The sequence below is a fragment of the Lathyrus oleraceus genome, chromosome 3 (assembly GCF_024323335.1).
Source record: "Lathyrus oleraceus cultivar Zhongwan6 chromosome 3, CAAS_Psat_ZW6_1.0, whole genome shotgun sequence".
Lineage (NCBI taxonomy): Eukaryota > Viridiplantae > Streptophyta > Magnoliopsida > Fabales > Fabaceae > Lathyrus > Lathyrus oleraceus.
The window spans coordinates 53,321,765-53,393,853 of record NC_066581.1 but is presented as its reverse complement, the minus strand read 5'-3'; the positions used below and the strand labels follow the sequence as shown (position 1 = coordinate 53,393,853).

At 35.9% G+C, this 72,089-nt stretch overlaps 3 protein-coding genes and 1 non-coding gene across 4 annotated transcripts; 3 read left to right on the top strand and 1 right to left on the bottom strand.

Annotated features, from left to right (window-relative positions):
• The first annotated feature begins 22,219 nt into the window (after nucleotides 1-22,219).
• LOC127132479 (inactive glucose-6-phosphate 1-dehydrogenase 4, chloroplastic) lies at nucleotides 22,220-28,247 on the top strand. Its single transcript, XM_051061427.1, has 12 exons — nucleotides 22,220-22,475; nucleotides 22,556-22,748; nucleotides 23,606-23,790; nucleotides 24,214-24,308; nucleotides 24,658-24,772; nucleotides 24,916-25,121; nucleotides 25,299-25,407; nucleotides 25,500-25,537; nucleotides 25,642-25,762; nucleotides 27,120-27,322; nucleotides 27,507-27,707; nucleotides 27,837-28,247. Exons 1-12 carry the CDS (start codon nucleotides 22,377-22,379, stop codon nucleotides 28,072-28,074), a joined length of 1,803 nt encoding a protein of 600 aa, XP_050917384.1. The 5' UTR covers nucleotides 22,220-22,376; the 3' UTR covers nucleotides 28,075-28,247.
• A 1,564-nt stretch (nucleotides 28,248-29,811) lies between these two features.
• On the top strand, nucleotides 29,812-30,418 carry LOC127128913 (uncharacterized). The gene has a single exon (XM_051058271.1). The coding sequence runs from the start codon at nucleotides 29,931-29,933 to the stop codon at nucleotides 30,333-30,335; it is 405 nt and encodes a 134-aa protein (XP_050914228.1). The 5' UTR covers nucleotides 29,812-29,930; the 3' UTR covers nucleotides 30,336-30,418.
• A 1,424-nt stretch (nucleotides 30,419-31,842) lies between these two features.
• LOC127132478 (GDSL esterase/lipase At1g09390) lies at nucleotides 31,843-38,220 on the bottom strand. The gene is made up of 5 exons (XM_051061426.1): nucleotides 37,659-38,220; nucleotides 36,793-36,981; nucleotides 32,919-33,082; nucleotides 32,450-32,714; nucleotides 31,843-32,276 (listed from the first exon to the last, which is right to left on the bottom strand). Exons 1-5 carry the CDS (start codon nucleotides 37,924-37,926, stop codon nucleotides 32,044-32,046), a joined length of 1,119 nt encoding a protein of 372 aa, XP_050917383.1. The 5' UTR covers nucleotides 37,927-38,220; the 3' UTR covers nucleotides 31,843-32,043.
• A 32,945-nt stretch (nucleotides 38,221-71,165) lies between these two features.
• LOC127133384 (small nucleolar RNA R71) lies at nucleotides 71,166-71,272 on the top strand. Its single transcript, XR_007807363.1, has one exon. It is a non-coding gene; the product is annotated as a small nucleolar RNA R71 (small nucleolar RNA).
• Nucleotides 71,273-72,089: the final 817 nt, after the last annotated feature.

The window sequence follows — 72,089 nt, the reverse complement described above, 5'->3', positions numbered from 1 at the left end:
TTTTTTTCCATCAAAACCATGTAAGAAAAAACATTTAAACTCTTGTACTATTTCAGTAATATTTATTTTCTGATTTTATTGTTTTTTTTATATTACGATCTGAAACGAGTTTTGACGAATCTGAAATCAAAATTATTTGAATTATCCGATCTGAAATCGAAATCATCAAATCTGAAATCAAAACCATCAGATTTGATATCAATACTACCGGATCTGAAATTAACACTTATCTTTTTCCTACTTACGAAGTTTTTATATTCAATTTTATCATTGTCTTTTTACATGTTTTGTTATGTTACAAGATTATGTTAGTTTTTTTAATATTTTCAACCATCCTCTATATTTTTAATGATAATTTTAAAAAAAAATTATATATAAATTTATTTTTTAGAATCTTTTGAAGATTCGACTATGGAGATTGTTGAAGAGAGAGAATAAACACCAAGAAAAAGATGGACACTCCATCAAAAAAACAAGTAATATCCCTCGCATGACACCGACCTCCGCTATGGAGGTGGGGTGAATGTCACATTCTTCTCTCTTATGCTTATGTTATATTCATTTAGAAATTTTGGTTTAAGATGATTTACATTGTGGAAATCCCTTCTTGATATACTTTTTCTATCAAATTTGTATTTTTTATGAGGTTTATTGATTTTAGAAAATATAACAATTGAGGTTATATTATAATTTTATTATTTTCACTGGTGTTGGGTGATATTAGATTGTCGTGAGTTATTGCTATGTGTATTTTTATATTTCTATCCCCAAATTTTTCTCTTCAATAACTCTTCTTCAATTTTAATTAATTAATTTTTGTGTTTATTTTTCAGGAATCAAATTAGTAATTGAGAAAATCTTTTAGGTGAAGTTTTGAATTTGTTGGTATTTTTATTGGTTTGATTTTCTTACATTTTCTATCAAAATGGTTTATTGGAATTTCCCTTTATAAGCTTTGTGTTACTCCAAGATGGAAACAGAGTAGAAAAAAAATTATGATAATTTATTTTGTTTGTAGGAAATTTGAAATTGTGTTAAAATTTTGATTAGCTGAATTTATGAGATACTTGAAGATATAAAGATGGATTCATGTATATGTATTCTTTATATTGTTTGTTTTTTTCTTTACAAATTAAAGTTATAGTTTTTATGCTCCATTGAGTATTTTTGTATTCACTTCTATTTTATATTTTTTTTGTTTACTAATAGAGTTATGAGAACTATTATTATTCAATTCTTATTTCTATCAAATAATATTTGATCTCATTCCAATATTTAAGAAGGAAACAGAAAACTATATTTACATAATTGTCTAAATCTTGGCAAAATTGTCTTTATTTTTCTTTCTGAATCTTTAGAGATTATGTAATAGAGAGAATATAAATATGAAATTGTGTTGTTAACTCTGTTACAAAAATTGTAGGTGGTAAAAGGAACAACATGTGTAGTTTCTGTAACAACATACTTTTAGATTTATGATCTTGATTCATTTTATTGTAAAATTGTTTCATTTTGTTTCAATGTAAAATGAGTACAATATGAAATATAATAGTAATAATATGAAAATATTTAGTGTAGCACTTTTGAATTTTATTTGTTACTATTAATTTTTTATTTATGTATAAATTATTATAAAAAAATATAACAATAATAACCTTTATTTTTTGTTAAATTACATCAATATGGCAACTATTTTCAATTATTCATTTTTATGTGCATTTAAAATATTAATTGAACTATAATGTTTTTTAAATAATTTTTTAATGTAAAATAGTTATTTTGCATATTGAAATTTAAAGATTGTTTTCATAATAATTCAATATATAAATTTTATAGGATAAAAAGTATAATTAATACATAATTTAAAGTATTTTTACTATTAACATATTATCCTATTTTGTGATATATCTAAACTTGATATTTATTATGTCCAAACAAGGATAAAATGTGTTTATTTATGTTACTAATATTTATTTATATAATTAAAATGATATTTAGAAAATTATATTATTAGTTAATATTTATAAAACTAAATGATTACATGAAATATTTTTATCAATAATGTTAAAATAAAATTAATATTTATCCAAATATTTGTATATATGGCAAAATTATATTTATGCTCCAAATATAAATAATTATTTTTTTAAATAATAAATTTTCTTGATTAAATAATTGTATCTTTCTGTTTTTTTATTCTTATTACATTTTAAAAACAAATATGCATAACAACGCACATGCAAACGCACGAGTATCTAGACCAGAATATGTATGAGTCTAAACAAGAAAAAAATGTGTTATTTTTTAACTATTTATGTTACTAATATTTTTATTTTAAAATTATTTTTAATTTAATATACAGTATTTTTGTAAGATAATATATGGAAAAGTCACCAAAATCTTATTGATGCAATATATCTTATTAATGACAAAAATTATTTTTAAATTAATATGTGAATCTTAATAAAAAAAATTGTAAACGGGAACAAGTTTCTTTTATCCAAATATTTTTATAAATAATGTGAAAACAAAAATAATATTGCATACAAGAAAATATACCTTTCATTCAAATATTTTTATTTATGGAAAATTATGTTTATAATTGGTATATAAATCAAAATATGTCTTTTTTTTATAAATAATAAACTCTTTTGGTAAAATAGTTTTGTTTTTCTTTTTTACATTTTCATTATATTTTAAAAATAAATGTGTGTAACACACCAGTACCCGTGTGTTGGTATCCCACTGGTTTACTATCATAATTGTATTTAGTGACTAAAGAATGTTTACTTCTTTGCTAAAAATAAAGAATTAACCCACCGACATGTTGGGGGAAAATTGTGTTTAGGAAAAGAGTGTGGGAATATTAAAGGCTTGAATAGAAACTTGATAGGTAGGAGAATTCTTTGTGGAAGAGAAAACTTTTTATTTTTGCTTGATTCAAAATGTAGGATTATATCTCTATTTATAGTACTTTAAGGAGAACTCTAGACACAGTAATTCTAGAGAGTTCTCAACTCTATAAATCCCAAGAAATATCTAGAGAGTTCTCAACTCTATAAATCCTAAGAAATATCTAGACACTATAAACACTACAGGAGTTTTCTAAAAACATTACCCAAAATTACATATGCCCAAAATAACTAAACCCAAAAGTCAAATAATAAGGTTAGACCCTAATCAAGTTTAATATTTTAACATCCCCCTTAAATTTGATTTGTGACTCCAAGCATACTTCTTAGCATCACGAAAGTTTCCAACTTTAGTGGCTTGGTGAAAATGTCGGCAGCTTGATCTTGAGACTTCACATACTTCAACTTCACCTCCTTCTTCTCGATGCATTCTCTTATGAAGTGGTAACGAATGTCGACGTGCTTATTTTTTCATGAAAGACGGGATTATTTGTCAAAACAAGTCTTGGTTTATTGTCAGCACATATTTCCATAGGATCTTCTTGTGGCATTTTTAACTCTTTCAACAAGTTCTTTGGCCAAATTGCATGACAAACGCATGGTGTGGCAACGACATACTCGGCTTCACAAGTTGACAGTGTGATGATAATATATTGCTTATTTGACATCCAAGTGAAAGTGTTATCTATCATAAAGAATACAAAACCAATAGTGTTTTTCTATCATCCGAGTTCCCACTCCAATCGCTATCACTATAGTCACATAACCCTAATGAAGAGCTTTAAACAACGAGAACCCTAAATACATAGCATCCTCTAAACTCCTAAAAAAAGCAAAGAATTACGAAGATGATATGTGTTTAGCGTTCTTATTCACTTCTTCTTCTTCTTCTTCTTCTTCTTTTCTGTATATCTGATATGTCTAACATCACTATTCATGTTATATTAATATTGTTGTTGTTGTTTGTTGTTTTTGTTGTTGTTGTTGTTGAGAGCTGAAATCTTAGAGGTTTAAACTGAGATTGATGTTATATGTTGTTATTTTTGTTAAGATAAATACTTTATAGATTTATTGAGATTGAATTTATAGGTTTATTGTTGATCTTGTTGTATTTTCGTTGAGAGATTATTTATTTATTTTTGTTTAATGTTAGTTATTGTTTAGATACAAATAATGTTGATGTTGTTGTTATTTATTTTTGTTATTGTTGTTATTGTTGTCGTCTACGTCTAGTTATTATACTTAACAAAGTCTTGAAATCTATATGTTTAAGGTTTATTTGTTGTTATTGAGTTTGAGACTAGAATTATGTTTTTTACTTTTTGTCATATGACAGGTCAAGCATGATGCAAAATAAAAATATAATCTCGCCACTTAGGCAACCATACCGTCTAAATAACAACGCATCATCATACACATGATTAAAATCATAATTTTTTTATAGTAAATTTCACCACTTAGGCAGACATCACTCGAGCAATATGTAACCACATACATACAAGATCTTTTACATTCACTGTATGTATATTCTACAAGTTTTTTGTTCTGTTCATGAGGCACTTGTTTCACCAGTTAGCCATCAAGTTCGATATCCTAGGGATTATCAAGATCTTTTAACAACTCAATTCAACAATGTAGAATGGATTAACCGACCAACTGGTTTAACACGTTTACTAACAAGCAGGCTGTAATAACTACTACGGTAACTCAGAAGAAATTAGGAATTACACTTCAATAGTGTAACAGTACAATTACAATATCAAAATAACAATGAAAATTGCTAAGCCAAATGAATTAGTGAATACATGGAATTAAAAGAAGGATCTAGAAAAGCCAAGGCTTCAGGGAAAGAAGGGAGTCAGGTTTCCACCAATTAATTCCACACCCAATCATTGGTGATTCCTCCTCTATTTAACAAAGTCACCCACGTACTTTCTGTTAGGGAATTTGGCTCTCATTCCACGTCCTTGCTCCTGAATGTTAGGATCATGTGTCAAGTGTCCATTCTCATCATAAGAATTGGTTACTGTAATGACTGTTTTGCCCTTATTCATAACATTACTCCCTCCATTAAAACTAACCTTGTCCTCAAGGTTAAAATTAGGATAGCACTTAGTAAACTCACCACTGTCTTCCCAGGTAGCTTCAGAACTAAGCAGATTGGACCATTTGATCAAGAGCTGAGATATCTCCTTGCCATTTTGCAATAGAACTCTAGAATCTAGCACAGATTCTGGTTGCAAAAATGGACCTGCAGTAGTGGTCATCAGCGGTAAAGGAACATATTGCACATTGTGATCACCCTTGCACAACTTTAAATTCACAATGTGAAAGACAGGATGAATCCTAGTAGAAGGAGGAAGCAGTAATTTATAAGCAACAACCCCGATCTTTTGAATGACAGGGAATGGTCCAAAATATCTCAAACCCAATTTCTGATTTTGATGTAAAGCGACGGAGTGCTGTCGATATGGTTGCAGCTTAACCAGAACCATATCTCCAATCTGCAACTCAGCAAACTTCCTTTTGCTATCAGCATATTTCTTCATAATTTGTTGAGCACGATGTAGATTAGTCTTGAGAATTTGGAGAGTAGTGTCCCTTTCAGTCAACAATGCTTGCAGAGAGGGTGGATCATTTGTAGCAGTATCATACTTGAGTAGTATAGGAGGGTCTCTCCCATAAACAACTTTGAATGGTGTCATGCCAATGCTGCATTTATAAGAAGAGTTATACCAAAATTCCGCCCAATCTAATAATTTAGACCATCTCTGAGGAACCTGTTCAGCAAAACACCTGAGATACATCTCCACACATTTATTTACCGCTTCAGTTTGACCGTCTGATTGTGGATGATAGGCAGAGCTCATTGCCAATGTAGTTCCACTAGCTTTGAAAAGATGCTTCCAAAAAGCACTGGTAAAAACCTTGTCCCTATCAGACACTAAGCTTTTGGGAAATCCATGCAGCTTGATCACAGTGTGTAAGAAAGCCTCAGCAACCTTAATACTAGTGAAATCAGATCTTAAGGAAGTGAAATGGGCATACTTTGAAAGTCTGTCTACCACGACCATTATCACAGTGAATCCATTGGATGGAGGAAGGCCGGTAATAAAATCCATAGAAACATCTTCCCATATTTGAGAAGGAATCGGTAAGGGCTGCAAGAGGCCACTAGGGGCAGCAGTAGAAACCTTAGCTTGCTGACAGACTAAGCATTTAGAGACAAACAGCCGTACATCACGGGATAAAGAGGGCCAGGTGAATTGCGAAGCAATACGTGCCTTGGTACGGGCAATACCAGAATGACCTCCTAACATGGTAGAGTGGAATTCCTGTAAAATGGATTGTACAAGGGCAGCATTGGGGGGCACCACAATCTTATTTTTCCAATATAAGATGTCTTGGCGCACTTGGTAGCAAGGATCTGTATTAGTACCATGCATACAATTCACTTTGATCCCAGACAAAGATGGATCAACATTGACAGCGGTGTTGATACGAGACACGAGAGGGTTGACTGGTCCCGAAATAGCCATAAAGAAAGACCGCGATAGAGCATCGACAGCTATATTATCCTTGCCCGGTTTGTACTCTATAGTGAAATCAAATCCAAGAAATTTATGCAGCCATTTTTGTTGCTCAGGGGTTTGTATGGTCTGATCAGTAAGAGCCTTTAAACTCTGTTGATCAGTGCGGATAATGAATTTATTGCCTAGTATATAATGCCTGAATTTTGCCATGGCTTCAGTGACAGCATAGAGCTCTCTAATATATGCTGATTTGGCCTGCATAGAGGAATTGAGTTTCTTAGAAAAATAAGATATAGGGTGCTTATCTTGACTAAGAACAACACCAATCCCTGTACCGGAAGCATCAGTTTCCAATATGAAGGGTTTGGAAAAATCGGGTAATGCTAACACCGGGGCAGCAGTGATGGCTTGCTGCAAGGCAAGGAAAGCATCTGTGGCAGATGGAGTCCACTCAAAGGCATCTTTCTTAAGTAAAGCAGTCAAAGGTGCAGCAATAGTGGCATAGTTTCTGATAAATCGTCTATAATAACCTGACAGCCCCAAAAACCCTCGTAATTGCTTCAGACTTATAGGAATAGGCCAGTCAAGTACAGCCTTTACCTTATCTTTTTCCATATGTACACCCTGATGAGAAATAGTGTGACCCAAGTAATCAATCTCTGTAAATCCAAAACAACATTTGGACCTCTTGGCAAATAATGAATGGTGGCGGATGAGCTGGAGTACTTCAGATAAGTGAGCTAAATGAGAGGACCAAGAATGGCTGTACACCAAAATATCATCAAAAAATACTAAGACGGTTTTACGCAATTGGGCGTGGAACACATGATTCATGAGGCACTGAAATGAGGCAGGCGCATTTGAGAGTCCAAAAGGCATGACTAACCATTCATACAAGCCTTGGTGTGTTCGAAAAGCTGTCTTTGGTCTATCTTCTGGTTTTACGAGTATTTGATGGTACCCGGAGCGAAGATCCAACTTTGAAAAATAATGAGCACCATGGAGTTCATCCAATAACTCGTCAACTGTAGGGATGGGAAAACTATCCTTGACAGTGATAGAGTTTAGAGCGCGATAAATCCGTACAAAATCGCCATGAGCCATCTTTCTTTTTAACTAGCAAAACAGGGGAAGAAAAAGGGTTGTTGCTAGGTTGAATAATACCTTGTGCAAGCATGTCCTTAACCATGGTCTCTATCTGTGCTTTCTGACTATGGGGGTACCGATAGGGTCTCACTTTAACTGGGTTACTACCTTCCACAAGGGTAATAGCATGATCATGGAACCTAGGTGGTGGTAAAGACTTAGGTTCAGCAAACACATCATCATAATTGTGTAAAAGTGAGGCGATGTCAGGGTGCCATTCTTTCACTAAAGTATTATCTGTTGGTACAACTGCATCAAATTGTAAGGTAAAGGCTAAATCAATAGCATCAGTGTGGTGTAGACGTTTGATATGATGGTACTGGGCTTGGCTTGGACCACTAGGTTTGTCTCCATATAGTGTAACGAAAGTGTCCTTGACATAAAACTTCAAGGATAGCGCATTGTAGTCAGCAATGTGTGGACCTAAGGTCTTTAACATGGTACACCTAAGACTAAGTCGGCACTCGAAATAGGTAACAAATAAGCGGGAACATGTAGTGTGTTACCCTGAATGGCTACTGGTAAATCAGCTATATACCCCATAGTCGTTAAAGAGTGGTCGTTACCTACCAATACCTGAAATTGCGTGTTGGATTGAATTGGTAAATGCAAGGATTAAGCAATTCTGGGCTGCAGAAAATTGTCCGAACTCCCACTGTCTAAGAGAACCGTCACAGCAATGCCTTGAATGTGCCCTTGAAAGCGCATGGTACCCATCCCGTGAGACCCGTTTAAGGCGTTTAGAGATAGGTGATGCTCAGAATCCCCTATGGAAGCGGAATCAAGTAAGGCTTGCTCACTGTTTTCAGGTGGTGGATCATTGGCATCATCTTCCATTTGAAGAAGAAAATAATGACGGTTGGGGCATTTGTGGTTAATGGAGAATTTCTCATCACAATAATAGCATAGCCCTTTTTCACGACGGAGTTGCATTTCAGCCCTTGTGATGTGTTTGACTGGGTGAGTTTTCTGTGGTGGTGAAGAAGGTTTGGGGTTTGGAAGTAATGGTGGTTGTTGGTTAGGTTTGGTAGCTGGGAAATGATAGGGTTTCGAGGATGAGGAATTGGGGATTTTTGTGGTGGGTGATGGTGAATATTTATCCTCAAAGAGTCGGGCCAGGACGTAAGCGCGAGATAAGGAAGCTGGTGTTTGAGCGATAACGTCGTGCTTGATATCTTTCTGGAGACCACTGATGAAGCAATCAAGGGTAGCTTCTGGGCTTAATCCCTGAGATCGGTTAGCCAAGGCGGTGAAGGAGGTGTAGTAATCAAGAACAGAGGAGGTTTGGGCAAGTTTAAACAAAGTGGGCCTGGGTGACTCATAAGGAGATAGGCCAAATTCCAATTCCAAGGCCCGTGTGAACAGTGACCAAGATTGAAAGGGCTGATTTCTGGAAACCATCTGAAACCAAGGTACTACATCCTTTTCCATATGAACGGCAGCGATGATGAGACGTTGAGTATCTGGTGTCCCATAATAATCGAAAAACTGCTCCGCCTTGAAAATCCAATTAAGCACGTCGGAACCGTCGAAACGAGGAAAATCCAGTTTGATATTGCGCAACTGGAAGGGTTGAGCAACTGAAGATGATGGGGGATCCTTGTTGTCGGCGGACTGCTTCAGATGAAGGGTGCTGATTTGGGCTTCAACACGCTCAAACCTCACTTGATCCAGATGACGATGGTGGGAATACTCATCGTAACGACGATCGGCATCCTCCAAAAATTTCTGGAGCATTTGTTTCATGTCTGTAATTGAGTTCTCCATGCTCTTCATACGTGTATTGTCAGCCATGGTTGAACTCAATGAGAGCACCAAATGTAATAACTACTACTGTAACTCAGAAGAAATTAGGAATTGCACTTCAATAGTGTAACAGTACAATTACAATATCAAAATAACAATGAAAATTGCTAAGCCAAATGAAGTAGTGAATACATGGAATTAAAAGAAGGATCTAGAAAAGCCAAGGCTTCGGGGAAAGAAGGGAGTCAGGTTTCCACCAATTAATTCCACACCCAATCATTGGTGATTCCTCCTCTATTTAACAAAGTCACCCACGTACTTTCTGTTAGGGAATTTGGCTCTCATTCCACGTCCTTGCTCCTGAATGTTTGGATCATGTGCCAAGTGTCCATTCTCATCATAAGAATTGGTTACTGTAATGACTGTTTTGCCCTTATTCATAACACAGGTATTGAAACTGAACTTACTGCGACAGAAAATCATGCCAAGCCATAAGCTCCAAATGCAAGTAAATGACGGCAGCATGTAGATCCGATCAACCAACCGCACACACCAAGCCACCTGCATATAAGACACCAAAATCAAATTTAGCGGTTTTGAGATTAACATGTAGTGGCAATTAATCATGATTCATAACTGCAAGTAAAAAAAAGTGAAATGATGAACTTAGCTTTAACAAATCTTTTAACATTGACATTCAACCCTATAAAATCCATTACAAACCAAGTTTTACATAAACCGATTAATCTTTAAAGCCAATCCCGAAACATAAAAGTTAAAACAAGTTCAAATCCTAATTGGTTCTTCAAGGTCATCAGTCAATATAATTAAATCCTGCTCACACAGCAGAGTTATTAACAGAAGCTAACAGAAAATCATGACAAAAATTAACAAACTAACAGAACATAATTACTTCAAATAATTAACCAAATTTTGCTCTTTCACTAATTCACAACCATTTTTAACAGTTAACAGAATGAGCATTTCACAACTAACTGATAATTGAAATCAAATTTCACCTAAATTTGCATTTTTCATTTTAACTTGAATTTCATTTCTAACTAACAGTAACTAACCAATCTCATAACTCTAATCAACTATAATGCATTTCTAACCAACCGAATTTACATTTGAATTTGAATGGAATTTCATGTAAATTTCAAAACAGAAATCGAGTTTTACACTTCATTCACCAAGTCATTTCTAGCTGAATCTTCTTAGTTTCAGAATCACTAACAAACTAACCCTCTAACTTAAGTTTCAATTGAGCTAACATAACCACTTTGCAACTTGAGTTCTTCATCTTCTGCAACCTGAATCAATATTCGTCCATTTGAGTCCACACTTATGCAGCTTGGAGCTTCGCTTTCTGCAACTGAATTCCACATTCTGTAACTTGAATCCCACCTTCTGCAGCTTGAAGTTTCACTTTCTGTAACGTGAATTCATCTTCGGCGACTTGGAGCTCAACCTTCCTGACGTCACCAATCCGCGACCGGTAACCTACAACATTTCAACTGTGACGCAACGGTAGCGGCAACTTAGAGCGCAGAAAAGAGAAGAAGAAAGGAAGCAATTGATGTTTGAGAAGAAATATGCACACGCCATCAAACGTGTCAATACACGGCTATGCAGACCAAAATATGTATGAGTTTAAACAAAAGAAAAATGTGTTGTTTTTTTAATTAGGTATGTTATTAATATTTTTATTTTTAAATTATTTTTAATTTAATATACAATATTTTTAAAGATAATATATGAAAAAGTCAGCAATATTTTATTGATGTAATCATTTCATTAATATATGTTATTAATGACAAATATTGTTTTAAAATTAATAAGTGAATCTTAATATTTTTTTTAAACGGAAACAAGTTTTTTTTATCCAAATATTTTTATAAACAATGTCAAAACAAAAATAATATTACAAACAGGAAAATATACCGTTCATTCAAATATTTTTATTTATGAAAAATTATATTTATAATCCGTATATAAATTAAAATATGTCTTTCTTTTAGAAAAAATAAACTCTTTTGGTAAAACAATTTTTTTTTACATTCTTATTATATTTTAAAAACAAATATGTGTAACACACCAGGTACCCGTGTGAACGCACGAGTATCCCACTAGTTACTATTAGGGGTGTGCATGGTTCAAAACCATAACCAAATTGAACCAAATATATGGATCAGTTTGGTTTTTAAAACCACTTTGATAAAACCGGTTTATATTTTTAAAATCGGTTTATGTTTGGATCGGTTTGGTTAATAACCGGTTTGTACTAAAAAAAATATTTTTTGTTTGGATCAATTTTAAAACCAAATTTTCCTCTAATTTAATTTTCATTCCAACAACTTCTTAACTTTATCAAATCGCTCTTTAAATCAATCACTATTTTTAAATTTCAATCTGAAAAATCAAAATTAAGTAATTATCTATAAGATAGAAAAAAAAACAATTTTAAAAAAAGAGTTTTAAATTGGTATTTTTCAAACCAGTTTTTTTACAGTTTTATAAAAAAAAACAATTTTATAAAAAAAACAATTTAAAAAAATTATAAAAATAAATCAGGTTTAAAAAATCATACGATGCAGTTTTATTGACGGTAGTTTTTTTTTGCAGCTTCTCAATTTTATTTAAGAGGATAAGTATCAACAATGTCACATTTAATTTTACAATAATAAAAAAGTAAAGTAACTGCCACGTCATAAAAATAACTGACTAGTTGTAAGGAGAAATTAAAATGATAAAATTTTTGTTGACTTTTTTCAAACTCACAAATAACTAAGGATGAAATTGCCAACTTGTTTTCAGTTTGTTTTCTTTGCAAATATCCAAATATACAGGAAAAAAAACATTGAAAAACAAATTGTATACTAATACTATATTTTCTATACAAATCTTTAAAAACAGAAATCAATAGAAACAATTCACAACCAATTAAAGCTAAGAAAATGGATAAAAATAACTCCATAATACAACACACAATTACAAAATTACAAATTTACTACTCACAGAATTTGACTTGAACATTGTTAAAGAATACCAATATGAAAGCAAACATCACAACTTTCAATACCATTTACAATAGGATGCCGGTTTTGATGAATTGGGAATTTGGATTTTTGAGAATTAGGGATTCTGAAATTTGTGTTTTGGATTGATTTGAAATGATTATTGAAAAATGGTAACCGTTTACTTGAACCGGTTTTTAATAATGGTTACCGGTTTTTTTTTAATTTGATAAATGGATAACCAATTTCAAAATATAAGTTTGGGTTTGGTTTTAAAGTTTGGATTAATTTGGATAGGAATTTGGTTCATGGTTATTGGTTATTTTGCACACCCCTAGTTACTATCATAAGTGTATTTAGTGACTAAAGAATGTTGACTTATTTGCTAAAGATTAAAGAATTAATCCATCAACATGTTGGGAAAAAATTATGTTTAGGGAAAGAGTGTGGGAATATTAAAGGCTTGAATAGAAGCTTGATAGGTAGGAGAATTCTTTGTGGAATGAAAAACTTTTTATTTTTGCTTGATTCAAAATGTAGGATTATATCTCTATTTATAGTACTCCAAGGAGAACTTTAGACACACTAATTCTAGAGAGTTCTCAACTCTAGAAATCCCAAGAGTATTATAGAAAATATTACGACCCTAAGAAAAATCTAGACACTCTAAACACTACAAGAGTTTTCTAGACACATTACCCAAAATTACATATGCCAAAAATAGCTAAACCCCAAAACTCAAATAATAAGGTTAGACCCTAATCAAGTTTAATACTTCAACATCCCCCCTTTAAACTTGATTTGTGACTCCAAACATACTCTTTAGCTTCACGAAAGTTTCCAACTTTAGTGGCTTGATGAAAATGTCGACAGCTTGATCTTGAGACTTCACATACTTCAACTTCACCTCCTTCTTCTCGATGCATTCTCTTATGAAGTGGTAACGGATGTCGATGTGCTTACTTTTTTCATGAAAGACGGGATTCTTTTCCAAAATAAATGTTGGTTTATTTTCAACACATATTTCCATGGGATCTTCTTGTGGCATTTTAACTCTTTCAACAAGTTTTTTAGCCAAATTGCATGATAAACGCATGATCTGGCAGCGACATACTCGCCTTCACAAGTTGATAGTGTGATGATATGTTGCTTATTTGACATCTAAGTGAAAGCATTATCTCCCATAAAGAACATAAAACCAATAATGCTCTTTTCTATCATCCAAGTTTCCACTCCAATCGCTATCGTTATAGCCAACAATCTCATAATTGTTAGAAAAGTAATATTGCAAGCAAAAGTTTGTTGTACCTTTAATGTATCAAAGTATTCTCTTTGTCGCCTTGAAGTGAGTTGTTGTTGGAGCTTCCATGTAATGACTTACGACTCATACGACATATAAAACATTTGGCCTTGTACTTGTCAAGTAATGTAGACTTCCAACCAAACTTTTGCAAAGAGTTAGATCCATAATCTCTCCATTTTTATGCTTGCTCAACTTACTACCGCATTCCATCGGGGTGCCAATCGGATTGGTATCATCCATCTTGAACTTCTTAAAGACTTATTTGGCATAACCTTGTTGGGTGATGAAAATTCATTTATCTTTTTTTCTTTACTTTGATGTTAAGATAACATGCCACGAGCCTCATATCGTCATCTCAAATTCATATGACATGTCTTTCTTGAACTCTTCGAACATGCTTGGATTGTTCCATGTGAAGATCAAGTCATCTACATACAAGCACACAATCAAAATATCTCCACTTTGCGCTTTAATATAAAGTGCATGCTCATATGGACACCTGATGAAGTTCTTGTCTTGAAAGTACTTGTTGATTCAAACATTCCAAGCTCTCAGTGCTTGCTTGAGTTCGTACAACGTATTCTTCAACTTCAAGAGTTTTTCTTCTTGTCGTTTCACTTTATAGCTTTGTGGTTGCTCGATATAAACTTCTTATTTGAGAAAACCATTCAAGAAGGCCAACTTCACATCCATTTGATATATGTCCCATTCATTTTGGGTTGCCAAATAAATTATCAGTCTAATAGTTCCAAGATGAGCACGGGAGCAAATACCTCATCATAGTCAAGTCATTATCTTTGATTATAGACTTTCGCCACCAATCTTTCTTTGTATCTCTCCACGTCTCATTTTGCATTCTTCTTCACCTTGTACACCCATATTACTATGATTATTTTACGTCCTCGTGGAAGTTTAGTAAGTTCCCATGTGTCATTTTTCATGATTGACTTGATTTCTTTGTCCATGGCGTTTTTCCACTTTATGTTTTCAACCGCTTCTTGATAGCTTAGAGACTCACAATCACCAAAAAGAAAAAAATAGGTTAATGTCGTTTTGGTTTTAGGTTGTCTCATAAAGCTCTTTAATGCTCTTTATTCATAGTGTTCTCTCACTTGAGTTTGTTTCATCTAACCTTTGTGTCAATGAGGTATGTGGTTTAATATGTTCATCTATTATTGCTTGTTTCATTTTATCTTCTTCTTTAAAGTAAGGAAGAAAATCATACTTGTCTTCTTGAACACTCAAATCCCAACAATCTTCTTTTTAAAACTCCACGTCACAACTTATGACGATCTTTCCACTATTTGGATTATAGAGCTTGTACCCTTTAGAGCTTGAGTTGTAACCCACGAACACATACTTCTCACTTTTATCATCGAGCTTTTTTCTCCTTTCATATGGAACGTGGATATAGACAATTCTTCTAAGCACTTTGAGACAAGAAATCATGAGCTTCCTTCCAATCCATGCTTCTTATAGTGTCTTCTCATGCATGCTTCTTGTTAGGGGATGGTTTGTTAGGTAAACCGCATATGCCACTACTTCGGCCCAAAACTCCTTTGGTATCTTCTTGCTCTTAAGCATGCTTCGCACCATGTTAAGTATGGTTTGGTTCTTTCTCTCTGCTATTTCATTTTGTCGTGGCGATCTTGGCACTATCAGTGGGCGGAAGATTCCATGGTCTTCATAATATTTGTGGAAATCATTTGAAGTGAACTCTCATCCTCGGTCAGATCTCATGGCCTTAATGGAAATACCATTTTTTTCTCCATAAGGGATTTGAACTTCTTAAAGTTTTCAAACACTTTTGACTTCTCATTCAATAAATAAACCCATATTTTTCTGGAATAATTATCAATAAAGAGGAGAAAGTGTTTACTCTTACCAAAAGAGTTTAGTTTGATTAGTCCACAGACATTGATGTGTATGAGCTCTAGCAGTTTTGTTGTTTTTGATGTTGATTCCTTTGGAAAACTTTTCCAGATTTGCTTCCCAATTAGACATCCTTCACAAAGTTGGTTGATTCTAGGCAAGCCTCTCACCATATCCTTCTTTTCTGAATCTTCTAGACTGTCGAAGTTGAGGTGTCTGAATCGTATATGCCATAGCCGTGAAGAGTTGGTATATCAAGCCTTGAGACATTTTTCCACATCACTTTGAATATTCAAGAAGAACATTTTATTCTTTGACATATGCACCTTAGCAATCATGTTATGGCTATAATCTCTTAAGAAAATACCATATTCTTTCAAGTGTATGTCATAGCCTTTCTCTAATAATTATGCCAAGCTCTAAATATTATTCTTCATGTTACGCACAAGGTAGACATTGGATATGAATTAATGACTCTCATTCTTCAATCTTATGAGAATTTTACCTTTGCCTTTGACTAGTATATTTGAGTCATCTCTAAATGAGACATTTATTTTGTCACTTCGTTGATCTCTATGAACATGTTTCGCTCGCTGCACATGTGGTTGCTTACGCTGATGACGAGAAATCGCTTGTTTCTTTTCTCTTCAACTTGGTTTTGACATGCGAGCAACAAAGTTTCTTCTTCTTCGCCTTTTTCTTATATAAAGTTAGCTTTCTCCATAACATTATTCAATAATCTACACTCAAATACGTAGTGACCGATCTTGTTGCAGTTGAAGCACTTGATTTGTGATTTGTCGCACCTCGACCATGAATTTCCTCTTCCACAACCTCTTATTGCTTGTGGATTCCAACTTCTTTCTTTGTTGTTAAAGTTATTGGAGTATTTTTTGTAACCGGCTCTTTCTTCTCCTTCATGTCCTCGTCCATGTCCACGATATTGGCCACGACCTTGTCTTCTTTGGCAGTTATCGCACCTTTAGTCATGCTCGTGAGTGTCTTTGAATAAGAAAGGCCAATAGAAACCTGGTTGCAGAACCTTTGTCGTCGTTCTTTCACCATTTTAATGACCGTCGTAGGGAGAATTATGACAATGATATATGATGCTTCTTGCTTCTTCGCTTGTCACACACCTTCTCAACAGATTATCTGCCCCAACTTTGAACAAGTATGGATCGTCCTATACTACTGATTAGCATCCCTGAGAAATTTCTTCTTCTGTTGCCAATTCAAATCTTTTGGAAGTAAACCAGTTGCCTTATAATTTGCTAAGTCAGCAAACCACTGTCTTTCTTGTACCATAAGAAACTTTTCACTGGAAACTCTTCTAAGACTTTCTCATTCTTGTTCGGTGATCTCCAGATTCACCAACCTATACAAATTATCTGCCGCCAAGTTTTCATTTCCTTTCTTATCTCATGTCTCTAAATTAAATTCTTGTACCAGAAGCATCCATTTGATAAGTCTAGGCTTGAAGTCATGTTTGGTGATCAAATATTTGATCGCTACATGGTCAGTATAACACACAATCTTCAAACTAATGAGGTTAGAGTGAAACTTTTCCAATGCATATACTATAGAAAGAAATTATTTTTTTGTAGTTGAATAATTAAAATTTATGCATCATTCAAGACCTTGTTTGCATAGTGCATGGCATGAAAAACTTTGCTCTTCCTTTGTCCTAGAACTACACCAACCGCATAATCACTCGCGTAACATAAAAGTTCAACATTGAGTTTCCAATTGGGCATTGTGATTATGGGTGCAGTCACTAGTTTTTATTTTAAGCCTTCAAAAGCAAGTAAACAATCATTATCAAAGTGAAAAGGCGTATATGTATTGAGCAGGTTGCTCAATGACTTTGCGATTTTGGAGAAATCTTTGATGAATCTCCTGTAGAACCCTACATGGCCAAGAAAATCCCAGATTCCTTTGACATTTAATGGTGGTGGGAGTTTCTCAATTACATCGATTTTTGCTTTGTAAACTTCAATGCATTTTGCAGAAATTTTGATGGTTGTGGTATTCAACATCAAAAGTAAGTATTTTTTATTCATATCCATAGGGACTAATACGATATTAAATTCCATTCAACAATTGATATGGTTTAAATGAGAAGTTGTCAAGTTGTTTATTTGCATAAAGTACGTAATGTAAAACGGTAAATGATAAATGAAGTTTCAAATATGAGAAAGGTTATTGGAATTGGGATTCATTCACCGATCATGCATGTATTCTTCCAGTTAGTCATACAAAGATTAATCGTTTGATTAATATTATCACATATCACTCGCCAATAGTGTTTATGTTTAAACTCCTGGTGAGAGTTCAACCGTGTTGTTTAATTAACGACCTCTCAACCTATTAAATAATACGGTAACATTAAGATTTAATATGCTTATGAATGTTAAACCTAAATCTATGTCTAGAGTTTATCATCTAACAGATGATTATCCTAGATAGGGATTCGAAGAGTATTTCTCAAAAAACGGTTCGAATTTAGAAGTAAAACAAGTAAACAAGGATAACATCAATATCACTAAACGATAAATTCATATATAAAGCCATGATCATAATAAATGCATATGGTACCGGTGGATTACATCAAATCCCAACAATAAAGAGATTTAGCTACCTATGGTAGCTTTGATTACAAATGAGAAGAATGAAGATGGATAAGTGTCGTACCCAAAAATCTACCCTCCCATTTTCATCTTTCACTCAACCCTTAACTTGAGATTCATCTGCATACACTCATTCCTATGCATCACGTATTCATATTAATACCTTCTCACAAATATCATAGACTCAAAGCTTGTGATTAATTCAAATTAGGGTTTTGTTTGAGGATGGGAGAACTGTTTATCATACAGAATATAAACCCTAATTGCATGTTCTCTTGGATCTTGATTCATGGAGTTTACATCATGGCACTCATTTATGCATTCAAACCCTAATTCTTGACCTTGGGTACCCTTGGATCATGGAGCTTGTGTTGGGGTATTGGAAACCATAGTTTTGGTTCATGTCATTGGTGGACCATTTGTTTTGGAAGCCTTACTCCTTGGTTTGAGGTCTTGGATTGTTTGATTTGCATATTGATCTTGCCAACTAAAATCCTAATTCATGGATTGGGACATTTGATCATTATGGTTTGCATCGTGCCATTCTTGCTTAGAATCAATTATTTTTCCTTTTGTTCAAGGATTTGTTTCACTCATGTCTTATGTTGGATAAATAAATCCAGCGTCACCCTTAGGGATTTGAATGGGCTTAACATCCCAACCCATGGCGCTTAGAGGGAGCTTACAAACTTCGCTTTAGGTGCAGCCCCTGAAAAAGCTCATACTATAAGGAAATAAAGTTGCACCCTCACTAACAACAATTGCTTTTAGCTCAGTGGTAAGCGCTTGATCCTACAAGTGGTATCAGAGCTTGGTCATGGGTTCGAATCCCCCCGGCTGACACTGGGGGGGAGATTGTTGGATAAATAAATCCAGCGTCACCCTTAGGGATTCGAATGGGCTTAACATCCCAACCCATGGCCCTTAGAGGGAGCTTACAAACTTCGCTTTAGGTGCAGCCCCTGAAAAAGCTCATACTATAAGGAAATAAAGTTGCACCCTCACTAACAACAATTGCTTTTAGCTCAGTGGTAAGCGCTTGATCCTACATCTTATCCATGTTCTCATCCAAAACGATAGTCTTATGATTCATTTAGAATTCATTGGTACATTACTAGTCCAAGGCTTCATGTTTTATAGTATTGCATAATGCTTTGATTCAAGTTTCATGGCTCTCCTTAAAGTCCATTAATTTAAGATGTTTTTATTGCCCATTGATCTCAAAAATCATACTGCATTCATGGGTTCACAAGTACATACAATAACATGGTTTCAAAGTGATTTCCATTAAGGACTTTAGAGGGAAAATGGCCATTGGAATGTAAGGTATGTTTCATGAATCATAATACCTTTTCTCATATATAAAACCTTCATTTTATTCATACAAAGATCATTTTTACAATGTCCATACAAAAATGCGTATAAAATTACAAAAAAAAACTGATTTTTGCCTACAGTTGACTTTAGTCAACTGTTGACTTTTTGGTCAATCAGTTGACCAAAGACAACCCACCTAATTCATCCCTAATCCAAGTTGCCATGGTTGATTATTCATGCTTGCATCTCTATTTGTAATTTCAGGAGCAAAGTTTTCTTCATTTGTAAGAAACCTTGTTTCTTCACATTTCATCCATGACACATGCATTTCCAAGCCTTGTTTTGTCACCAAATTGCAAATGCCTTAAAACCATGATCACTTTGCATCAATTCAACCCTGCATTCACAATGAATCAATGTTACTCAAGGCATATGAAAACATTTCCTAACAAACACCATCAATGCATAAACTTTGCTATTTGGTTTCTAACATGTTGATCAATGCACTAACAGTAGTTTGAATTAATTCTCATAATTAATAGAAAGTAACATAGGGCATCATGGTTTAGAAATCCCTTAATACCAGTCCATTAATTATGAGCATTCAATACATAATTCCATACACAAACTATGTTTCATAACAACATAATTAATTCATACTCCAAGTTGCTCAAGACAGTTCAACCTGCAGTTTGTTTTTTGTTTTTTAATAGAGCAGAGAATAAAACCTCACAACAATTATAAAAATTTAGTGAGGATTAGGTTCTAACTACACATAAGCTTTCGATTAAAATCTGCAAACTAAGTAACCTTAACTAACTAATTATTCACTCAATTAATCTTAATCCTAACTGAAGTGATATCGATGTTACTCTCCTTCTACAAATCGTTTTTACACGTTTGTAGATGTTACATTCTTTGAGGATGTACCATACTTTCCTAACTTAAGTGTCCCTGAAACTAATTTAGATCAAGTTTTGCCCATTCCTTTTTTTGAGTCGGTTGAGTCTACTCCTTTATCGTCTAGTCCACTTGTTGTGATAGAAGTGTCTCCACCTTTGTTGAAGTGATATGAAATTACCTATAAGAGAAGGTTGAGACCACATGATTCAACTCCTATTCCAAGCGCCTTCACCCCTGCTCCGGCCTTGTCTCCCGACTTTCCCATTGCCATCCGTAAAGGTAATCGTTCAACCCGTAACCCTAATCCTATTTATAATTGTCTTATCACCAATTATCTCCTATCTATTGTGCGTTTGTTACTATACTTGCATCTGTTTCTATTTATTTTTAAATAAATATCACATATTACCTCGGTTTCTGAATATAACCGAGGAGAAAAATAATCCAGGACATGTTTCGAATCCCATCAAATACAATTTATGTTTTTATTTCTTCAAAAATATTTTTTTAATTTGTAAATTAATGATCTATTCCTTCGGTTTTTGTAATAACTGAGATATTAGATAATGAAATTTTACTATAAAAACACTCGTTAATAAGATTTTACCATAAACCTAACTTATATGTAGCCGCTACAAACTTATATTTTACCCTCAAGTAAAACATGAGAATTGAGTCTCTTATATAGCAATGTCTTATTGGTTTTTATTTAAGTCGTCCAAAATAATAGCTGAATAAGTTGAATTTGATATACTCAATAATCTCTCTAATAAAAGATATGATTTGTTATATTTCAAATTCAAATTTAAATCTCCATTTAAATCTGATTTGATATTTAACGGTTGTCGTACAAATCACAAAAACATTGCCAAACAATCTGCAATAAATTTAATTGAATCTCAATTATAAATTTTGCACCAAGAAACATCCACCGTGTCCTGCTTACCAGGGCAAAATATTGCACTGCACACATGCTCGAACATCATGTTCCACGTGATGCACCAATACATCCAAATTAACTCTTCCCCATGAATTATAGATCTTCTTTGTATAATGAATTTTGAATAGAATAATTTTGAACCAAAACTGCAATACCATCTACTTGTTGTCAGAGACCAAATATTGCAACACACATGTTGAAACATTGTTTTCCACATTTGTTCTTTCTGCACCAGAAACAACTTGAACAAACTCTATGTTATTTTACATTATTCAGCCAATCCCAAAAAGACCAACACATAATTTGAACAAACAAATCTACTCTCTCTCGCGCTGCTCGCTCTCTCTCTCGTTCTCTCGCTCTCGCTCGCTCTCTCTCTCTCGCTCGCTCTCTCTCTCTCGCGCTCTCTCTCTCTCTCTCTTCTCTCTCTCTCTTCTCTCTCTCTCTCTCTCTCTCTCTCCTCTCTCTCTCTCTCTCTCTCTCTCGCTCTCTCTCTCTCGCTCTCTCTCTCTCTCTCTCTCTCTCTCTCTCTCTCTCTCTCTCTCTCTCTCTCTCTCTCTCTCTCTCTCTCTCTCTCTCTCTCTCTCTCTATATATATATATATATATATATATATATTATATATATATATATATTATATATATATATATATATATATAATTATATATATATATATATATATATATATATATATTATATATATATATATATATATATATATATATATAAAATATTCCTTCATTTTTTCTCACTTTACATCCATTTGATAAAAATTCGACCATTGTTCAATTAATTTCTCTTTCATACACTTAAAAGTAAAATAGACTAACGGAGCTTTCAATTTTTTATAAAAGTAAAACACATGACAAAAATTGAAAGTCATAAAAAAAAACTACTGTATTTCAAGAGAGACTATTTCCACTGCATCGAGAACTACTAACCCGAACTTACAACCGTCAACCATCTTCCTTGACACGTTGACAATCTCTGAAACCAAAAACTCATCTTACACTATCACAGTTCACTTCACAGAGCAATCACAACAAACTCATACCAATCAATGTCACTCTCTTTCTCTTCAACCTCCCTATCATTCTCCGAATCTTCATTCTCACTCCCAAAACCAACGCATCAATGCTCAAATTTCCACACAATCACGGTATTTATTGATTTCTATTTTTTCTTTCCTTTTCTCAAATATGAATCAGAACTTGAAATTTCTCTTGTTAATTATCACAGTATGCATCAAACAGTTTTCGTTCAGTAACAAGCGTTGGAGGTTCTACTTTCTGCAGAAGATTTCGTGGTTTCAAACTTTGGATACTTGATACACTCAATTTTCAACCGTTGAAGCAACCTAACTGTAGAAATCACTTCAATAATGATATGGAAACTGAAGGATCGGTTTCCGATTCGTCTCATCTACCTGATGGTGCTGTGTTCACTTTTAATTCATTAATTACTTAAATCTTCTTTTCTCTTAATGTTTTAAATTTCAAAGTGTTTCTTATTTTGAAATTTCGTTCTGATTATAGTTTTTATGTTTAAGAGATTGAGTCCATGAGTGGATAAAGAGATTAATTAAGCACCTTTAGCATAAGCATTTTCTTGCTAGTAACTTGGATTGCTTTCATATAACATGTAAGTTGTTTTCAACAACTATTTTGGAGAGCTTATGGACATAGGGCCTGTTTGGATAAACAACTTATTTGCAGCTTATAACACAAGTGCTTATCAAAAGAAGCGCTTATGAATAAGTTTGTATAAGTTAATTTTATAACAAAAACTAAAATAATTTAAATTATTTTTATATAGCTTATAAGCTGTTTTTATAAGCTATATTAGAGAACTTATAGAAATAAGCTAAAAAAAGTTGATGAAAAATGTCGTAAGCTGTTTTAGTAAAGTCTTCCAAATAGTGTCACAAAACTTATGACAGTAGATAAACTTAAATAAGTCAATCCAAACAGATCCATAAGCTTAAAACAACTCATGAATATGTTTGTTTCCACTCTCAACTACTTGTATTAGGAGATAAGCTCGAGAAAGGCAATCCAAACGGACCGTAGTTTCTATGGACGGGATGCACAATTTTTTTACACATGCATACAATCAAATATAACTGCTGGCACTTTGTTATATTTGTTTTTGTTCTTAAAATTCTTCATGAAATCTATACGGGTGAGATATGCATGTCTAAAGAAAATGCTATTAGATGGGAGAAAACGAGTTGTCTTGTTCTCTTGTTAAAATTTAACTTAGCTCACTTTTGATCCTAATTTTTCACAGATAGTAAGGTCGCTTCTTCCACGGAGTCTCCATCTTTGCTGCAAACAATTCCCTTAACCGCTCCCATGGATGTCGGTAAAGAACCTTCACTTTGTATTGCTGTCATAGGAGCCACTGGTGAGCTTGCAAGGGGGAAGATTTTTCCAGCTTTATTTGCCCTCTACTATAGTGGCTTTCTTCCTGAGGTACAATACACCAGATTTTCTTTATTTTTATTTCTTGTATGTTTGGTTTGGCGTTGATGTCAACTTAATCGTGTTTCAAAGCAATTTTAACATGGAAATGAAGAAGCTATTAATTGTAGCTTTTGGCCAGACGCACATATGTTAATATTACAAATCCAACGTGAAAACTACACTCGCTTCCTCCACTTAAGAGTTCTCTTGCGTGCATGCATGCATATCAAAAACTCACTTCATTTGTTGAGACTTAATACGCATATTCAAAATTCACTTTAGACTGAAGTGAGTCACATTAGGTTCTGGCGTATGTTATTCCATTTTTTTTTGTTTCGTTATTGGAACATAATAGTAATACATAATGATGTTCCTAGTGAATGTTTACCCTGTTTGATTTTAATATATTGACTTTGCATTGCATATCTGCAGAATGTAGCCATTTTTGGGTATTCAAGGAAGAATATAACTGACGAAGACCTACGATCCATTATAGCTTCAACATTAACATGCAGAGTTGATCATCAGTACGATTTTCTTTTCAGTTCCCAAATTGCTACCTTATACTGTTTTCATTCATAGAAAAAATTTGTAGTACTCTGCACTGAATCTTACTGCTGGTAAAATCTAAACCAAATTTACTCTTACATTTACACATTTATAACACTTATACATTTTTAAGTGTCTAAATACCCAATTCCAAATTTGTAATTAGTTTGTTTCATTTCATTTGAAACAAAAAGTTATACAGCATTCTTGCTTGAGAAAGAATTAATGAAATCCATCTTCATCATTTTCCCCCTTGTACTCGGACAATATTGTAGGATATTTCTGGCTTTTACATTAATCTGAAAATATAAAACCTTCCAATTTCAGACAGGATTGTGGGGACAAATTAGAAGCTTTCCTTGACAGAACACACTACATCAATGGAGGTTATGACAACAAACATGGGATGTCCTTACTAAAAGCCAGGATGGAGCAGATTGAGGTAACTTTGAACAAATATCACTAATTCACTAGTATGCATAAAAGTAGTGCTTTTCTTCTCAAATGAGTTCCTGTAGTGTAAACTCTTTATAAGCTGCGGGCCCTTTGATATTTGATTCTACTACAGCTTATTATCTACCTCAGGGAAGATCCAAAGCCAACAGGATTTTCTACCTTTCTGTGCCACAAGAAGCACTTTTGGATGTTTCTTCATGTCTTGCAAGCAATGCTCAGACCCAAAAGGGATGGAATCGCATAATTATTGAGAAGCCATTTGGGTTTGATGCCCTCTCTTCACAAAGGCTGACACAATATCTTCTCTCAAAGTTTGAGGAAAAGCAACTATATAGGTATTTATACCTTACTCTCCCATATTCAACCTTATGCTCATGCACGAAGACACAAATTGGCACGTACCTGGTCGATTTGGTTCGGTATTTAGGAGAAAAATATTCTGTTTGGATGAATCATTTGGGCACACAGAAATATTGTTCATAAACTGATGGTTCTTATCAATCTGTTGTCAGGATTGATCATCTTCTAGGAAGGAATCTTATTGAAAATCTCACAGTTCTAAGGTTTGCCAATTTAGTTTTTGAGCCTCTATGGAGTCGAACTTACATAGACAATGTGCAGGTTAGCCTCCCTAGTTTAATCTGATTGGCACCCCTTAATTTTTAAACTTCAATGAAAATCCAAATGTCTACTCTGAAATTTAATGTTTGTAGGTCATTTTATCAGAGGACTTGTCTGTGCATCCAGGAAGGTGATCATAGTGGTTGGATTGTCATTTGAGTAAATATAATGCAATGTGTCATTATGTATTTGCTTGTAATATGATTTCAGCTTGGTTCTTTGTTACTCATGCAGGTATTTCGGTGGCTATGGGATTATCCGTGATATTGTTCACAGCCATATCCTCCAAACAATTGCATTGCTTGCTATGGAACCACCAGTTAGCCTTGATGGAGAAGATATTCGAAATGAAAAGGTACACATACAGATTTTAAACTCTATAACATACATAGTGATGATATGGCTTAAACAGCATACCGAGTTTAATAAGTAATAACGTTTATACAAAGCATCATTGCCATGAAAATTGATTTTATGTATCGAAGCCGTTTGGATAAATGGGAATGGATTAACGGGGTTCTATTGGAATGAAAGTAAACAATTGGAAGTAATACTTGTTTTTTTGTATAAAGTAAAATCAACGACAAAACAAAAAAACAGTAGACAAAATACTAAACAACGAGATAGGTTTGGTTTCGTTTATTTATCCTTTGAAAAGTCAAATTTAATCCTTCAAGCTCTTAACTTTTAAAGGGTAGTTGAATTTCTAGTTTTAAGTCAATAACAGATTTCACTAGTATATTAATCTTTTTTTTATTAAGTTAGGATGATCTAATTCCTTTGATTAATCTTAATTGACAAAGGCTTGAACGAGTAAGATTGGATTTAGGAAAGACCAGGCATAGCAATCATGTATTCCTGGATCTATGCTAGTCATGGTAATTATGCCATCATGCCATGCATTATCATATAATTTACCAATTGTAAATATATCAACCAATTATTTCATGAATAATGGCTTCACAAAAAAACATTTAGCAGTGATCATTTGATTAGCGAAGAAGCTTGAATTTACTTCAAATATGAGTTGTGTTTATTCAGAACTTAGATCCATCTTGACTCTAGCTAGATAATTTTAGCTAAAACATGATTAAAGAAAAAAGAAGGAAAATAAGCTAATTCCATGATTAGATTGTATAGAAAATGTAGTTAGGATTCCTCCTTTCCAATTAAACTACATAGTACTTCCTTTGTAGTCTGCTCATGTTCTGATCCATACTGTCTTTTTAATCTTTCTCTTCATCCTTCCGTCCTTTTAACTGTCAGACAAAAATAACTGTCACAGTTTAGGTTGTGAAATTCCAGCACTCAAGTGTTGATGGCCCTGTGGTGGACGTTGAAGCATGCAGGCATTGCACGCATGTGTCAGTACTCAGGTGCTGACTAACCAACCAACTTCGCATCTAGGGGCTGGTTATCCCCTGAGTTATTTTCCTTTTTTCCAGTGTGCAATAGGTGCTGGCACTCAAGTGCTAAAACCATAGTGAAATTTTTAGTGAATTATGAGTTCTAGTAATTCATCTCCTTCATGTATTAACTACTACATTAAGGTAAGAACAACAAATGCATAAATAAATACTATATATAATTGTTGTTAAGGACAACTTCTTATGATATTAGGGTGGTTTGTTAAAAATGACGGCTTAAAGATGCATGATTTCCATTTTATATCACCAAGTAGGGCTTATAATTATTAATTAGCTTCTTTCCAGGTCAAGGTTTTAAGATCAATTCGCAAATTGGAGCCTAAGGATGTCATTCTTGGCCAATATAAAGCAAGTAGCAAAGACAAAGTTGATAAGTGCTTAGATGGTCCTACACCTACTTATTTCGCTGCTGCATTATACATTGACAATGCACGATGGGATGGTGTACCATTTTTGGTTAAAACAGGCCTGGGACTCATCAAACACCAGTAAAAAAACATTATTGTTTGTTGTCAATTTTATTTATATAATATTTATGTTCTAGATAAAATATTTAGATTTCATGGTACGACTATCCCTGTTCCGGTAATTTCTTCTTACTTCTGTGAGTTTAGGTCTTCTAGTCAGGGAGTGTACCAAGAGTGTAATTGATACAAATTTGTATTAATGCAGAATGGAGATACGAATTCAGTTTCGACCTGTTCCAGGAAATGTTTACCATGACTGCATCGGGCACAATACTGACCGTGCCACAAATGAACTCATTCTTCGTGATGTTCCTGATGAAGCTATTCTGGTGAGAGTTAACAACAAGGTTCCCGGGTTAGGCTTACAACTGGACTCTTCAGAATTGAATTTGCTTTACAAGGACAAGTAAGCACTACCATAAATTGAATTATATTTCTTTCTATCGTAGTTCGACCAAATGCTTCTAGCCGGCATATTTGGATTTGTCTAAGAGTATCATTTATTTACGTGCTGCTTGTTTATTAATGTACTAAGGTACAACGTCGAGGTGCCGGATTCATATGAGCATCTTCTGCTTGATGTCATTGATGGGGATAACCATCTGTTTATGAGAAGCGATGAACTGGCAGCTGCGTGGAACATTTTAACTCCAATTATGAATGAGATCGACAAGAATAATATATCAGTGGAGCTTTATGAGTTGGGCGGCCGCGGTCCAGTCGGGGCATACTACCTCTGGGCAAAACAAGGAGTCCGTTGGGTAGAAGACTAGCATTTCTCTCTATTTCTTCCTTAAACTTGTTACTGTCTTTTATTTATTTTACCTGTCCCAATAAGGACTATACCACCAAGGCTGCAAGTATTTTTTAATGCACTTGTAACATATAACTGGCCTCATATACATTCAGCAACCATTTGATCTTGAAAACTAAAGTTTTTGACTTATGGGAGGATATATGAAGAAAATTGACGATCAGAAGCAAAGAAATGAAGTCTAAACAAAGAAATGAAGTCTAAACAAATTTTCTGAATTTGGGTTGAGCCTAACTAATCCTTACAAAACTATTTTATAAGATGAAGATTGATCCAATTTATAAACACAACACCGACCATATCCCTAAATAATACCGATCACATCTCTAAATAATGTGGGAAGTCACCCCTTTAAAACTAACACAATGAAAGTATTAGGGGCTGCAATGAGGTAAATCAAACTGTCGCCATTAAGGCAACTAGGGATGGACTGCAATTGAAGCGGATTTAGATTTTGAGGAGTTTCAAAATATGGGATGTTAGAGGATCATCTTTTCAAACGTTTTGCTAAAAATCATACTCGTTGCTAAAAATCATACAACGTTGTCTTTCTAGAGATGTGTGATTGCAAGAACACTCGTGACATTATTTACAAAAATATCTGATTGTAAGTGGCTTAGTTGTAACTCAATGCAGTAGATGTAGTTCTATCTCTTATTCTACAATTTTGTGGAAAATATCATCATCACTGGTTCCATTCAATTGTATGATATAAGGGGCCACAGCTATCAGCATCATCACAGTCATGAGTTGTCGTTGCTTCTGTCCGTACCTATATCACGTGCTACCATGAATCTGACAATTCTATGAAGAATATATTGTGTCCATTCTTCCTCACCATGATTACCTTAATAACTGTAATTATTAGTATCATTCAAAGCCACCTTAAATTAACTAGTTAGTCAAGTCATCTAAAACCGACAAACCGACAAACCGACCAGTCATTGGTTTTGTTTTGTCGCACACACTTGAAGTTGAAGTTGGTGTCTACTAACGCTATAATGGATGAAAAACTATACCGATTTCAACTAATAATGATATTGTCTTGCACACTAATGATTGATTAGCGCTTAAATTTAATTGATACTGTCTCACGATGAGTGACTCATAGACTTATATTTAATACTGTCTACTAATTTAAAATAAAAAAATATCTTAAATTAATAATTTATTTTAACTTTCAATATATTTTTTTTAATTTTATCTTCTAATTAATATTATTTTTATTAATAAAAATATCATTTTTTTTAATATATATGTGAAATACAGTAGTAATTAAGTGCATTATAAAACAAAGGAAGTAGTAATTAGTTTTTGTGGGGTCCATATAAGGTATGGTGACCTACACCTATACCTAATGTATCCTCTTGAGTGGAACTATCTACCTGCAAGATGCTGCATATATTAGGCAATCTTATTAAAGTGGAAGAAAATATTGCGTAATGGGTATGACGAAAGATGCTTAATTAATCTTCCGAATTTACCGTTCTACCCTTTTTTTCATTACTATTTTTCATCCTCACCGAGACTTATTTATTTGTCAATCCAATAACTTCTGATCAAACGCGGTGTTGACCTATGTTGTTGCTAGTCAATAATGGAAATATATTTACATTTTTTTTTGTCATATGCAATTTTCTTTTTAATTGTTAATATAAATATAAATAAATCAAAAATGTAGTCATAGTGTGTTAGTAGTAAAAATAATATTAAATATAAACAAAGAGGGTCATTTATTCTATTTTTTTTCCAACACGGCAAATATAAATAAATCAAACATATAGTCATAGTGTGTTAATGCATTAATTGAAGAGCATGGAAGGAGAAAGAAGGAAGAGAAAAATATTGGAAGAGGAAGAAGAAGAAAATGAAGATGAAAAAATGGAGAAGTTCTTTGCTTTGATAAAGAGCACAAGAGATCTACTATCTAAACCAAATAAAAAAGTTGATGAAGAAAAAAAGGAAAAGGGTATTTGGAATCCAACGTTTCAAATAGAAGATTTCATTGGTTGTGAAGAGTTAAGAAAGAGTAGTAATGTTTCTGTTGATGCTAAAGCTGGTTCTTCATGGGAGAAAGAAAAAGAGGTTTTGATGATAGTAGAGAAAGAATGCGTAGAAGAAGCAGCTGCAACAACTTTTGCAGCAGATGCATCAGAAGACCAAAATGAAGAGAAAGAGAAAACAAGTGATAATGGTTTAGACTTGAATCTTTCTTTGTAATAGCACCATACTATATCATGGATTCATTTGTATTTAACATCACCATTTTAGATCCAATGTATGTGTGAAAATTATTACTTGAATTACCTTATATTCAATTACCTTAAAATTTCAAATTATAATAGGTGTTAGTTACTTGAATTACCTTAAACTCTAAAATTGAAGAAAAAACTTGGATGGTTGTTAAATAAAATTTAAAAGATAAGAGAAAATATAAAAAATCAAATACAAATTTAAAGTGTTTTTTTGATTGATTTAATAATAGAAAACTCAACTACTTTATATACTTTTAGACTTCTTTTTTTATAAAACTATTTTAGGTATTTTTATATTATTTTCATGGATAATTATAGTAATTCAAAATAACTTTCACATCAACCATAAAAAGTATAGTCGATTCAAAACTATCATTCTCTAAAAGAAGAGTGAAATCACTTAAAATTAAATAAGTTAAAAAATTATCACATTTCAAAAATCAAGTTGAAGCCTTAGATACCTTATGGTAACTTTTATGTTGGTAGGAAGTTCATTTTCAATTCTTTTTCTTTCTTATTGTGACATTGTCTTGTTAGTTGAGAAGATTCAAATCCTATTAATTAGTCATTTCTGATGTTGACAGCATAGATTTGCATTATTTTAATGAAATGTTGAAAACGTAAGAGAAATATTAGTATAAAATTAAACACCTATTTTAATCCTTATAAAACATTTTCATCGATCTACTATTGATTTTATAATAGCGTCTAAACTAACATTAACGTTCAAACGGACACTCTACTACTCGTTTATCCGTTTTTCCTAAAGAGCACATGCAATAAACTCTATGCGTAATTCTTACTTAATTTTGATTTTAGTTTAAATTATAAATTTAATAATAATTTAGTATTAAACTTTTTATTAAATTTATACGAGTCAAATGAAATGTTATTAATAATTATAAAATATAATAATTAATTTAATTAGAGTAAGTAAATAAGAGCAGATTTTTATCTATTTGATAACCACATCAAATTTAGGATGGAAAATGTTGCACAATTATTATCTTTTTATTTTATTAGTTTTTTAAATAAATAAATAAAAAAGAAGTTATCCGAGGGTATTTGAGGAAGAAATTAAGATCAACTCAAAATCCCCTGCCCCTTTTATATATATATATATATATATATATATATAGATATATATATATATATATATATCTATATATATATATAATATATATATATATATATATATATATATATATATATATATATTAATCCTCCACTTATTCATCATTTTTACATTTTTATGAACGCGTAAACAATGTAACCTATGTTATAGTCTAATATTCGGATTATATATCTTTATATATAATTATAGATTAATCCTCCACTTATTCATCATTTCTACATTTTTTACATCATTTCTACATTTTTTATGATCGTGTAAACAATGTAACCTATGTTATAGTCTAATATTCGGAAGGGAACAAGTGAAATGCCCCTTTTCGAAACATTGCAACCAATAATTATCAATTGAATTGATTTAACGATATATAATTATACTATTATTTGTTCATGGCTAAAAGTGAAAGGAGACATGGGATGCATGACAAAACAATGTTCTTGGAGAACTACACATATAGTAGTACTACAGCAGCAAATGAACTAAACGTATGTTCACTGTTTTGCACCCTTGTAATGTGCATACTATAATCAACCATCAGATTTCAGTGGCTGCAGAAGAAACCAAAAGGTAACCGTGGCGTGGAATACGCCGCCGACAGTATTTTCGAAGCTATCCATGAATTCGCAGCCTCGGTGTAATGGATTCCATCCCAACTCACATGCCGAGATCCTTCATCGCAAACCTGATAACCAGGTTGACCACATGTCACTCTTACGTCGAAATTATAAGGTGGTCCTCCATAGCCGCAGCATACCATCAATGGATTCAAGAAACCTATTTGATAATGTATCAACAAACTGCATCAGTCATGATAATAATAACATTCGACAATATTGAAAAGTATTTATACATGTCTGCATCAAGCGGAAACATGAACTAAAACAAACATGATATACTATTTTCCATGAGTCGAAACTTAATGAGAAGAAAGTGTTTGTTTGAATTACCATATTTGGTGCCATTTGCAATGAGATCATTCTTAATGGCATAAATATCAACATAGACTATGGCAGCATCCTTCAACTCAGTTCTTAGTTTTTGACTCGAATGATACAGCGCTTCGTTGAACAATCTTGCAGCAGAATTGAAATTAGAAATACATCCAAATGAATCGAGGTCTTTCTTGTCAGACAGTGCGATAAATTTAGGAAGACAGCCAAAGGGTCCGGTATTGTGAAGCCAAAATTTCCTGCCACCTTCATTATACAAACTCTGCATACAGATTGATGAACCAAACATCAAATTCCATAAAGAACAATTAAACCATGAAGAAACAATATCCATATTTTTGAACAAAGATGCATATGTTGATGATTTGAATTAAGTGAAGCAGTAACTAACGTAGGAGAATAGATATGAACATATAAAGGAGATGAGCAAGTTTGGTCAACAGTTTATGAAAAACACCAGACCAACCTTAACAGCATTCTCAATTTCAGCAATTACTGTTGGGATCTTCTTGATGACTTGCACATATGATAGATTTTTTTTGGTAAATGAATCAGCAAGGTCATTTTGCCCAATATCAATCAAATAAAGTGCATTGCGGAAGCCTTCTTCGTTGATCATACTTTTTGTACCTATAAGTTTGCAGTGCAATCAGTTTGTTCTTAGATTCAAATTCATAAATTAGATTTAAATAATTTCACACTTTTACTAGTATAGTTAGCTGTGTTGGAAATTCACCAAAATTTATGAAAAACTTCGGTGCATAATTGATAACTGAAACCGGAAGTGAAAAGATGAAAATTGGAGAAGAAGGAGAATTAGGGTTTTAACGAAAGAAAGAAGAAATTGTTTCTGCAGATTTTCTCTTTGTTCTCAAACTGAGATTTTCTATTTAACCGTGCAACTGCACTTCTGTGTATTATACCATTAATAATAGGAGTTACTCTCTATTTATAGGTTGAGTTTGCTTGCTCCCTAAGCAAAAACTCCAACTAACCCAATTCAGCTAAAATTACAAAATAAATCTAAGTCAAAATCTTTGTCAAGCAACATGTTTCGACATTAGTGTTTCGAAATTTTCGTGTCTTTGTCAAGCAACCTGCTTCGACACAAGAAATTACAATTCAACCCACCATCTAATTTATTGTGCCTAAGCTATCTACATTCATCATAAACCTTAATTTCTTGAATACTTCGACATGACTCCTTTCATCATGATGTCTGCAATGTAATTCTCAATTCGACAGTGTTCCAGGTTTAACTTATCATCTGCCACTTGCTCTCGAAGATAATCGAACCTCATTTCGATGTGCTTGCTTCGTCCATGCGCTATTGAATTTTTCGGAAGATTGATAGCAGACATGCTGTCGATCTTCATGGTAATCACTCTAGGATTCTTCCCTGTAATTTCTTCGACCAAATTCACCATCCACGTTGCTTGACATGCACAGAGAGAAGCAGTTATGTATTCTGCTTCACATAACGACAGTGTCACTACTTGTTCCTTTCTTGAACTCCAAGCAACTGGTGCACCACCTAGCATGAACACATAGTCAGCTGTGGATTTTCTATCCTTAACATCCCTAAATCAACTTGAACATGGTGCGAAGAATAAAGCCATCATGAACATGGTGAGAAGTATGTTGAAAGGCAAGCACCTACCCAAAGAATTATGGGGAGAAGCCGTGTCAACTGCAACATACATTACTGAACAGATGTCCGACGAAAAAGTTAGAAGGAATTACGCCAGAAGAATGTTGGTCTGGCGTCAAGCCTAGCTTGAGTCATCTGAAAGTATTTGGATATATAGCACATAGGCATGTGCCAAATCAGTTGAGAAAATAACTTGATGACAAATCGAGTCAGATGATCCTAATAGGATATCATTCGACTGGAGGTTACAAGTTGGTCGACCTAGTGAACAAGCAAGTAGTGATCAGCAGGGACGTGGTCATAGATGAGCTTAAGGAATGAGATTGGACTGAAAATGTAAAGATGAATTTAGTGAGAATCTTATGTGAAGAACCAGCAAGTGAAGTCGAAAGAGACGTTCGACGGGAAGAAGTCAGAGATCAAGCAATCATAAACAGACCTCAAAGAACAAGACACATGCCTGCAAGGTTGCAAGAATGTGTGATTACATCAGATGATGTGGTCGATGATGAAGGTGAGCTGGTACACTATGCTTTTTATGCAGATGTCAAACTACTCAATGCAGCTGAGGCATTGAAGGATTCGAAGTGGGTAAAAGCAATGAATGAGGAACTGAAATTCATCTAAGACAACGACGCCTGATCACTTGTCGAATTGCCTCAAGGCAAGAAGGCAATCGATGTGAAATGGGTATACAAGATGAAGTTGAATCCTAAAGGTGAAGTAACTCGACACAAGGCAAGACTTATGGCGAAAGGTTTTCTTCAGAAGGACGGAATCGACTTCGATGAAGTTTTTGCACCTGTTGCTAGGATCGAAACAATCAGGTCATGTTGTTGGTCTAGCAAACATGAACAACTGGCACACATGTCAGATGGATGTGAAATGTGCATTCCTGAATGACCCCTTAGATGAATAAGTGTATGTTGCACAACCAACTGGATTTGTGAAACAAGGGGAAGAAAGAAAGGTATACAGGCTGCGCAAAACCCTGTATGGACTTAAGCAAGCTCAAAGAGTTTGGAATAAGAAGATAGATTGTTTTCTAAGGGAAAAGGAATTTGTGAAGTACACAACTGAGCATGGAGTTTACGTAAGAAGAAGCAATAGTGAATTGCTTGTACTATGTCTCTATGTCGAAGACCTGTTAATAACAGGAAGTTGCAAGAAGGAGGTCGAAGATTTCAAACATGACCTAAGTGAGGAGTTTGAAATGTCAGACTTGGGAAATCTCTCATATTTCCTTGACATCGAATTCTACAAGAGTAGTAAAGGTTTGATGATGCACCAAAGAAGATATGCAGGTGAAATACTCAAAAGATTTGAGATGCAAGATTGCAACCCAACTTCGACTCCAGCTGAGCCTAGATTGCAACTGTCGAAAGACACAGATGAAGATGATGTCGATCCAACGCGGTGCAGAAGACTCATTGGATCACTTTGATACCTTTGTCACACAAGGCCTGATCTAACATACGGTGTAGGTATGGTGAGTAGATTCATGCAGAAGGCAAAGGTATCACACCTAGCAGCAACGAAGAGGATATTAAGGTATCTCAAAGGAACTCTTGACTATGGCATTTTGTTTCCTGCAGCTGATGAAGGAAAATAATGCAAACTAATGGGATACACCGACTCAAGTTGGTGTAGTGATGAGGATAGAAAATCCACAACTGGATATGTGTTTATGATAGATGGTGCACCAGTTACTTGGAGTTCAAGAAAGGAACCAGTAGTGACACTGTCATCGTGTGAAGCAGAGTATATAATTGTTTCTCTTTGTGCATGTCAAGCAACTTGGATGGTGAATTTGGTCGAAGAGATTACAGGGAAAAATCATGGAGCGATTACCATGAAGATCGACAACATGTTTGCTATCAATCTGACGAAGAATCTGATAGCGCATGGACAAAGCAAGCACATCGAAATGAGGTTCAATTATCTTCGAGAACAGGTAGCAAAAGCGAAATTGAACTTGAAACACTGCAAAATTAAGAATCAAATTGCAGACATCATGACGAAGGGAGTGCATGTCGAAGTGTTTAAGAAGTTAAATTCTATGATGAATGTAGATAGCTTAGACACACTGAATTAGGTGGTGTGTTGAATTGTAATTTCTTGTGTTGAAGCAAATTGTTCGACAGAAGGAAGGAAGTGTCGAATCACCTAGGTGTCAAAATGTCGAAGAGTATCTCGACACTAATGTTAGACTTAACTTTATTTGTTTGTTTAGCTGAGTTAGTTAAGTTAGTTTTGAGTCTTGCTTGAGAAGCAAGCAAACCCAAAATCTATAAATAAAGAATAACCCTTATTATTGTATACACTTGAATTTTGCAGTTGTAAAAGGAATAAAGAATTACAGTGTGTGAATAGAGAGAAACTCTGCAGAATCAATTCATCTTCTTCCCTCTCTCGATAAACCCTAACCTTTTTCTTTCCCCAATTTAATTTCCTTTTGTGCAACGATACTTGCAATTAAGTTTGGTTGATTCACTCAAGTAAAAAATGAAGAATAAGAGAGAATTCCATCGGTGGAATTGAATCTTGTTCATCAAAATTGACTCGGAACTACTCAAAATTTTTAGTCTAATTCCAACAATTTATAAGTCACATCACTACCTACCATTAAGAGGAAAAGGAATGTAGCAATCGGATATTTCAAATTAGGACAATAAGAAAATCTATCTACCTGAGGTAGCAAGTTGAAGGCTACGAGCTTTGAAATGCTGGAACTGCATGACCTGTATATTTAAAGCGAAAGGAACATATTTTGGGAGGGTAGAGGATCCCACCACGGCAAAGTTTGCTCCATTTGTGAATGTTGATCCGGACAAGGAGTCCAAGTATGGGGTCAAAAAATTTGTATTCAAACTCTGGCCTGCCAAAGGTTGGAAGAAAATTATTTAAGGTTAGTAGTAATATAATCCTAGATATAAAGTATGAAACTTGCACTCTAATTCCCCATCACAAATGTTCTACTAGCAGTAACTTTTAATTAAACCTTTGAAAAAATGTGTCTGAAATTTGTTAAATTTATTTACTAGCTGTAAGTAATAATCATCTATGTATAACATCACTTTTTTTTTTTTAGTATTCTAACCTATTCAAACTAGTTGTAACTGTAATGGGCTCTTATTCTGTAATCAAATTAGCATTATAATTTGGAGAAAAAAAAGAAGGTAATTTTTATTTGGACACTGTAATTTGGATATAAGAGAGCTGATGTGGCAATTAGAAATCAATAAATTATATAAAAAGACCTCTGTGAGAAATTAAAATAATTGAGAAAATAAAATACACTTCAAAAAAAAGCTGAACCCGCGGGATATGGGCGTATAATAATGAGTTCAAAAACACGGGGCCCACCTACTCGAGGTTACAAGTAAAAACAAAAAAAAAATATATATATATATATATTCTAGAAAAGGCTAATACGATGTCGTTTGAAATCCAAATGTGAAGATCCAAACGACAATGCTCCGATTTCTGATGTGAAAAAAGTGAATAATAAGATTGAAATTGAAATGCTAATAATTGAAAGAAGAAATAACTTACAGAGAAAATCGATGACTAATCGTCCATCGGCCAAACGACCGGTGGATCTGTGAAAGAAAGTGCGACCATTGGGAAGATTGACAGGGAAACCGAGTCCAGAAACGAGTCCACCCGTGTCCGAGTTGGAATCGCCGAACACGAATAGAATCGCAGGTTTATTGCATCCACCACTCACTGTAACAGCAGCTACTGAAGATGAAGAAGAAGAAGAAGAGAAGATACATATCCATAATAGCACTGAGATTGAGAATGGCAAAACCCAACTCATACTGTAATCTACTGTCGGTTCACACTTGCTACTTCTACGCTTTTGTATACTGTGTTATTCTTTTTTTATTATTTTCTCTCTGTCTTCAAATAACACCGCTTTTCTCATAATTCACGTTCTCACACTTTTATTTTCCTTCAAAATAAATATTAGTACCAATTTTTTAAATCCAATTTCTTTTTAAATTATTCTAACTTCCTCTCTTTAAAATTAAAAGAATCTTTACCTGACTTCGTTTTCGTTGGCATACATACTTGGGAGGTTTTATGTGCAACATATATTTGCATATTTTTAAGGGATTGTTACAAGTTTAAATTTTTTTCACTTTTATATTAGGGAAACAACTTCATTCAATTCAACGTGTATACGAGAGCAATACAGGGACATATAACATGTTGTGTTGGAGTGTTTCTCACCCATAATATTTTAAGAATAGAGTTTATATATAATAATAATAATAATAATAATAATAATAATAATAATAATAATAATAATAATAATAATAATAATAAAATAATAATAATAATAATATTATAATAATAATAATAATAATAATAATAATAATAATAATAATAATAATAATAATAATAATAAAGAGCAGAAGTATTGTTTATGAAACTAAAATTAGGAATTCAAATATTTCAAATTCTAAGACTTAAAACTTGAATGCCCAAAACAACACACAAAAGATTCTTTTTATAGCAAAAGGATGCCAACTTCATCTCTAACTTTTAAAATTTAATTTAATTTTTTTAATTTTTAATTTCTTTTTGTAAATAGTTTATGGACACAATTTTTTCAACTGTTTTTTTAAAAATAAATTCACAACATTCTTAAATTCAAATTTGTGTATATTATTTTTGTGAAATATTTTTTTTTGGTGATATCTTTAATTTATCCTGTGATTTTTTTTTTAAAAAACTTTAGCAAGAGGCTATACAAAGCACGAATGGAGTGCTACATACGCAGTATGTATCGATTCAAAGGTCATATGTAGGGCTATATAAAAGATCGAATTTTTGTTTTAAGAATCCTTTAGTATGTATCGACTTATAGTTGAGATGTATTGACTCATTCACTTATTTTTCATGAAAAATCATAATTTTGACTTGTAATAGCCTATCTAATCTAATTTTAAGTATCCTATTATGATTAGGGATGTGCAAAAAAATCGGTTATTCATAACCAAACTGATATTCAAATTTTTTCACTTTTAAAATACCAAACCAAATGCTAAAATAAAAATTTGGATATCTATTTTGTTATTCAAATATAAACGGTTACCCATTATAAAAATTTGGTTTTGTTATTCGGTATCCAAAATTTACCATGCCTTAAATTTTTATATTTGTCTGTTTTCATGTTTTATCACATTATAAATTAATTTTATATTTTAAATTTTATAAAAAAAATAGTTTAAAAATAAAATTCAATTTTTTTTTCACGAAAAATATTATATTCAAAAAAAAAATTTCAAAAAAATTATATTTGATATATTTTTTCAAATAAAATTATTATTTTCTTCTAAATAAAAAAAATATTTTTTATCAAAAATATTTTGTATTTTTTTCAGTAAAAGAATTTAGATTTTTTTAAAAATTTTCTTTTTTGATAATTTTTTTATTTTTCAAAAAGGTTATTTTTTCAAATTTCCAGAATAAAAAAACTTTTATTTTCAGATTTTTTTTATTTTCGATTTCCAGTTTTTTTTAAATAATTTTTTTTCAATTATTTTTAATTTTTGGAATAATTTATTTTTTTAGATTTTTTTTATTTTCAATTTTTTTCATTTTCAGAATATAATTTATTATTTTCAACTTTTTTTTGATATATTTTTTTTTCTTTTTTCTGAATATTTGTTTTTTTTTTAAATGTTTTTTTGTATGTTTTTTAAATTTTAAAAGAAAAAATATTTTAAAACCTCATAAATTTTGTTTACGTTTTTAAATTTAAAAATTAATATTAATTTAAAGAAAATAAAATTTAAATTAAATTAAATAATTTTGATTAAAATCAAAATCCATTTAAAATCGGTTTTAAACCGGTTCAGAATTTTAAATTGGTTTTTGTGAGAAGTGGTTTGGTTTATAAACCATAACCATAAAAATGGATTGGTTCATATTAAATGATATCCATGCACACCCCTAATTATGATAATGCACATCTAGAGATAGACAATAAGATCCAATATACACAAAATACTACGTGTCCTAGTTTTGACATCATTCAAAACATATCTAAGATGATAATGCACTCACATACTCCCCCTTTTTTATGATGACAAAACTTACGAAGCATTTGATGTTTTGATCATAGCTCCCTCTGAACATGTGTATCATAAAACCTTGTATCTCTCCCCTCTTTGACAACATCATGTCATTTATGCCGGTTTGACTGGAACCATGGTTGAAAACCATATTTTGACGAATTTCATTAAATTTCTCCATAACATACATGGAAAAATTATTGTCTTGGAAAGTCAGATGTTCACAAACCACTTTGAAGCGCTCCTCTTGAGCAGCTTCAAAAGCACCACATCTTCGAGACACATCTTCGTGGCGCTCTCGTTACTCAACACGCATGTTTTCCAGCAAGGTGAGAATAGATGATTCGTCACCACTTGAGCAAACACTAGAGTAGTGACCATAAGTCGTGCCATGTTGGGCCCACGAGTTCTATTGCCACTGACCCCACCCTTGTGGGTCTTCATGTTCCTCTGCATCACGCTGCCAATCATGATCATTGATCGGTCACCATTTCCATTGAATTCCCACCTTTGATCCGACATATTTTCATCACTTTGGTAAGATTTGTGGTTGTTTTTAGTTGTTTTATAATCATTTAACATGTTTTGTTAGTTTACTATCGCATTGCATATTGTTACATGTTTTTGTCAAAAAATCTCTTTTATGCTTCGATTTGGTAGTGCTATTGTTACAGGTTGTTGCACAGGTTCAAAGGGACTAATAGCTGACTGTTGGAGGCTCAAAAAGGCAAAAATATGAAGATAAAGCAGGTCAACACGAGCCCCCGTGTGCATCAACACGACCCGTGTTGTTTGTTAGGAAAAGAGAGCTCAGAGAGTTAAAACAAAGCATTTACACGGGCATCCGTGTGAATCCACACGGCCCGTGTTGATGCCTCTGTAGCTTGCTCTGAAAATACAAATGTTGAAGAGCACACACGGGCACCCGTGTGAATCCACACGACTCGTGTTGATGGGCGCGGCTGAGAAACTTTACTTTTTGTCGTGTGGGTCTATTCTGCTCATGAAGGGTATTTTGGACTTTTTGCTAGGAGAAAATCCATCTGAAGCTATTAAAATACTTGGGAGAGAAAGAGAAAGACACTTTTTGACGTATGAAAGAAAACATTTCACTGGAGAAGATAGCTACTACGGAGGATTTGAAGACGGCGAGATTCAAGGGCATCAACCATTGAAGATCAAAATCTCCTAATTCTTTGTAATGTTTAATTTCCATATTATGATTTCTTTGAATATTATGAGAGGCTAAACCCCCAATGCTAGGGGGTGGTTCTGATTTGATCTGATATTATGAATTCTAACTATGGATTTCCTTATTACTATGTTATGAATTTCAATTTAATTGTGTGATGTGCTTATGCTTTTGTATCGGACAAATACAATTAGATCTATGACTATCAATAACAGGATTGTGATTGTTAGGGTTTTCACACAATTGGGTTTATAATTGCATCATCTAGGACTAGGAACTTTTGTAAATCACCATAAAACCTTGATATTGTTTATGATTAAAACCAATGATTAATTGAATGGATATTTGAGTAAGAATTGGTAGTTTAATAGTTTCTTCTTTAAGGACTTAAGGAAGAACATTCTGAGGTTAGGTAATTGAATGTTTCATGTGTATTAAGGAAATCTTGACTGAATTCATAACTTGTTAAATCAGCCACTCACCCTAGCATGTTTCATCTTAATCAATTATTTTTACTATCTTTTTGCGTTTATTGTTAAAAATTTCCAAAACCAACCAAACTATGATCGTTTTGTTCAAATAGAATCAGAAGTGAAATAAGTATTTCCTACGCAATCCCTGAGATCGATACTTGGAAATAAAACTCCTTATTACTACATCGGTAAAAATAGTACACTTGCTATTTTTCCGATCAAGTTTTTGGCGCCGTTGCCGGGGATTTCCAAAATACCTATTTTAATTTTTATTCTATTGAAATTTTGTTGCCCATCAACCAAAATTTTATCCGTGACAATCTTGTTATTCAATTCTAATATTTGTCTAACTTGTTTATGCGAGGTAAGGCCTCAGCGGATTTTTCTTTTGACGCAGATCCAGAAAGAACTCTTCGCGCTAGATTGAGACAAGCTAAGCGAGAAAAACTGGAATTAGCAGAGAAAGCAGAGGAGGAAGTTGTTTCAGTGCACTCAGAGAATTCAGATTCAGACGCGAAAACAGTTCCTGAAGTCATGGCTGCAAACCCACCACCACCACCACCAGAGAGACTTCTCGGTGACTATGGCGGAACCAACACTCCGGGTGGTCAGATGACAATTGTAAACCAACCGGTTAATGTAGAACAATTTCAGCTGCATCCCAGCATAATTAATCAACTCGAAAGGCGGTCCTTTTCTGGAAGAGTGAATGAAGATGCCAACAAGCATCTGCAAAGGTTTTTAACTATGAGCACAACGCTGAAAATGCCTGGACATAACGAAGAAGTAATAAGGCTTCGTATGTTCCCATTCACTTTAGCAGATGAAGCCGAATAGTGGTTCTATTCCTTACCTGCTGGCAGTATCACTACATGGGAATAGATGGAAACAACATTCTTGCAGGAATATTTTCCCGCATCTGTGTCACTGAGAAAAAGATACGAGATCCTAAACTTCAAACAGAAGGAGGGTGAGTCACTAGGAGATGCCTATAAAAGATTCAAGAGAATCCTAGTGGCTTGTCCTACTCACAACATGGATGAAACTGAGCAGATGCAAATGTTTGTTAATGGTCTTCGAATTCAAACGAGACAAATCCTTGATTCAGCAGCTGGTGGCTCAGCTAACTTTGCAACAGCCACCGGTATGAAGAAGATAATTGAAGCAATTGCCTCGAATGAGCATCTGGAGTTATATGATAGGGTGTAAAGCAAATCTGCAGTTATTGATTTGAAGTTGGAAACAAACAAACAGGTGAAAATTGAAGAAGCAGTTGATGCGGAGGTAGAGAAAAGGTTGAAAGCACTAAACATAGGTGCTCAGAAAGTGGCTCAAGTGCAACAGGCACCAAACGATGTGTGTGGCATTTGTAATGGACCACACAATACGGTTCATTGCTTTGCAACACCACAGCAGATAGAAGACATCAAGTTTCTAAAGCAAAACAATCCCTACTCCAACACATACAATCCGGGGTGGAAGAATCATCCCAACTTTGCATGGAAGGATCAGAAAGGGAATGTGCAACAACAAGTACAGGGCCAATATCAAAACCAATATCAGCAACAGCAATAACAAGTCCCTAAGAAGGAAGATTGGGAGATTGCAATTAAAAAGATGGCAGCTCACAACATCCAGTTCCAAGAGGAGACTCGAAATAATCAGAAGAACACCACAGCATCCATGAAAAATCTTGAAATTCAGATGGGTCAAATAGCTCAACAGTTAGCTTCGAATTCCCAGGTACCTGGCACGCTTCCTAGTGGGACAGTTGTTAATCCACGTGATCAAAGTCACATTAAAGCAGTGGTCACAAGAAGAGGAAAAGCTAATGAACAACAAGTTGGCGAACAGGTCGAAGAAGATGGGTTGTTGGAAGTTGATTTAGAGATTAGAGAAGAGCTAAAACAAGCTGAAAAAGTGGTGGTGAAGCCGGCAAGCCAGCAAGAGAAACAAAAACCAAAGATCGTTCTTCCTTTCCCTACGAGAACAAAGAAGAAAGATCTCAATGAATTTTTTTTTTGAAAAGTTCTTAGAATTATTCAAGAAGCTCGAGATCAACATACCTTTCGCTGAAGCTTTAGAACAAATGCGGATCTATGCCAAATTCATGAAAGACATCATATCAAAGAAGAGGTCGATCGAGGGCGAGTTGGTTATGCTAACTGAAACTTGTAGTGCTATTTTGCAGGGTCTAAAAATTCCGGTGAAGAAAAAAGATAGAGGTGTTGTCACTATTCCTTGCACCATTGGAGATAGATCATTCAAAAAATCACTACTCGATTTGGGAGCAAGTGTTAGTCTAATGCCCCTTTCGATTTACAAAAAACTAGAGTTAGGAGAAGTGCAAGACACTCGCATGACACTGCAGTTTGCTGATCATTCTATGAAGAGACCCTATGGTATAACAACAGATGTTCTGGTGAAGATTGATAACTTTGTTTTCCCGGTGGATTTTGTGATACTCGAGATGCCGGAAGACGAGGAAATCCCTCTCATTTTGGGAAGACCTTTTCTTGAAACTGGAAGATGCATGATAGATATTGAGGAAGGAACTATGACCCTCAAAGTCTATGATGAAAAGCTTAAAATTGATGTGAGAGATACTATGAAATTCAAGGATGACGAAGGTGCGAGTAAAAGTATTGAAGTTCTGGATACAGTGTTTGCTCAATCTATGCAGATTACAACACCAAAGCTTCCCTTAGAAAGAGTTTTAAGCTTATCTATCATTGAGGATACTGATGGAATAGATGAGAAAGAATCTGAAGTTGTGTCTATGTTAAAGGCACAACCTCCTTGGATTCATTCTCGACCACAACGGTGGGAAGAGCTTCGACCTAAAGTATCTCCAGAAGAAAAGCAAGATATAAAAAAGGGGATGGAGTTGAAACAATTACCAGAACATCTCAAATATGTCTTTCTTGACAATGAAGAGAAATGTCCAGCAATCATCAATTCAGGTTTGAGAGAGATCCTAGAAGAAGAGCTAATCAAAGTACTCAAGAAATACAAGAGTGCTATTGGGTGGGCGATGGACGATTTGAAAGGAATCAGCCCAACACTGTGTATGCACAAGATTTTGATGGAGGAATATCAGAAACCTGTTGTTCAACCTCAACGGAGACTGAACCCAGCTATGAAAGAAGTCATTCGCAAGGAGGTTGTTAAACTTTTAGATGCGGGGTTGATTTACCTAATATCTGACAGTTCGTGGGTGAGCCCAGTTCATGTGGTACCGAAGAAGGGAGGAACAACTGTGATAAAAAATGAGAAAAATGAGTTGATCCCCACCCGTACTGTAACAGGTTGGAGAGTCTGCATTGACTACAGAAGACTGAACACTGCAACCAGGAAGGACCATTTCCCTTACCTTTTATTGATCAGATGTTGGAAAGATTGGCAGGTCATGATTTCTATTGTTTTCTGGATGGATATTCAGGGTACAACCAAATTGCGGTGGCACCTGAAGATCAAGAGAAAACGGCGTTCACATGTCCGTATGGAATCTTTGCTTATAGAAGAATGCCGTTTGGATTGTGTAACGCACCAACAACATTTCAGAGGTGCATGACATCCATATTTTCCGATATGCTTGAAAAGTATATGGAGGTATTTATGGATGATTTTTCTGTATTCGGAACTTCTTTTGAAAATTGTCTGTATAATCTGTCACTTGTGCTAGAAAAATGTCAACAAACCAATCTGATCCTGAATTGGGAGAAATGTCATTTCATGGTGAGAGAAGGGATAGTGCTAGGCCATAAAATCTCCCATAAAGGAATTGAAGTTGACAAGGCAAAAGTGGAGGTTATAGCCAATCTCCCTCATCCAGTTAATGAGAAAGGTATACGGAGTTTCTTGGGACATGCGGGATTCTACCGTAGGTTCATCAAAGATTTCTCCAAGATCGCAAAACTGTTGACTAGTCTGCTTGTGAAGGATACTCCACTTCTGTTTGACAAAAAGTGCAACGAGGCCTTCGATACTCTGAAGCATAAATTGGTGTCTGCTCCTATAGTGACCTCGCCTGACTGGTCTCTACCCTTTGAGATAATGTGCGATGTGAGTGATATAGCAGTAGGGGCAGTCTTGGGGCAAAGAAGAGACAAACTTCTCCACGTGATCTATTATGCCAGCCATGTGTTGAATCCAGCTCAGATGAATTATGCAACCACAGAGAAAGAGCGACTGGGTGTGGTGTATGCCTTTGACAAATTCCGGTCATACATATTGGGAACAAAGGTAATTGTTTATACTGACCATGTTGCTTTGAAATATCTCTTTTCTAAACAGGACTCGAAGCCAAGGCTGCTTAGGTGGATTTTGCTGTTGCAAGAGTTTGATCTAGAAATTCGAGACAAAAAGGGGTGTGAAAACACCGTTGCTGACCACCTATCTCGAATGTCCCCAATAGAAGATACTGAAGAAGAACACCCAATCAAGGACGAGTTTATTGATGAACGAATCCTCGCGGTGGTGGGTGTTCCATGGTTTGCCGATTACGCAAACTATCTGGTCGGTGGCATAATTCCTGAAGACTTTGATTATAACAAAAAGAAAAAGTTGAAGGTGAGAAAAACAAGAAAGGGGGGTTTGAATTGTTTTAGAAAATAAAAGCTTTTTCAAAAAAATAAGAACACACAGAATTTTATACTGGTTCGCTTATAACACAAAGCTACTCCAGTCCACCCGGCCAAGGTGATTTCGCCTTCAAAAAGGACTTAATCCACTAATCTTGAAAGATTAATACAACCAAACGTCAAAGAGAGTGATCTCTTAGTCCTCCCAAGTATACAGACTACGCAGAGTCACTTGAGGAACAAAAGCAATTTAGCAATAATAGATTTGTAATCGAGAGTGCTTCTAAAGGTAAGCAAATATTATAGCAGAATAAGCAAGCAAGTGTTTTCACGTATGAGCAGCAGCTCGTGAAAAACTAAGAGAGAATGTAAAGAATTTTTCTGTGCGTTGTTGCGTTTTTCTCACTGAAGTATGTTGTCCTTTATATAGTGGTGAAAGGACCGTTGGAGTGATGATAGAATATTGGCCTTTGATGAGCATTCAATGTCATTACTTCTGTGTTTCTTGTCATAACCAAATTGTCTCCCTGAATAACTTCTTTCTAAATATACTTTCTTTCCATTTGGAGAAGTTCTTTCCGTTACTCTTTATGGATTTGGAGAATCTTCATCAGAGTCTTTGTTATCTCGGAGTTTCTGTGTCAACCGGAGATTGCGTTGAGATTACGTCATAGCTTCTAAGAGTACTGGTCTTTTAGATCATCAGAACTGAGTCCAGTGGAAGTTTAGAGCTTCTGGTCTTTCTACGTCTTGTTATGCTCAGAGTCAGGACTTCTAGAGCACATTTCTTCTTCAGATGCTTCTGATCTTCTAGTACCTTGTATCTGATCAGAGTTTGTATCTGATAAAACGATCAGATTCCTTTGTTGCTGTTCAGAGTCCTGCACACTTAGAGAATTTTCGTTAGGGTGCCATTTTTGGTTTCATCCTTTGTTATCATCAAAATCCTGGAATTCTATTGTAGAACTAATTTTGTTCTTACAATCTCCCCCTTTTTGATGATGACAAAACAATCTTACTTAAGAGATGAAACATTTAGAGATAAGAATTTATTAGATCAGATAGAAGTGAGCTCCCCCTGAGATAAGCCTGGGAGTTCAGAAGTTCTTACCGGAGCTTCCATGAGATGATGTTTCTAGATACTCTTATGCAAATTTCTAAGTAAAAAAGGATTAGAACCAATTTATTAAACAATGTTTGCAGAGTAATAAAGGATTTAGATATGTTTTCATCAGAGCTGCTTTTAGTTCTCCCCCTTTTTGTCAGAATAAAAAAGACTTAAAAAATGAAGTCAAGACAAATATATATATATATATATATATTCAGATAGAAAACACAAACAACAGAAAGCGAGAACAAACACAATCAGAAAGCAATAAGCAAATCAGCAAAGGAAAATCCTAGGTGCCTAAGGGTTTGGAGGTGGAGGCATCCTCTGAAGCAGCTGGGTCAACAGATTATGAATGTTGACATTGACTGAATCCTATTGATCCAATCTAGCTCGGACTTCCTTCTTCTCCTTCTGAAATCTTCAAGTGTCTTGAGAACCAGAGGGACAAAGGTGGAAGACTCCCCCTGAGTCAGAGCATCCGATTCTACCCTATTGGCAGATTCTTCAGCACGACGAGCTTCAGCTTCAGCAGCAGCAGCGTCAGCTAGAGCTTTGTCTTCAGCTTCCTTAAGTCTTTGTATTTCCTCTTGCCTTGCTTTTTCTTCTGCTTCCTTCCTGGCTTGCTCCTCAGCTTCTCTGGCTAGGCGCTCCTGTAGTCTTACTTCAGCATCTCTGATGAAGTCGTTTCTGACTTGCTCAAAGAGGTTCTTTGTAACACCCCGATAATAATATAATAATTATTTAAATTAAGTTAATAATATGTTTATTAATTTAATTAGATAAATGAATTATTATTATTATTATTTTGGAATAATAATTATTGGGATAATTATTTATTTGGAATAAAATAAGTTGGAATAATAAAAAGTCCCATTTTTGGTAAAAAGGGTTGCACGTGAAAAGGAGAACACAGAGAAGCGGTTGAAAGTGGAAAAAGGGCAAAAAGGCAGAGCAAGAGAAGAGGAAAAGCTTGGAGATCAGAGATTGCTGGATTAACCCAGGTAAGGGGGGTTTATCATCGGTTAAAGGGCATTATGTGATAATATGTAGTGGGTAGTGATAACCATTGTTTTACCTCTGATTAGATTGATGCATGATGAATTTGTGAACTTTTTGGATAAACGAAATTGGGGTATAATTGAGAAAGAATTCGTAGGAATTAGATGTAAAAGTGTCAGATTTTGTGTAATCGAATAAGATATGAATTGTGTTGAAAATATGAACGATTTCTGTGTAGAAATTGGACTGTGGAAGGTTGGATTGGGTAGATCTCGTAGCAGAGAAAGCCATTGCAGATCAGAGAGTTCTGGTTTCTGGTCATACGCGTATGGCACTAGGCAATACGCGTATGAGATGGCTGGTACGCGTATGGTACTAGGCAATACGCGTATGGATGAGGAAGATGAAATTTTGAACGTGAAATGGTCTCTGGTGGTACGCGTATGGGGAAGTGATACGCGTAGCATACGCGTATGGGAATGGCCAATACGCGTATGGATTTGGTTAGGCGTGGGCAATACGCGTATGGGCATAGGCAATACGCGTATGGGCAGAATTGTGAATTTTCTGTGCTGTTGTTGTGCAGTTTTTGGTTGTTTAGGCTGAGTGTTGCAATTCAGCTGATGTATTACATATTAGGGATCATTTCCCGTGGCTTTGAGTAGTATAGGTATTAGTAGAGTGTACTAATACTGTGGTTGTTGTTTGGCATGATCTGATATGCTTATGTGATAAAATATTGATGATGTATAATGATATGCATGTTGTTGTGAATGTATATATTATGCATGTAATTGTGAATGGACTGTTGTATGGCTTAGAGTGTGAGCACAGGTCCATTGTGGATTGTTGTTGATGCTGCATTTGCTAGATGATTAGCATGCATGGCATAGCCTGTGGGGCTGTAGCTAATTCCCATGGTGAGGAATTAGTGAGTGAATTGTTATGGAATTGTTGTTGATGTTTGCATACTAGATAATTAGTGTGCATAGTCTAGCCTTTGGGGCTGTAGCTAATTCCCATGGTGAGGAATTAGTGAGTGAGTCATTAGATCTCAAATGAGTGGGACTAGTAGAGCTTAGTAGCCGTATCTGGAGTTGATCGGTGAGCTTGAACTGTATGTTCAAGAATAGTCGGTACCGCATATGTTGAGTCTCATTGCATAATGAATGTATGGCATATAATATGAATGGATGTATTCCAGTATTATATGGTTATTATGTGTTGTGTTGTTGATGATTGAGTATGGTTTGAGATTATACATATGATATATGTTATTGTTGGGTATGATGTTGAGTTGGTACTGCCGTTGCTGAGTGTGTAGTCTGGTTAGGGTGAACAAATGCGTATTTACTTAACATTACATAATGTTGTATAATGCTTATTATATTGATTGAGAAACTCACCCTTACATCTATTTTTCAGGTAACGAGCAGTGAGTTGAGTAGAAGCTAGTGCTATGGAGTCTAGTGTCGTCCTTAGTGGGTCATGCTCTGGTAGATGTAACATCGGGATGGAACGTTTGACTATGTTTTAATTTAGTTGTTGATTCAACTTTACATGTAATGTAGTACATGATTTGAATGTCGATGTTTTGTACCCGCTGCGAATTATGCAAAAGAGTCTTATTTTGATTTAATAAATGAGCATGACAGGATAATTTGATAATTGTTGTGAAATGATTGTGTGACACCCTTCGGGGCATAATTACTCTGATTGATATGTTATTATTTTAATTAAATATTTTGGGGTATTTAGAAGGGTGTTACATTAGTGGTATCAGAGCATAGTCGGTCGAGTCGAGTCGTAGTTATTCTGTTTCCTCTGTACGGTATAGGTGTTGTGTAACCCTATCAGTACTCATTGTTTCAGTTTGTTTGGGTTTTCAGAATAGAGATGGCTGGAAGAGGTAGAGATGATGCTGCAATTGCTGAGGCTCTGGGTATGCTAGCTGGAGTACTTGGAGGAAATCCGAATGTTGTGGGAATGGGAGCTGCTCGTCAACTGAGTGAGTTCCAGAAGAACAATCCTCCAATGTTTAAGGGAGCATACGATCCAGATGGCGCTCAGAAGTGGTTGAAGGAGATCGAGAGAATCTTCCGAGTAACTGAGTGTGCCGATAACCAGAAGGTCAGGTTCGGTACGCATATGCTGTCAGAGGAAGCTGATGATTGGTGGGTTGCTACCCGCACTGAGTTGGAAACTGCTGGGAATGCTGAGATTACTTGGGCAGTGTTCAGAGAGAGATTTCTGAGGAAGTACTTTCCAGAGGATGTGAGAGGGAAGAAAGAAATAGAATTCTTGGAATTGAAGCAGGGTAACCGGTCTGTTACTGAGTATGCTGCTAAGTTCACAGAACTGTCAAAATATTATACTCCCTATAGTGAGGCTACTGGGGAATTTTCCAAATGCGTGAAGTTTGAGAACGGGTTGCGTCCCGAGATCAAGCAGGCGATTGGGTATCAGCGGATCAGGGTGTTTCTGATTTGGTTGATTGTTGCAGGATTTTCGAACAGGATTCCAAGGCTAGAGCAGAGAGCTATCAGCAAAGGGTTGATAGGAAAGGTAAGAATCAGATTGATCGTGGGAAACCGTATGCAGCTGGCAAAGGTTTCCAGAGGCAGAGTGGGATGAAGAGGCCTAGTGGGGGAGACTCTAGTGCTCCTGTTAAGTGTTACAGATGTGGTCGAGCTGGACATCGTGTTCATGAGTGTACCAGTGCTGAGATGAAGTGTTTCAAGTGTGGAAAAGGTGGTCATTCGGCTGCAGAGTGTCGGTTGAAGACTGTGACTTGTTTCAACTGTGGAGAGTTGGGTCATATCAGTCCACAGTGTCCTAAGCCGAAGAAAGAGAATCAGTCAGGAGGCAAGGTCTTTGCTTTATCGGGTTCTGAGACTTCTGCAGATGATCGTTTGATCCGAGGTACGTGTTATATTAATGGCTTTCCCCTTGTAGCTATTATTGACACCGGTGCTACTCATTCTTTTATATCTTTGGATTGTGCTGTGAAACTTAAGTTAGAGATATCTGAGATGCGTGGTAGTATGGTGATTGATACTCCTGCGAAGGGTTCAGTGACTACTACGTCAGTTTGTTTAAATTGTCCTTTGAGTATTTTTGGTAGAGATTTTGGGATAGACCTTATGTGTCTTCCACTAGTGCAGATTGATGTTATCTTGGGAATGAACTGGTTGGTGTTTAACCGAGTCTATATCAATTGTTTTGATAAGACTGTGATTTTTCCTGAGATTGAAGAAGGAAAGAGTTTGTTTCTATCAGCAAGGCAGGTGAGTGAGGAAGTAGCTGATGGGGCAGAGTTGTTTATGCTGTTAGCGACTATGGAAGCTAAAGATAAACTGGTAATTGGTGATCTAGCTGTGGTGTGTGATTTTCCTGATGTGTTTCCGGAAGAGGTGAATGAATTGCCGCCAGAGCGTGAAGTTGAGTTCTCGATTGATTTGGTACCTGGTACTAGACCGATATCGATGGCTCCATATCGTATGTCTGCTGTTGAGTTAGCTGAATTGAAGAGTCAGTTGGAAGATTTGTTGGATAAGAAATTTATTCGTCCGAGTGTGTCACCGTGGGGTGCACCAGTGTTATTGGTTAAGAAGAAAGAAGGTACTATGAGGTTGTGTGTGGACTACAGGCAACTGAATAAAGTGACGATCAAGAATCGGTATCCTTTGCCGAGGATTGATGATTTGATGGATCAATTGGTTGGTGCGAGTGTGTTCAGCAAGATAGATTTGAGGTCTGGGTATCATCAGATACGTGTAAAAACTGAGGATATTCAGAAGACTGCTTTCAGAACAAGGTATGGACATTATGAGTATTCTGTGATGCCTTTTGGTGTGACTAATGCGCCTGGAGTATTTATGGAGTATATGAATAGGATTTTCCATCCGTACCTAGACAAGTTTGTGGTAGTGTTTATTGATGACATTTTGGTGTATTCGAAATCTGAAGAAGAGCATGCTGAGCAATTGAGAGTGGTTTTAGAAGTTCTCCGAGAAAAGAAGTTATTTGCTAAACTGTCTAAGTGTGAATTTTGGTTGGAAGAAGTTAGTTTTCTTGGTCATGTAATTTCAAGAGGTGGTGTTGCTGTTGATCCTTCTAAGATAGAAGCGGTGTCTAAGTGGGAAGCTCCGAAGTCAGTTTCTGAGATAAGGAGTTTTCTTGGACTTGCAGGTTATTATAGAAATTCATTGAGGGATTTTCCAAGTTGGCGTTACCGTTGACGATGTTGACTAGAAAGGGGCAAGCGTTTGTTTGGGACTCGAAATGTGAAGAAGGTTTCCAAGAGTTAAAGAAAAGGTTGACTACTGCTCCTATCCTGATATTACCGAGTTCGTCGGAACTATTCGAGGTTTATTGTGATGCTTCATTGTTGGGTTTAGGTGGTGCGTTGATGCAGAATAAGCAGGTTATAGCTTATGCTTCGAGACAACTGAGAGTTCATGAGAAGAACTATCCGACGCACGATTTAGAGTTGGCAGCCGTGGTATTTGTTCTGAAGTTGTGGAGGCATTATTTGTATGGATCAAGATTTGAGGTTTTCAGTGACCATAAGAGTTTAAAGTATTTGTTTGATCAGAAAGAGCTGAATATGAGACAGAGGAGATGGTTAGAATTCTTGAAGGATTATGATTTTGGTTTGAATTACCATCCGGGTAAAGCAAACGTAGTAGCTGATGCATTGAGTCGGAAATCATTGCATATGTCTATGTTAATGGTTAAGGAATTGGATTTGATTGAGCAGTTTAGAGACTTGAGTTTGGTGTGTGAGAGTACTCACAATAGTGTTAAATTGGGTATGCTGAAGTTAACAAGTGGTATTTTGGATGAGATTAGAGAGGGTCAGAAATCCGATATGCTTTTGGTTGACAAGTTGACTCTAGTGAATCAAGGTCAAGGTGGTGAATTCAGAGTTGACGAGAATGGTGTTTTGAAATTTGGTAATCGGGTGTGTATTCCGGATGTTACTGAACTTAAGAAGAGTATTCTTGAGGAAGGACATCGTAGTGGCTTGAGTATTCATCCTGGAGCTACGAAGATGTATCGTGATTTGAAGAAGTTATTTTGGTGGCCGGGAATGAAAAGAGAAATTGCGAGTTTTGTTTATTCCTGTTTGACTTGTCAGAAGTCAAAGATTGAGCATCAGAAGCCGTCTGGGCTAATGCAACCGTTGGCTATTCCAGAGTGGAAGTGGGATAGTATCAGTATGGATTTTGTTTCTGGGTTGCCGAGGACAAGTAAGAATTTTGAAGCTATTTGGGTGATTGTTGATAGATTGACGAAGTCGGCTCATTTCATTCCGATCAGAATGGATTATCCGTTAGAGAGATTAGCCGAGTTGTATATTGAGAAGATCGTAAGTTTGCATGGTATTCCGTCGAGTATTGTGTCGGACAGAGATCCTAGATTTACATCGAAATTTTGGGAAGGTTTGCAGAGAGCTTTGGGAACTAAGCTGAGATTGAGTTCTGCATATCATCCGCAGACTGATGGTCAGACTGAGAGGACGATTCAGTCATTAGAGGATCTTTTGAGAGCTTGTGTTTTGGAAAAGGGAGGTGCTTGGGATTGTTATTTACCTTTGATTGAATTTACCTACAACAATAGTTTTCATTCGAGTATTGGTATGGCACCGTTTGAGGCTTTGTATGGTAGGAGATGTCGGACACCGTTATGTTGGTATGAGTCCGGTGAGAGTGCTGTGGTTGGACCGGAGATTGTTCAACAGACTACAGAAAAGATTAAGATGATTCAGGAGAAGATGAGAATTGCTCAGAGTCGTCAGAAGAGTTATCATGATAAGAGGAGGAAGTCACTTGAGTTCCAAGGGGGAGATCATGTGTTTCTTCGTGTTACTCCGATAACTGGTGTTGGTCGAGCTTTGAAGTCGAAGAAGTTGACACCTCGTTTTATTGGTCCTTATCAGATTTTGGAGAGGATAGGAGAGGTAGCCTATCGTATCGCTTTACCGCCGTCGCTTGCGAATTTGCATGAGGTTTTTCATGTGTCTCAGTTGAGGAGGTACATTCATGATCCGTCACATGTAGTCCAAGTAGATGATGTACAGGTGAGAGATAACCTGACTGTTGAAACATCACCTATGAGAATCGAGGATCGAGAGTTGAAGCAATTGCGGGGTAAAGAGATCGCCTTGGTGAAGGTAGCTTGGGGAGGACCAGCAGGTGGCAATGTGACTTGGGAACTTGAGAGTCAGATGAAGGAGTCTTATCCGGAGTTGTTCGCTTGAGGTATGTTTTCGAGGACGAAAACTCTTTTAGTGGGGGAGAGTTGTAACACCCCGATAATAATATAATAATTATTTAAATAAGTTAATAATATGTTTATTAATTTAATTAGATAAATGAATTATTATTATTATTATTTGGAATAATAATTATTGGGATAATTATTTATTTGGAATAAAATAAGTTGGAATAATAAAAAGTCCCATTTTTGGTAAAAAGGGTTGCACGTGAAAAGGAGAACACAGAGAAGCGGTTTGAAGTGGAAAAAGGGCAAAAAGGCAGAGCAAGAGAAGAGGAAAAGCTTGGAGATCAGAGATTGCTGGATTAACCCAGGTAAGGGGGGTTTATCATCGGTTAAAGGGCATTATGTGATAATATGTAGTGGGTAGTGATAACCATTGTTTTACCTCTGATTAGATTGATGCATGATGAATTTGTGAACTTTTTGGATAAACGAAATTGGGGTATAATTGAGAAAGAATTCGTAGGAATTAGATGTAAAAGTGTCAGATTTTGTGTAATCGAATAAGATATGAATTGTGTTGAAAATATGAACGATTTCTGTGTAGAAATTGGACTGTGGAAGGTTGGATTGGGTAGATCTCGTAGCAGAGAAAGCCATTGCAGATCAGAGAGTTCTGGTTTCTGGTCATACGCGTATGGCACTAGGCAATACGCGTATGAGATGGCTGGTACGCGTATGGTACTAGGCAATACGCGTATGGATGAGGAAGATGAAATTTTGAACGTGAAATGGTCTCTGGTGGTACGCGTATGGGGAAGTGATACGCGTAGCATACGCGTATGGGAATGACCAATACGCGTATGGATTTGGTTAGGCGTGGGCAATACGCGTATGGGCATAGGCAATACGCGTATGGGCAGAATTGTGAATTTTCTGTGCTGTTGTTGTGCAGTTTTTGGTTGTTTAGGCTGAGTGTTGCAATTCAGCTGATGTATTACATATTAGGGATCATTTCCCGTGGCTTTGAGTAGTATAGGTATTAGTAGAGTGTACTAATACTGTGGTTGTTGTTTGGCATGATCTGATATGCTTATGTGATAAATATTGATGATGTATAATGATATGCATGTTGTTGTGAATGTATATATTATGCATGTAATTGTGAATGGACTGTTGTATGGCTTAGAGTGTGAGCACAGGTCCATTGTGGATTGTTGTTGATGCTGCATTTGCTAGATGATTAGCATGCATGGCATAGCCTGTGGGGCTGTAGCTAATTCCCATGGTGAGGAATTAGTGAGTGAATTGTTATGGAATTGTTGTTGATGTTTGCATACTAGATAATTAGTGTGCATAGTCTAGCCTTTGGGGCTGTAGCTAATTCCCATGGTGAGGAATTAGTGAGTGAGTCATTAGATCTCAAATGAGTGGGACTAGTGAGCTTAGTAGCCGTATCTGGAGTTGATCGGTGAGCTTGAACTGTATGTTCAAGAATAGTCGGTACCGCATATGTTGAGTCTCATTGCATAATGAATGTATGGCATATAATATGAATGGATGTATTCCAGTATTATATGGTTATTATGTGTTGTGTTGTTGATGATTGAGTATGGTTTGAGATTATACATATGATATATGTTATTGTTGGGTATGATGTTGAGTTGGTACTGCCGTTGCTGAGTGTGTAGTCTGGTTAGGGTGAACAAATGCGTATTTACTTAACATTACATAATGTTGTATAATGCTTATTATATTGATTGAGAAACTCACCCTTACATCTATTTTTCAGGTAACGAGCAGTGAGTTGAGTAGAAGCTAGTGCTATGGAGTCTAGTGTCGTCCTTAGTGGGTCATGCTCTGGTAGATGTAACATCGGGATGGAACGTTTGACTATGTTTTAATTTAGTTGTTGATTCAACTTTACATGTAATGTAGTACATGATTTGAATGTCGATGTTTTGTACCCGCTGCGAATTATGCAAAAGAGTCTTATTTTGATTTAATAAATGAGCATGACAGGATAATTTGATAATTGTTGTGAAATGATTGTGTGACACCCTTCGGGGCATAATTACTCTGATTGATATGTTATTATTTTAATTAAATATTTTGGGGTATTTAGAAGGGTGTTACATTCTTCAGTTTGAAGGCTTCAGAGGTCATCGAGCCAATAACTCTGTTCCAGTGTATCCTAACAGCTGAAGGATCATCACTGATGCCAAAGTTGATGGTCAGAGACTTGACCTTGTCAACTGAGGCTCCTACAAACAACACTATTGCTTCCTCTAGGGTTGGCAGGGTGTTTTCTGATTCAGAGGGTGGAGGTGGAGAGGTGGGAGGGCTTAGGTTGAGAGTGGGAGTTTGTGGTTCAGCAGATGTATTTGGTGTGTGTGTGTCAGAGGTATTTGGTTCAGAAGGTTGAAGGTCAGATGCTGTTGGGTTTGGTTGTTCTGCGGGTGGTGAAGTGACTTCAGGTTCAGGTGGGGTTTGTGTTGGTTGGTGTGAGGCTAGAGTCTGAGCGTGAAGGTGGGCCAGAGTGGGAGATGAGGGGTCAGAATGTTCTGTGTCTGATGAAACGTTGTAGTAGGGAGGTGATTCTGGGGAAGAAGATGAAGAGGTGGTTTCATTCAGCATTTCTGCGTCAGATAGAGGTAATGTGGTGGTGGCAAGGTTAAATTTCTGGGATGGTTGATGAGATGTTTTGGTGGTTGAAGGAGGGGTTTCTGAGTTAGTGTAGATAGGTGTTGGTTGAGGAATAGAAGAAGCAATTGGGTGTGTTTGTGTAGAGGGAGCAAGAGAAACAGACTTACCAGAAGGCCCATGTAGAGGTGCTGGAGGTCTTGATCCGGAGGATTCTCCTAGTTTTGCCTTCTTCGTTTGCCCCGCCTTTTCAGAGGGTCCTCGTGGATGCTTCATGAAGTTTGGAGGCTTATCTGGTAGATCGCTTAAGTTGAAGTCTGAGATATCCACTCCTTCTTTCATCAGGTTATCTAGATAATAAAGGATTACATCTCGGGGGTCTTCCTTTGAGAACATATAGTCCATGGGGGATCTCCCTCTGATCTTTTAGAGCTTCCTAGGAGGTGTCCAGAGTAGGTTTGAATTTGACTTGATCCAGAATCCCCATGCTCTTCAAATTTCTGGCGTTGAGAGGTTTTCCAGTGTCAATCATCACGTCTTCCATGAGTCTGAGCTTTAACAGGTGATCCACAAGGTGACTTTCAATCAGAACGTCAGAGATTAGCCTTCCCAGAGGAATGTAGTTTCTGGGCTTCATGTGGTTTCTTGTATCTCGTACAGAGTCTCTGAGATACTTAAAAAGAAGTGCTGGAAGGCAGAGCTTCAGACCCTTGTGGATGCAGTACATAATGCACTTCTGGTCTGTGTTGATGTAGTCTAAGGAGTTTGAAGCTGGGCGATGATGGATGGTACCCATAATGATCTTCAGCCAGACACAGAGGTTCTGATGTAGCTCCTTGATCTTGGAGGGGTTGCCTTCTGCGTTCTGCTTGAAGATTGTTGGGTTAATCTCCTGGGACATGTATTTTGCCCTAGGATTAATGTTGTAGATTCTTCTGCCTCCATCTTTTTCCATGCCCAGAAGAGCAGCAATGGACTTCTCAGTTATCACTATTTTGACTCCCAGAACATAGGAGACAATGAAGTGATCATCAGCATCAGCGAATCTCCAGAATTCCTTCACTAGATTTGTGTAAACTGGACCATATAGACGTTTGAAGTAGTTTCCCCAACCTTGATTTCTGAGTTCATCTGTGAGGTCAATGCCATTTCTACGCATGTTGTCAAAATCCACCAAGGATTCACATAACACTTCCAGCTTCTCAAATGGAGTTGCAAGGTTGATGTGAGGCTCACGATCAAGAATGTGAGGCTCTTTGTAGATGGGAGTTGTGACCACACCGGTAACCGGTGGGTTTGGGTTGCTTGAACTTGGAGCTTGTTTGCTTGAATCCATTTGTTGAGAGAAGTTGTAGACAGATTGTTGTTGAGCATCCATGAGTGTTGTAGAAAGCTGGGATGAAGATGAAGAATGCTGCATGAATGCCTTGAGAGAGCTTGAGTTTGTAGAGGTTTAAGAGTGCGTGAGAGTGAAAGTGTGCAATGTGTGAAATGAATGTGTTTAAATACCCAAATTAGGGCGCATGCAAAACGACACACAAAATAGAGTTTAGCACAAAAACCAAGTAAGCACGTTTAGAGGGAAAATGATTACAGCTCATTAATGATGTCTAATCCCAACAGTCAGTACACTGCTCGAGGAGATCTCAAGAGACTGTTCCTTGATTACTGCTAGACAGCTGTCTAGAAGTTCCAAGGTCAGACGCAAGGTACTCCACGTGTTTGCTTTATCTGATCTTCAGGAATACCAAAGGATTGGTTCCTGGAGATTTCTAACTCAGATAACTTCTAACTTGGTAGGAGTATCAGAGTCAGAGGCAAAATCCATTGTGTTTACATCAGAATCTCATTTTACAACTTCAGAGGCACATATTATTCATGGCAATTTTGAATGTTCAGATTCTTTAGGATGAAGAGGAATCTATCTTCAGCTAAGGGTTTAGTAAAGATGTCAGCCCATTGATGATCAGTATCAATGAATTTCAATGTTACTACCCCTTTTTGAACATAGTCTCTGATAAAATGATGTTTTATTTCTATGTGCTTAGCTCTGGAGTGTAAAATAGGATTCTTTCTTAAACAAATGGCAGCAGTATTATCACAGAAGATAGGAATGTTACTCTCAAAGATTTGCAGATCCTCTAATTGATTCTTCATCCAGAGCATCTGAGTAGTGCACAGTGATGCTGAGATGTATTCCGCTTCTGCAGTGGACAACGCTATGGTTGATTGTCTTTTGCTTGCCCAGGATATCAGATTCTTTACCAAGAGCTGACAATTTCCAGATGTACTTTTTCGTTCCATTCTGTCTCCTGCGTAATCTGCATCACAAAAACCAGATAGTCTATACTCTGATGTTTTCTCATACATCAGGCCCAGGTTAGGAGTTCCTTTCAGATATTTGAGAATTCTCTTAACTGCTATTAAATGAGATTCTCTAGGATCTGATTGGAATCTGGCACAGAGACAAACACTAAATAGAATATCAGGACGAGTAGCAGTCAGTGATCGCTCGACTTTATGAGTCGAATTGGGGTACAAACTGCAAGTGCACAGTTCTATCGCGTAGTTTTAAAAGATATCGATCCCACAGGGACTTATGAATCGGTATACCGTTTTCTAAGGTTACTTCGTAAAGCTAAGGCAGGTAATACTTTGATTGTTTGGGGGAAAAGCTAAAACTAAAATAAGATCTAAAATAAATATCTAATAAGCGGATATCGGTAAGTAGTTCGTCGTAATTAGGGAATCAATTCTTTGTTGGTTTCTTGGTTTTAAAATAAATCCTTTCAGTTGACACTATTGATTAAAAGTCTTATCTCAAACTCTCGCTCTATTGAATAAACTATGATTTTATATTAACGTAGCTGTCACTTATTAGTTAAGTCAAAAACCACTTTTTGAAAACAATAGAATCCGTAGAAACTCTTTTTAAGAAAACACTAATCGTTTAAACACCCTTATCTCAAACTCTCGCTCTGTTGACTTAGGTTATATAATTAAATTCAAATGTTTAACTCTCGTCCTCACATTCAATCTTTAAAAATACTTTTTGAAAAAGATTAGAATCTAATTAACTCTAAAAATTGCTCTCGCCCTGATCTAGAATTAATGTCCAATTTACACTGTTCAGTCAAAAACTCAAACTCTCGTTCTATTGCTTTTAACTTCTTTATGTCTTTTACTTTCGTACAAAAACCTTGTTATTAAACCTGTAAATTGAGACCGTAAAAAGAGTGATTTTAATTTTAAACTTAATTAAACCAATTTGGTTTTGATTCCTTCATTCCGCTTACTCTACATACCGATACCTAAATAAATTAGCCAGACATGCTAAACAGATCTAAATAATTATCATGCATAAACAAATTCATCTCAGGCAAATAATATAAATCAACAATAAAGCAGGGCATATATAAATTCAAACAATAATTAAAGAACCTGAGAAATTAAATAGCAGTCTTGAACACTCCACCACAGGCCGGTTGGATTTGTTCTTGAATTCGTCAATCAAACAGAAAAATAAAAACGAAGGAATAAAAAACTAGATTCTAACGTAAGGTTAGATCCGGTGAAAGGTACACAATAGTTTCCGGTGTAGAAACTATTATGCGAAAAATAATTAACTAAGTGCTGAAAAAGAAAATAGAAACTGCGAAGGAAACAATATAAAAGTTGTAAAAGTAATGCTGTAAAAATGTGCTTGTACTGCTGGAAGAGAAAAATTGCGAAAAAGAGAAAACGGCGAAGAAGTCTGGAACCGAGAGCTTTCCCAAAAAGCTACTATTTATACTGCTACTTTTTGTAACTGCTTCCAAGGGTTTTCCGTGTACATGGTCTTCACGTTCCAAGGATCAAGCGTGAAAGTAGCTTCAACGTGGTCTGTTGCGTTCCTGGTGCCAAAAATATAGGGGAATGGTGTGACGTCCGTCACACCATGTGTGACGCTCGTCACAGCCTTTGTGACGCTCGTCACAGGCACAGTGCCTGTGCTTTTTGGGCTGGGCTTTGGCTTTTGATATTTGCTTATTTTCATTCCTTTTTGCACCTCCTTTTCTTCCTTTTTTTACTTGTGCTTCAAATAAACCACCTGAGATAAATAGAAAGAAAATACCGCGTAATATCTAATAAAATGAGATAAATTGAAGTAAATAATAATATAATTTAATTAAATTGAGTCCTAGAATGTGATACCATTTCATGTTATCAAACTCCCCCATACTTAGATCTTTGCTTGTCCTCAAGCAAAATACAGTATAGAACTTATTTTAAAATTTTTTAGCCAGATGAAATTTCAAAACACACATCAATTCGTACTAGGTTGCATGTAAACCTAGTTTAGAAGTAACTTGAGTTAAATCTTGACATCAACAACCACCGTCACAATCTCAGATAACCCCACCTTATGCAAACCAGTTCGAGTAATGCCATTATAGCTATCCTAGTTCCTTTACTCTTATTTCACCCGTTTTCATTCTAGCAAAATCACATTAAGCCCTTTATCTTTTCGCGCACATAGTGGAGTAACCGGTTAGTGATTCTGATCCCCTTTTAGCTAGAAGTTCTGGTACATAAGTCGGATAACTTCGTTATTCAGTCCATTGCAAATTGCGGGGGATCGGACCGTAGTCCGCCCTACCAAGTTCAGCACCAGATACCTGCTGAACCAACTCATAATGGATCTTTCATATTATGCTTTTGTATGATCTGCAACCTTTAGATTAAATGATCTGGTAAGGATCACCTAACTTAATTAGTGCATTTCCTGATATATATATTTTTTATGTTACTTTGGGAATCATTCACTTATATTCATCGGCTCTCCACGTAGTTTGCTATTAAGATGGTGCTGACTTCTCGTATAAACTACTCGGGGTTATTATAAAACTAAAAGTTCAAGGGATTGGTATAATAGGTACTTATCCTGATCTAACATGTTGAGATTCTTAGAGCGTTGTTATGGTAATAATTTTTGTCTTGATTTCACTCAAGTTTTATAAAATGAGCAACCTTTATACTTATTGGGTGTTTTAAATTTTTGTTATGGCTCATGAAAATTGAGGGGAATAGATAATAGAAAGTTTTCACACTTGGGACTTAACTTAAATAAATATATTATAAGAAAAATATATATATCTATAATATATATATATATTTATATATATATATATATATATTATATATATATATATATATATTAATATATCTATATATAATATATATATATATATATATATATAATATATATATATATATATATTATATTATATATATTATATATATATAAGGGAAATAACAATGAAAAGAAAGATACATACTTGAAAAAGAAAAAATGAGGATAGAAAGAACACGGTTAAGGCAATGAGGATAGAAAGAACACGGTTAAAGAAAAAATGAGGATAGAAAGAACACGGTTAAGATACATACTTGAATGAAACATTGTCCCCAATGTTTTAAGGAAAAGAAATGAATTACAAAAAGAAAGGAAAAGGAAAGTAAAGTTAATGCGGCCTGCCGCCTCTTGTTCTTGGACCTGGTGATCGTTGATGTACTTCTAAGTTGTCGAACCTGCTAAGCAAATCAGTGAACCGCTGGTCGGTTATGGCATTCCTTGCTTCCTGTTGTTGTTGCATTTGGTGCATCATTTGCATCATTTCGAGATTCTGTGTTTGCATACCATCAATAGCATCCATGATGTCGTCGTTGGTTGCAGGCCTTCTTCGTCGACGACGTCGTGAGGATGGGCCAGCTACATTATCGAAAGGGTTGAGCGGGACTGATTGTTGTGCAGGAATCTGATCACCTTGCTCCATTTCTTCGAACTCGTCGGTAGACGGGTTTGTATGTGAAGGCTCGGTAGCTTCGGGAGCATTCAGATCATAGAGGTGGCGGATGGAATTGGTGACATCGGTTAAGGCAATGTTGGGTAGAACAACGCTTGGGACTGCCTGGTTATTCACCATAAGATAATACTTTCCGCCTACTCTGTTCTTTATTAGGCGGCTGGACCGACAGTAGCCTATGTCCTTAAATAGGGGAGGTAAAGATTCTAAAGTTTGGAGTCGGTCCCCTAGGTTTAAGCCAAGTGCTATGGTGGTGATTAATCCACCAATTACAAAAGGTTGACGGCCTCTAGCACATAAGGTGCGGATATGATGAAATAGGAAGGAGGCGGCGTTTACCTTAGCATTCGGTTCGAAGACGCATTCGAGGAAGAATAGTTCCTTTGCGTTGACCTTGCTGTTGTTCGGTCTTCCAAAAATTGTGTTTTGTAGGATGCGGATGAAGTACCGGATAGTTGGGTTATGTATATGGGAAACAAGGAGCTCTTCCCAGTTGTTGGCATCTACACCGGATATTTTCCTAAAGAGGTCGAAAGCGGCAACTGTGCTCCAGTTTAGGTTTGGAGGGATTCTGGGGTAGACTTGACCTTCTATGGGGAATTGTAGCATGGTACTCAATTGGTTTTGGGATAGGGAGTACTCGGTGTTGAACATACGGAAGGTTGCGGTACCGGTTAAGAATTCGTCTTCACCGGTGGGAGTGTTGTACGCATATGAACTTAAAAATTCTAAGGTTAGGGATGGGTAGGTGGGTTGATTATGCGTGCATAGAAAGGTTAAATCAGCAAGGCGGAGCATCCACTTGATACCTTGAAGTAATCCTAATTGTTGTAAACAAGTTGAATCAGGATACCTGGTAGAGGTGACACCTCGTTGTTGGAAACGCTCGAATTGCTCTCTTTGAAAGTTATCATCTTCAGATCGGAAGATGATGTTTCCAAAATTTTGATTTCCCGCCATACTGATGAATGAGTTGGAAGAAGTAATTAGGAAAGAAAAGAAAATATATTTGATTGTATAGAATAGTTGTGATGTAGGAAGAAAGGTATGGTGGGTATTTATAGGAAAAATTTTGAAGTTGGAAAGGGAGTGGTTGAAAAGTAAATAAATGTGGGTAAATGTGAATAAATGGGGAAGGTAAAAAGGTGAAGGGTTGTAACGTTCGTCTCCAACGTCTTTGTAACGTTCACCTAGCCAGCAAGGTGTTACGGTCGTTACAGGGGCATGACGGGCGTCACAAGCACTTAGCGTGACGTCCGTGATAGATTGTGTGACGCTCGTCACACAGTCATTTTGGCAAGGTTTCTGCTAGCGTTCTTCATAATGATTTTGGTAATTTATTTTTATTATTTATTTTGATTTGTTTCAGATTATTTTATTTTGCTATTTAAATTTCCCTGCATGCTATTCTACTTTGTATAATAGTGCATAATTATATTATATTTTTAATAATTTATGTAGGCAGCAACAGTAGAGAGCATTATTGATAGATATTGCATAATTCATAATAAAATAGGATAAATCAATAGCTTCATAAAATAATCATAATGTAACATTGGAAGGAAAAAACAAAAATGCGAAAAAGAAACAAATACGAACATAATTTGAAATAACATTAATGAATAATCTAACTTAAAACTAAATAACTAAGAAAAACAACTTCTATCCATCTGCATGATCTCTGGCCGGAGGAGCAAAGGAGTTAACACGATATAGTAACTCGTGAAACTGATTTGTCATACCGTTCATGTATCCCAGAAATTCTTGTCTCATGTTAGCGAACTCTTCTCTGAGGGCGTCTTGTTCTGACATCAAATGTTCAATGGCGGTGTTATAATCAGTTCCGGGCATATGATGTCTAAGGTCGGGTATTGCCGATTCTTCGGTCTGAACAGGTTGAGGAGGAGGATCAATATCATAGTAACCAGATGGTGTCTGGGGGTCAGATTCAGCATAAGGGATATGGTCATCACAAATCTCATAGTCCTGGATGGATTCAGTGGATCTAGCAGGAGAGGGGGTTTCGTTCAGATTGTAGAGCCAGTTATTGCGGTTATGAACACTAGTCCTAGGATCGGGCATGGTGAATAGGTAAAGAACTTGGTTATTAATTATAAGCTCAAACTCATCAGACCCTAGGTTTGCTATAAACATAGTGTTTAAGAGGAAGGGTATACTCATAATAGTAATGCCACAAAAAGGGCTTAAGTCAAGCATAGGCTGACGTAATCCGATAGCATTACCAATCATGGTTATCAAACCGCCTATTCGAATTGGTGCTCGTTCATCTTGGATAAGGTGGTCTAAATTTGCTAGCATAAAAGTGGCACCGTTTACTGGACGATTCTGGGAAGCACAAAATATGATGAAGAGTTCATCACGTGAAACTGTGGTACTGTTTGGCTTCTTCCCAAATAAGGTGTGGGTCAGGATCTTATGGAAATAACGAAAGGCTGGGTTATGTATGTTTCCAGAGAGAAACTCATGTTCCTCGGGATCGTCATTTCCAGTCAAGTTACCCCAAAAGTGTTCAAGTTCTCTATATTCAAAAAGTTCTTCTTGGCTCACTGTGAATGTGTCAAAGGAGGTAGGGAAACCTAAAAGGTTGGTAAAGTCTTGATTATTAAATTGGTACTCCATGTTAAACATTCTGAACTGGATAAAACCTCTGCTTATTCCTTTTCCATGGCTAGGTAGATAGATCAGGGAGCTAAGGGATTCTAATGCTAGTCTCCGGTAAGTGACGAAATGTCTACGGATAGGAGAGGTTTCCCACCCAATCTGATTCAGCAAATACATGACACTCTCTCTTAGTCCCAGGGCATTCATTGCCCAATCATCAGCATACAAACTAGGTAGCATCTCTCTCGTGGCTAGTTCCCCAAACTTTTGTTTCTGAGCTGTTCCTCTGAATTTGATACCCATACGGTCAATTTGTCCCATCAGGTTAGTGTTAGCTAGAGAAAAGAAAAACAAGAGTTTTAGTCAGGATTTGGCCAAATGCCGAAAGAAGAAGAAAAAAGTTTTTAATAAATTAAGAAAGAATACTAAATAAAAGAATAATTAAGGAAGAAATAAAAAAAAATATTTGTGGGTTGTCTCCCACTAAGCGCTTTGTTTAATGTCGCAAGCTCGACATAAAAACTATCAATTATAATCTATAAGTTCTGGAGGCATTTCGTCTAAGTGCAAGACTTGCGAATCTTCATTGTTTTCTGCATAGTGATAATGTTTTAGACGTTGCCCGTTTACGGTAAATGGTTCCATAGATTTGCCTTTAATTTCTACTGCTCCACTGGGAAAAACTTTGGTGATTTGGAAAGGACCTGACCATCTAGATCGTAGTTTTCCCGGGAATAACTTTAGCCTAGAGTTAAATAAAAGGACTGTATTGCCTTGTTTGAAGATTTTCCTTGATATGCGCTTGTCATGCCATTGTTTTGTTCTTTCTTTGTAGATTCTGGCATTTTCGTAAGCGTCTCTTCTGAGTTCCTCTAATTCGCTTATATCAAGGATTCTCTTTTCGCCGGCGGCTTTATAGTTTAAATTTAGATTTTTAATAGCCCAATAGGCTTTATGTTCTAATTCTACCGGGAGGTGACAGGATTTTCCATAAATTAGCTTAAATGGGGTTGTCCCTATGGGAGTTTTGTAAGCAGTTCGGTAAGCCCATAAAGCTTCTGGTAATTTCAATGACCAGTCTTTCCTTGAAGTGGCGACTGTTTTTTCTAATATTTGTTTAATCTCTCTGTTAGACACTTCCACTTGCCCACTGGTTTGAGGGTGGTAAGGTGTCGCTACTCTATGTCTTACGCCATACTTAAGCAGTAGTTTTTCGAGTACCTTGGATATGAAATGCGATCTACCATCACTGACTACTATTCTTGGAACACCAAACCTTGGAAATATTACATTCTTAAAGAGTCTAGTTACTACTCGTGTGTCGTTTGTTGGAGAAGCTATAGCTTCAATCCATTTTGATACGTAGTCAACTGCCACGAGTATGTATTTGTTACCGAAAGAGGATGGAAAAGGTCCCATGAAGTCTATTCCCCACACGTCAAAAATCTCTACTTCCAAAACGCCCTTTTGTGGCATCTCGTCACGTCTAGATATGTTTCCTGTGCGTTGACATCTGTCACATTTCTAAATAGCTGCATGTACATCCTTCCATATATTTGGCCAATAAAAACCGGCTTGTAGGATTTTAGAGCAGGTCTTGGATGTACTTGCATGTCCACCATAAGGAGCGGAGTGACAGTGTTGGATTATATTTTCTACCTCTTCTTCGGGTATACACCGACGGAAAATACCATCGGAGCCTCTTTTAAAAAGTAAAGGGTCATCCCAGTAATAGTGTTTTATGTCATAGAAGAATCGTTTCTTCTGCTGGTAGGATAAAGTAGGTGGAACTATTCCGGCAGCTAAATAATTGACGAGGTCAGCGTACCACGGTGTAACACATATAGCTAAGGCGGTTTCTACCTGTTTATCACCGTTATTTTCTTCCAAAGTAGCTATACGCTTATCGTACGAGAAATCATCGTTGATTGATGTTCTTTCCGGTTCAAGGTTCTCAAGTCTAGAGAGGTGATCTGCTACTACGCTTTCAGTTCCTTTCTTGTCTTTGATTTCCAAATCGAACTCTTGTAGCAACAGGATCCACCTTAGGAGTTTAGGTTTAGCATCCTTTTTTGTTAAGAGGTATTTGATAGCGGCGTGGTCAGTGTAGATGATTATTTTGGCTCCGACCAGGTAAGAACGAAATTTATCTAGCGCAAACACTACTGCTAGAAGTTCTTTCTCGGTTGTGGCGTAATTCATTTGTGCTTCATCTAGAGTTCTACTTGCGTAATATATAACGTGAAGCTTTTTATCCTTTCGTTGTCCTAAAACAGCACCTACAGCGTAATCATTGGCATCACACATTATTTCGAATGGTTCATTCCAATCTGGTGTCTGCATTATGGGTGCGGAGATCAGTGCTTGTTTAAGCGTTTGAAATGCTTCTAAACATCTATTGTCGAATATGAATTCAGCATCCTTCATCAATAGCCCGGTTAAAGGTTTAGTTATTTTAGAGAAGTCTTTAATGAATCGTCGGTAAAAACCGGCATGTCCTAAGAAGCTTCGTACTTCTCTCACAATTTTCGGGGGTTGAAGATTTTCGATTACCTCTATTTTGGCTTTGTCTACTTCAATTCCTCTGTTCGAGATGATGTGTCCTAAAACAATTCCTTCTTGTACCATAAAGTGACATTTTTCCCAATTAAGTACTAGGTTTACTTTTACACATCGCTCTAGAACTCTTTCTAGGTTTTCAAGGCATTCTTCAAAGCTTTGTCCGCATACGGAAAAGTCATCCATAAATACTTCCATGATGTTTTCTAGAAAATCGGCGAATATTGCCATCATGCACCTTTGGAAGGTTGCAGGAGCATTGCACAAGCCAAATGGCATTCGTCGATAAGCGAAGGTACCAAAAGGACATGTGAACATTGTCTTTTCTTGGTCATCAGGGTGAATTGGTATTTGAAAGAAGCCTGAGTAACCGTCTAGATAGCAGAAATGAGAATGTTTTGCTAATCGTTCTAACATCTGGTCAATGAATGGTAAAGGGAAATGATCTTTTCGGGTTGCTTTGTTTAGTTTCCTATAGTCAATGCACATTCTCCATCCCGATTCGATTCGTTTGGTTATAGTTTCTCCTTTTTCATTTTCAATGACTGTTACACCTCCTTTCTTTGGTACTACGTGTACAGGACTAACCCATTTGCTATCAGATATAGGATATATGATACCTGCCTCTAATAACTTGGTTATTTCCTTCTTCACTACCTCACTCAGGATTGGGTTTAGTCTCCTCTGGTGTTCCCTATAAGTTTTACAGTCTTCTTCTAGCATGATGCGATGCATACAGATAGAAGGACTTATTCCTTTAAGATCGGTGATGTTGTATCCTAGTGCGGTTGGATATTTTCTTAAGATATGCAGGAGTTTTTCTGTTTCGAGTCTTCCTAGGTCAGCATTAACTATCACTGGTCGTTCAAGTTCTAAGTCTAGGAATTCATATCTCAGATTTTTGGGAAGTGTTTTCAGGTCTAGGGTTGGTTTCTTAAGGCATTGCGTAGGGTCCGGTGTTATTGCTAAACATTGGTTAAGTTTGTCTTCTACAAGATAATCAGATGATTTGTCTTTTTCTAACTCCGTTTCTTTTATGCATTCATCGATGATATCCATGAAGTAACATGTATCTTCTATTGCAGGTGCTTTCAAAAATTGGGAAAGAATGAACTCAATTTTCTCTTCTCCTACTTCAAAAGTGAGTCGTCCTCGTTTTACGTCTATGATTGCACCGGCAGTTGCTAAGAACGGTCTTCCCAGTATAATGGGTGTAACTTCATCTTCTAATATCCATAATTATAAAATCAGTTGGAATGTAGAATTGACCTATGCGCACTGGAACGTTTTCAAGAATTCCTACAGGATATTTAACGGAACGATCTGCTAGTTGCACAGACATTTTAGTTGGTCTTAATTCTCCCATTTCAAGTCTCTTGCATATGGATAAAGGCATAACACTAATACCGGCTCCTAAATCGCATAAGGCTTTGTCGATGACAAATTTTCCTATGTGACAGGGTATAGAGAAACTACCCGGATCTTTGAGTTTAGGAGGCATATTCTGGATTATAGCGCTACATTCAGCGGTGAGTGTAATGGTTTCGCTATCTTCAAGTTTCCTTTTATTAGAAAGAATTTCTTTTAAGAACTTGGCGTATGAGGGCATCTGCGTAATAGCTTCTGTAAACAGAATTGTAACGTTTAATTGTTTTAGTAGGTCAACAAATTTTTTAAATTGGCCCGCATCTTTGGTTTTAATAAGCCTTTGAGGGTAAGGGATAGGTGGTTTATAAGGTGGTGGAGGTACATAAGGTTCCTTCTTTTCTACGGTTTCCTTATTACTCTCTTCCTTTTCCTTAGGTTCACTTTCCTCCTCAGTTGACTTTTTAGAGTTTTGGTTTTCTATCCTTGGGTCAGACGGTCCTTCCACTTCCGTTCCACTTCTCAGTATAATTGCATGAGCGTGGCTTCTCGGGTTAGGTTGGGGTTGGCCAGGAAATGTACCAGTTGGGGCAGCAGTAGGCGCTTGTTGTTGAGCTACTTGTGATATTTGTGTTTCCAACATTTTGTTATGGGTAGCCAGGGCATCTACTTTGCTTGCTAGTTGTTTAATTTGTTCGCCAGTGTGTACATTCTGGTTTAAGAAATCTTTATTGGTTTGCTGTTGAGAAGCTATAAAATTTTCCATCATGATTTCCAAGTTGGATTTCCTAGGGGCGTTATTGTTAGGTGTAGATGGGATCGGCTTTTGATATCCCGGAGGTATAGCTGGGGCTTGATTTGGAGATTGTCCAGGTGCGTATAAAGCATTATTACTCTTATATGAAAAATTGGGATGATTCTTCCAATTTGAGTTATAGGTATGCGAGTAGGGGCTTCCTTGAGCATAGTTTACTTGCTCCGCTTGGATTCCTGTTAGGAGTTGACAATCTGCAGGAGTGTGACCTTGGATTCCACAGACTTCGCAATTCTGAGTTATGGCAACCACGGTAGCTGGAGGTGATACGTTTAAACTTTCAATTTTCTGGGCCAAAGCTTCCACTTTTGCATTAACATGATCAAGGTTACTTATCTCGTACATGCCAGTTTTCGTTTGAGGTTTTTCCACCATTGTTCGTTCGGTTCCCCACTGATAGTGGTTTTGAGCCATGCTTTCGATAAGTTGGTAAGCGTCAGCATATGGTTTGTTCATTAGTGCACCACCTGCGGCGACATCTATTGTTAACCTCGTGTTGTACAAGAGACCATTATAGAAGGCATGAATTACTAACCAGTCTTCTAAACCATGGTGTGGACAAAGTCTCATCATGTCTTTATATCTTTCCCATGCTTCGAAGAGAGACTCGTTATCTTTCTGTTTAAATCCATTTATCTGGGCTCTTAACATAGCTGTTTTGCTCGGCGGAAAATATCGGGCAAGAAAAACTTTCTTCAACTCGTTCCATGTGGTGACTGAGTTGGAAGGAAGAGATTGAAGCCATCTTCTAGCGCTATCTCTTAACGAGAAAGGAAAAAGACGAAGTCGAATTGCCTCTGAAGTGACACCATTAGCTTTAACAGTATCAACGTATTGGACAAATACGGATAAATGAAGGTTTGGATCCTCGGTAGGATTTCCAGAGAATTGGTTCTGTTGCACTGCCTGCAACATTGAAGGTTTAAGTTCAAAGTTGTTTGCTTCGATTGCGGGTGGAGCAATACTCGAATGCGGTTCATCTTGCGATGGAGCGGCGTAATCTCGAAGAGCACGAGCTGGTTCTGCCATCTCGGGTATCGAAGGGAAAATATTTTTGAAATCAGGAAGTTCAACAGGAGGGAGATTGTTTGCAGCACGATATTCCCGAATTCATCATAAGACTCGGAGATATAGTTCGATATCGTTGATTCGTAAGTAGAACGGCTCGCCTTGTGAGCGAGTATGTGGCATACAAATCAACGAAAGAAAGAAAAGAAAAAGAAAAGCCTTAGTCTCTACAGCGTAAAGAAGATTTACGATATCGACTAAATAAAAGTCCCCGGCAACGGCGCCAAAAACTTGATCGCTCGACTTTATGAGTCGAATTGGGGTACAAACTGCAAGTGCACAGTTCTATCGCGTAGTTTTAAAAGATATCGATCCCACAGGGACTTATGAATCGATATACCGTTTTCTAAGGTTACTTCGTAAAGCTAAGGCAGGTAATACTTTGATTGTTTGGGGGAAA

Excerpts from the sequence above, each read along its gene's own strand:
- LOC127132478 (XM_051061426.1), bottom strand. The coding sequence starts at position 37,926 with ATGAGTTGGGTTTTGCCATTCTCAATCTCAGTGCTATTATGGATATGT. Across the intron at positions 32,715-32,918 it reads AAATTGAGAATGCTGTTAAG|AGTTTGTATAATGAAGGTGG; the intron begins GTTGGTCTGGTG and ends ATCTGTATGCAG. Across the intron at positions 32,277-32,449 it reads TGCAAATGGCACCAAATATG|GTTTCTTGAATCCATTGATG; the intron begins GTAATTCAAACA and ends ATTATCAAATAG.
- LOC127132479 (XM_051061427.1), top strand. The coding sequence starts at position 22,377 with ATGTCACTCTCTTTCTCTTCAACCTCCCTATCATTCTCCGAATCTTCA. Across the intron at positions 22,749-23,605 it reads TTCGTCTCATCTACCTGATG|ATAGTAAGGTCGCTTCTTCC; the intron begins GTGCTGTGTTCA and ends AATTTTTCACAG. Across the intron at positions 25,122-25,298 it reads GAGGAAAAGCAACTATATAG|GATTGATCATCTTCTAGGAA; the intron begins GTATTTATACCT and ends ATCTGTTGTCAG.
- LOC127128913 (XM_051058271.1), top strand. The coding sequence starts at position 29,931 with ATGGAAGGAGAAAGAAGGAAGAGAAAAATATTGGAAGAGGAAGAAGAA.